The sequence below is a fragment of the Rutidosis leptorrhynchoides genome, chromosome 11 (assembly GCF_046630445.1).
Source record: "Rutidosis leptorrhynchoides isolate AG116_Rl617_1_P2 chromosome 11, CSIRO_AGI_Rlap_v1, whole genome shotgun sequence".
Taxonomy (NCBI): domain Eukaryota; kingdom Viridiplantae; phylum Streptophyta; class Magnoliopsida; order Asterales; family Asteraceae; genus Rutidosis; species Rutidosis leptorrhynchoides.
The window spans coordinates 322,894,195-322,966,283 of record NC_092343.1 but is presented as its reverse complement, the minus strand read 5'-3'; the positions used below and the strand labels follow the sequence as shown (position 1 = coordinate 322,966,283).

Below are 72,089 nucleotides of genomic sequence, written 5' to 3'. Positions count from 1 at the left end.
ATGATAACATTTATTGAATATTTAATAATTATACATATAATCAACATTTATATATAGAAATCATATACATATTTATATATATTACTATATATATACAATCATGTTTTAAATATTAAGTAGGTAACTATATTAATTATATATGTTGAAACAAATTAATTCAAGGTATTTTTTTAATACCTTGTTAACGTTGACTAATTTATATTCAAAATCATTTAAATTTAGTATACTCTTTATAATAAACTATCAAGTCTTAAATTATCTTAAATTATCTTTCGTAGTAACTAAATCGCATAATAGTTTACTTTATAATATATACTTAGTTACACATATAATTATTTATTTATATATATATATATATATATATATATATATATATATATATATATATATATATATATATATATATATATATATATATATATATATATATATATATATAATTTAAGATTCGTGAATCGTTAAAAATGATCGAAGTTAAATGATTGTATGAAAACAGTTCAAAATTTTTGAGACTCAGCATTACTGACTTTACTTATCGTGTCAAAATCAAATAAAGATTAAGTTTAAATTTGGTCGAAAATTCCCGGGTCGTCACAGTACCTACCCGTAAAAGAAATTTCATCTCGAAATTTGAATGTGGTCGTCATGGCTAACAATAAAAATGTTTTCTTGACGAATATGAGTTGATAAATAGAGTTTTATCACTGTTAAGTATTGAATAGATTGATTAAATTACCCAGAGCGTATGAGAGAAGCTATCACAAAAGGTTTGAATAGAGATTCACCTTAGCTTTTCACGTAGTCAGGGTTGAATTTCGGAATTTAAAGGATTAAAGAAAATCTTCGAAATCTATAAGATTTGATTCTTTGATGAGTAAGGAAATTAAGATCTCTATAATTAAATACGGTGATCTTCCTCGATTATTTTGTCTGATATTTCCATTATAAATTAAACTCTTCCGTTCCATTATTCTCACCATTCCTATACTTTCCTTCTTAGTTCATACATCCAAAAGATGGTGAAAATGCTTAATCCCGTTCTAATCCTTGATATTTTCCTAATTATCATTTCTGTCATCCTTCTTTTCAATCTTCTACCAGAAAAATCTGTTTACTTCTATTATTACCTTTATAACGACCCGTCCTAATCCATCTGGACAAATACATTACATTTGGTTACATCGCGAGGTACTTGACTTCTATATGATACATTTTACAAATATTGCATTCGTTTTTAAAAAGACAAACTTTCATTACACTATTCATGCAATCAATGCAATAAGATGTGTCTAGACTAAGAATGATAAGCAGGTAATTTCTGACAAAAATGATAAGCAAAACTTTTGACATGCAAACCAGGTTCAAGTCCAGACTTATAAAAGTATCCTAACAACTACTAGGCCGAAGTCCGGACTCATTAATGCATCCTAACAACTACTATTTAGACACACTAATGCAAGACCTGGTTCGCTACGACCACCGCTCTGATACCAACTATAACGACCCGTCCTAATCCATCTGGACAAATACATTACATTTTGTTACATCGCAAGGTACTTGACCTCTATATGATACATTTTACAAACATTGCATTCGTTTTTAAAAAGACAAACTTTCATTACACCGAAAGTTGATGACATGCATACCATTTCATAATATATCCAACTATAATTGACTTAATAATAATCTTGATAAACTCAACGACTCGAATGCAACATCTTTTGAAATATGCCATGAATGACTCCAAGTAATATCTTTAGTGTGGGCAAATGCACAGCGAAAGAATTCTTTCATACCTGAGAATAAACATACTTTCAAGTGTCAACCAAAAGGTTGGTGAGTTCATTAGTTTATTATAATCAATCATTTCTATCATTTTTATAGATCACAAGATTTTCATATTTCGAAAACAATCTGTGCAGGTCTGCTCACTGCTGTAAAAATCATTCATACGAATTGAACCCTGGTAACCGACATTAAAAAAATGCATTTATAATATCCCCAAACATATAAACATCGAAGTACTAAAGCAGTTCAAATTCTCTGACTAGGGCTTGTCAAGGCCCATAGATCTATCTTTAGGATTCGCGTCAATTGGTGACAATTATAATAAACACCAATTCTTAGGTTACCAAGCTCAAAGGGGTGATATCCAGTATAACAATTCAATCGTAGAATGTAGTTTCTAATTACTTGTGTCTATTCATCAAATATTTATAAAAGCGCAAGTATTCTCAGTCCCAAAATATATATTGCAAAAGTATTTAAAAGGGGAGCAAATGAAACTCACAATCCTGTATTTTGTAGTAAAAATACATATGACGATATTGAATAATGCAGGGTTGGCCTCGGATTCACGAACCTATATTGTTCATATATATATTAGAACACATACACGTAGTCGAACAATTTCATATATTATAACTTTTTATATTATATATTTAATTTGTATATATACATTTGAAAATGATTATTATTTGTATAGTTTTATATCTATATATTTTTAAAATACCTAATTGATTATATGTATGAATATTTATATAAAGATTGTTAATATAATTAATTCATATGTAATGTTACTTATGAATATATTTTTACATCAATAGTAAAAAAAGTTGTGTTTGATTATAATGATAATATCAATAATAATAATACTGATGATAATAATAATTATTGTAGTGATAAAAATAGTGATAAAAATAGTAATAATGTCTTTAAAAATAATACTAATACTAATAATAATAATAATAATCCTAATATTAATTGAAATGATAATTTTTATAAAAATGTTATTTGTAATAATAATATTAATGATCTTAATAAATATAAAACTTTTACTTAAAATGATACTTTTCATAATAATTTTAGCAATAATAATGTTTATAATAGTAATAAAAAAAAGTATTGGTTTTCATCATAATATTACTACTAATAATAACCTAAATAATGATACTAATAATAATAATAATAATTATAATAATAATTATAATGATAATAATAATAAAATTTACTACTAATTATAATCATATTAACAATATTAATAATAATATTAATAATATTAATGATACTTATTTATACTAATTTTAATAATAATTGTAATACTTATAACTATAATTATGATAATAATAATGCTAATGATAACCATAATAATAATAATCATAATAATAACAATACTAATAATAATAATAATAACAATAATATTAATAATAATAATAATAATAATAATAATAATAATAATAATAATAATAATGGAAATAAAATAATAAGTGGTTATACCCTTTGAAAAAGCTTTTATAAAAACATTGCCCAAGATCGGGCTCGAACCCGAGGCATCTCGCTCACCCGTTCACCCCCTTAACCATCTGAGCTATTGCTCATTTTCTATTTTAATTTCCAGCCTTATTTATTTAAACCATATTATTTCTGTCTTCTGTTTCCTCTCCTTCTTCGCCATTTAAATCAATCAGAGGTAAATACCGAAATCAATAAATCATTGAATTAGTTTTAGGACTTTTAACTGAAACATAAACGACTTATATTTTGGATACATTTGTTCAACAGAAAACAAAAAATATTTATATAAAAATTTGATGTGCAGCTCGCGAAGACACACACAACTCCTATATTGATTTTGAATTCCAGACGTTTTTAGACAATGACTCCTACATGAAATAAGTTTTAAATGACCCATATAAACTATATGGATCCTCAATTTAACTGGAAACAACCTACAAAAATCAAATTTTAGGATGAACACAATTGTTGACTTTTGAAAACATAACTTTGACTCGCGAATTCAGCCTCGATATTAAAAATTGTTATTTGAAAACTTACAGGCAGTTTAAATGAAGGATTCCTAACCTAAATGCAATAAAGGATTTTGAAATTTAACTCTATTTTAAGGTGTTTGATTTAAAAAAGCACGATCAGAGCATGACATGTTCTCCCATTAGTTTTCGTTCTAAAACTTGAATTTCAGTGATTTGTGGTTTATATATGAGTAAATTAATGAGTTGTAATACTCATAATCCATCCACGTTATTTTGTAGTGACTAACTGGTTCGACAAAGTGTCAATCACAGAGAAAATGTATTGTACGATTTAAAACGCTTTTTGTTTATTTATTTGACTAATTGGTGATAATTTGTACTGGTTTACAGCTATATAACAAATTAGAGAACACCTCGATTAAGATAGGAAACTGAATACATATATTATCTATATTTATATGTATATACGGTATTTGTCTATATATATATATATATATATATATATATATATATATATATAACTATATTTTTTATATATGTATATAGATTTACATATATACATATCTGTATTAATCAAATATATATGTAGTTATAATTTAAATACTTAAAGAAACCTAATAACATTAATTATACAAATATTAATATCTAATATTAATGAAACAACTAATAATAATTTATAATAATAATTATTAATGGTAATGGTAATAATAATATCTAATAATACTAATATTAATCAAACTGACTAATATTATAATTACTAATTATAATGATATTAACAATGATAATTATAATAATAACATAACAATATATATGTATCAAATTTCATATAATAATTTTTAAGTATATTATTAGTAAAAATATTAATATTAATAGTAATGAATGTAAATAAAATTATATCCACTAGAATTAAACTTGTGATTATATTTAATACATTAATATTATAATTATACAATAACATTTATATTTTATATATTATAAATAATTATTAATATAAATTATGTATATATTTATATTTATTGATTTTAATAGTAACTTAATTATTTCATTTATCATTTTACTTTTTTTATTTTAATTTATTAAAGTGTTCTTTATTAATTCAAAATGTTATATATATATACTCTTATATTTATTTTGATATATATGTATATATATTTACATATTTACTTACACACAATTGTTCGTGAATCGTCGAGCATAGTCAAAGATTATATGAATTCTTGAAAAAAATTTAGAATTTTTGAGACTCCGTTTAATAGACTTTGCTTATCGTGTCGAATTCATATAAATATTAAGTTTAAATTTGGTAAGAAATTTCCGGGTTGTCACAGTACCTACCCGTTAAAGAAATTCCATCCCGAAATTTGAGTTCTGTGGTCATGGCTAACAATAAAAATGTTTTCATGACGAATATGAGTTGATAAATAGAGTTTTATCATCATTGAGTAATATGGATAAAACAATTCGATTATTCGATGAGCACGAATGAAGTTATCACAAAAGAGTGAAATGAATAAATAACGTTTCGTCTTAACTTTTGACGTTGTCTTGCTTAAATTCCGGAATTCAAGGGATTTAAAGAAAATCTTCGAAATCTAAATAAGATCTGATTCTTCGGGATTTAAGGAAATTAGGATCTCTCTAATTAAATACGGAGATCTGCTTGGATTTTTTTATCAGATATTTCACTATAAATTAACTTCTTCCGTTCTATTACTTTTACCATTCCTATACTCAATTTCTAAATTTAAAAGATTGTAAAAATACTTAATCCAGTTCTGATCCTTGTCCTTTCCCTGACTATCGTAACAATCATTCTCCTTTTCCAACTTCCACCAGAGGAATTTGTTTACTTCTACTTTGCCTTTGGGGTTATAGTGTTTTTAATTCTCCCGTGTCTTTATGTTGCGATAAACATTGATATACACGGTTTGTAATTTATGTGTTGTTATCGGGCTTTATATTCTCCCTTATATTTCGGAGTTTTATACTTTTTTTTTCTCTTCCCGACCTTAAGCCAAGTGAATAATAGTCCAGAATTTATAGATATGAAATTTCGGAATGAACATAGTTAATGTTCTAAGAATGGAATCGTAATGGCACGATCTTGATTTGTCAAATTACCAGAATATTCGAAAAATACCGAATCATCACGAAAAATATTTTTTTGATATGTTCAGATGTTAATTAGAATATAAGAGTCGTGTAACATGGAACCTGATGATGTTATGGTCTGTGAATCATTAAGTTTCATTAGAAACTCAGCATGACTTACTGTAATATAATCACGTTGATCAAGTGTCATTATATTATACTAAATCATGCATCAATTTCCAACACTACTTCAAAAACATTCATACTTTAAATTCAAAGGTTTACAGAATTTAGAAACTTATATAGTTTCCTTCCTGATATAACACTGATATCGCGAAGAGATAAATGATTTCAGATAAGAATAGTTATGAAAATATCTTCAGAAATATCGAGGATATTTATAATGAAAGATAAGATGATATCTTAGAATTTCTAATATCGATGGATGATGAAGAAATTCATTTACAATGATTTAGAGAAATTAAGGAGTAAGGTATGCGCTGAAGATTTTAGCAGATACTAAATCATTTGGATTCTTTGAAGGCAGGTTTAGTCTTTGTGATTTGTCCACGGCCTCCTTCATGGTTTACTCAATCCGTTTTCCATTTCCAACTTTGCTGTGTTTTGCCAACATACTATTCTTTATCATTAAACTTTTGACTGTTAAGATCGTTTGCTGTTTCATTCAGCTTTTTCAACATTCCGAGTATTGATTCGTAGACTGGGTGCTTTTTAGAATTTCAGAACGAAAGATCATAATTCTAAGAGATAAAGGTTATATGTATACATATAACTGTTGATGTAGGCATGCTGCGAGATTTCAAAATACTGATTACTGATTCTCGGTAATTGGTATGGCTATTCTCGTTACAACATGCGAATGAGTATATGATAGGGTTTTAATGAACAAATATAATGAGTTTTCGGAAAGTCAAAGATCTATGAAGTTGCTGGTAAGTTTACTGCTAATGCGGTGGGATATAAAAGATTCCCCGGTAACGATGACTAAAAGCAACCTTATACATCAAAGTTATAATAGAGTTTCTCCGAATAAAAAGTCGAAATTGATTTGCTGAAGCTGTGACAAAATTGGCTACTTTGGAGAGGGATTGCAAAGTTATTTTTGGTAATAACAACGCCAAAGGAGCTTACAAAGATACGTGTCAAAGGTTTACTCAGGTTCCGAGTATTTTCAGGTGCATAACTATATGTATCAATCTTTTCTTCCGTAGATGAAGTGCAGTTGGTTCATCCTCTCGATTGAGATGTTTTTAAGAATCATGAAAGGTTTGAACGCAGATTATTATCATCAAGATACAAATGAGGTTTAAGATGAAATCAAGTGGCAAACTTGAAGAATTGTTTAGTTTCATATGTTATAATCAATATTTTAATTCATTTTAATTATCCAATGTTAGTAGTCCACAGTTGATAGTCCACAGTTAGTAGTTCAATAATTCATATATAGCTTAATATATTATATTCGAATTAATTAATACGTGTCGTGACCCGTTATATACATGTCTCAGACTCGATCATAACTCAAAGTATATGTATTATTTGAGAATCAACCTCAACTCTGTATAGCTAACTCAAGCATTACTGCATATAGAGTGTCTATGGTTTTTCCAAATAATATATACAGATGCGTCGATATGATATGTCAAAACCTTGTATATGTGTCCCGATATTTAAAGTGCGTAATTAAATAACAGTAATTAAATGATGATAAATAAAATTGCGAGAATTAAAATTGCGATAAATAAATTGCGATAAATAAATTGCGATAATTTAATTGCGATAAATAAATTGCAATACGGAATTAACAGTTAGCTAGGAACAGTTAGCTAGGATTTTGTTAGCGTGGAATCTTAACAGAATTTCTCATAGTTAATTTGTTTGTTTCTAACAAATTTTATTTTGTCCAATGTTTTCTTCATTATGCCACTTTTTGGATTCTGATGTGTCAAATCCAAATATGAAATTGAATGAAGATGGTTATTTTGTGGTGAACGGATTCGAATATCTGTGGATGTAAGTAGGATAGTAAATGACTATTGAATCAGATTCGAAGAATGTACATTATAACTTATTAATGTGAAATCTAAATATTCCTCGGGTATTAACTACCCGTTAAAATATTTTCATCATTAACAGTTTGTTCAAAAGAATTTTTAAATTACAATCTTTATGAAAATATATATACATATATATTTTCTTCAGATGTAATCATGGATTTGATGAGTTAATATGATATTAATCTCATTTGATTTATCGTTTGAACAAGAATACATAATCTCTAAAACATTAGAAATTCTATAATCGTCATGTAGAACGAAAATAAATGATATAGAAGGATTTGTAGCGCGATGATTATGCTCGAGGTACATAATGAGCTGTTGAGGCGTGTGTTGTTGAAACTTGGTTTGTTGGTGGTACTGGTATTGATGTTGGTGGTACTGTTGGTTCCAGTGATGTTGCTGAAGCTGGTACGTTTTGCACCATATTTTCCAAGGCTACCACTTGGACGTGAAGCTCGTTGACTTCTTCCATTATTCCGGGATGATTGTCGGTCGAAACGAGTGGATGAATAAGATTTAGAATTTGAGATAGTATATAATTGTGACGAGATACCCTAGAAATGAGAGAGAAAATGGTGTTTCGGATAGGTTTGCCTGTAAGTGCTTCAGGTTCTTCGCCAAGAGGGAAATGTGGTGGATGGAAGGGATCGCCTTCTTCTTGTCTCCAATGATCAAGTAGACTACGAACCCATCAGATGAATTGGGGATGGCTGATTGGTTGATTCATTCTGGTAACGCTACTTTCGGAGCTTAGGTGAACATCCATGTCGGAATAGCTGTCGGATTCCGAAGAACTTGAACTAGTGGCGATATCCATTTCATACGGTTGAATAAAGGATTTTTCGATATGAAATGATTTTTCGGCTGTCGGGTGGTATTCTAGTTACATATAATATCTATATATAGATAGAGCAAAAGATTTCGTAGATTACGGAGGAATTTATGGAATATGTCAGGCAAAGTTTACAGTAACAGATATGCTAAGATATGAATTAGCAGATATGCTAGGATATGAATTTTGTCTATACACTATTCATGCAATCAATGCAATAAGATATATCTAGACTAAGAATGATAAGCAGGTAATTTCTGACAAAAATGATAAGCAAAACTTTTGACATGCAGACCAGGTTCAAGTCCAGACTTATAAAAGTATCCTAACAACTACTAGGCCGAAGTCCAGACTCATTAATGTATCCTAACAACTACTAGTTAGACACACTAATGCAAGACCTGATTCGCTACGACCACCGTTCTGATACCAACTATAACGACCCGTTCTAATTCATCTGGACGAATACATTACATTTGGTTACATCGCGAGGTACTTGACCTCTATATGATACATTTTATAAACATTGCATTCGTTTTTAAAAAGACAAACTTTCATTACACCGAAAGTTGACGGCATGCATACCATTTCATAATATATCTAACTATAATTGACTTAATAATAATCTTGATGAACTCAACGACTCGAATGAAACGTCTTTTGAAATATGTCATGAATGACTCCAAGTAATATCTTTAATATGGGCAAATGCACAGCGGAAGATTTCTTTCATACCTGAGAATAAACATGCTTTGAAGTGTCAACCAAAAGGTTAGTGAGTTCATTATTTTATCATAATCAATCATTTCTATCATTTTTATAGACCACAAGATTTTCATATTTCAAAAATAATCTGTGCAGGACTACTCATTGCTGTAAAAATCATTCATACGAATTGAACCCTGGTAACCGAGATTAAAAAAATGCATCTATAATATCCCCAAACATATAAACATCAAAGTACTAAAGCAGTTCAAATTCTCTGACTGGGGATTGTCAAGGCCCATAGATCTATCTTTAGGATTCACATCAATTGGTGGCAATTATAATAAACACCAATTCTTAGGTTACCAAGCTCAAAGGGGTGATATCCGGTATAACAATTCAATCGTAGAATGTATTTTCTAATTACTTGTGTCTATTCGTCAAACATTTATAAAAGCGCATGTATTTTCAGTCCCAAAATATATATTGCAAAAGCATTTAAAAAGGAAGCAAATGAAACTCACAATCCTGTATTTTGTAGTAAAAATACATATGATGATATTGAACAATGCAGGGTTGGCCTCGGATTCACGAACCTATATTGTTCATATATATATATATATATATATATATATATATATATATATATATATATATATATATATATATATATATATATATATATATATATATATATATATATATATATATATATATTAATACACATACACGTAGTCGAACAATTTCATATATTATAACTTTTTATATTATATATTTAATTTATATATATACATTTGAAAATGATTATTATTTGTATAGTTTTATATCTATATATTTTTAAAATACCTAATTAATTATATGTAAGAATATTTATATAAAGATTGTTAATATAATTAATTCATATGTAATGTTACTTATGAATATATTTTTACATAAATAGTAATAAAAGTTGTGTTTGATTATAATGATAATATCAATAATAATAATAATACTGATGATAATAATAATTATAGTAGTAATAATAATAGTGATAAAAATAGCAATAATGTCTTTAAAAATAATACTAATAATAATAATAATCCTAATATTAATTGAAATGATAATTTTTATAAAAATGTTATTTGTAATAATAATATTAATGATCTTAATAAATATAGTACTAATGATAATCATATTAACAATATTAATAATAATTTTAATAATATTAATGATACTTATTTATACTAATGTTAATAATAATTGTAATACTTATAACTATAATTATGATAATAATAATAATGCTAATGATAACCATAATAATAATAATCATAATAATAACAATACTAATAATAATAATAATAACAATAATATTAATAATAATAATAATAATAATAATAATAATAATAATAATAATAATAATAATAATAATAATAATAATAATAATAATAATAATAATAATAATAATAATAATAATAATAATAATAATAATAATAATGGAAATAAAAAATAAGAGGTTATACCCTTTGAAAACGCTTTTATAAAAAGATTGCCCAAGACCGGGCTCGAACCCGAGACCTCTCGCTCACCCGCTCACCCCCTTAACCATCTGAGCTGTTGCTCATTTTCTGTTTTAAGTTCCAGCTTTATTTATTTAAACCATGTTATTTCTGTCTTCTGTTTCCTCTCCTTCTTCGCCATTTAAATCAATCAGAGGTAAATACCGAAATCAATAAATCATTGAATTGGTTTTAGAACTTTTAACTGAAACATAAACGACTTATATTTTGGATACATTTGTTCAACATACAACAAAAAATATTTATATAAAAACTTGATGTGCAGCTCGCGAAGAACACACACAACTCCTATATTGATTTTGAATTCCAGATGTTTTTAGACAATGATTCCTACATGAAATAAGTTTTAAATGACCCACAGAAACTATATGGATCCTCAATTTAACTGGAAACAACCTACGGAAATCAAATTTTAGGATGAACACAATTGTTGACTTTTGAAAACATAACTTTGACTCGCGAATTCAGCCTCGATATTAAAAATTGGAATTTGAAAACTTACAGGAAGTTTAAATGAAGGATTCCTAACCTAACTGCAATAAAGAATTTTGAAATTTAACTCTATTTTGAGGTGTTTGATTTAAGAAAGCACGAGTAGAGCAGGACATGTTCTCCCATTTATTTATTTAACTAATTGGTGATAATTTGTACTGGTTTACAGTTATATAACAAATTAGAGAACACCTCGATTAAGATAGGAAACTGAATACATATATTATCTATATTTATATGTATATACGGTATTTGTCTCTATATATATATATATATATATATATATATATATATATATATATATATATATATATATATATATATATAACTATATTTTTTATATATGTATATAGATTTACATATATACATATCTGTATTAATCAAATATATATGTAGTTGTAATTTAAATACTTAAAGAACCCTAATAACATTAATTATACAAATATTAATATCTAATATTAATGAAACAACTAATAATAATTTATAATAATAATTATTAATGGTAATGGTAATAATAATATCTAATAATACTAATATTAATCAAACTGACTAATATTCTAATTACTAATTATAATGATATTAACAATGATAATTATAATAATAACATAATAATTCATATGTATCAAATTTCATATAATAATTTTTAAGTATATTATTAGTACAAATATTAATATTAATAGTAATGAATGTAAATAAAATTATATACACTAGAATTAAACTTGTGATTACATTTAATACATTAATATTACAATTATATAATAAAATTTATATTTTATATATTATAAATAATTATTAATATAAATCATGTATATATTTATATTTATTGATTGTAATAGTAACTTAATTATTTCATTTATCATTTTACTTTTTTTATTTTAATTTATTAAAGTGTACTTTATTAATTCAAAATGTTATATATATACTCTTATATTTATTTTGATATATATGTATATATATTTACATATTTACTTACATACAATTGTTCATGAATCGTCGAGTATAGTCAAAGATTATATGAATTCTTGAAAACAAATTTAGAATTTTTGAGACTCCGTTTAATAGACTTTGCTTATCGTGTCGAATTCATATAAAGATTAAGTTTAAATTTGATCGAAAATTTCTGGGTTGTCACAACCTTGGGATGACACTATTCTTAATTCTACCGTGTCTTTATATTGCTATTTGTATTAATATCCATGGTTTATAACCTCCGTGTTGTTATTGGGCTTTATATTTTCTCTTATATTTTGGAGCTCTTTGCCTTTTTATTCTCCTCTCGACCTCTAGTAAAGCGAGTAATGGTTCAGAATTTATAGGTATGGAGTTTCGAATGAACTTAATGTTCTAAACAAGAAAGAATGTAATCGCACGATTTGATTTGTCAAATTACCCGAATATCCAGAAAATATAACTATCGAGAAGATATGTTCTTGATATGTTTAGAGATTAGGTAGAAAGTAAGAGTCGTGTAAATGGCACATGATGACGTTATGATCTGTGAATCATCACGTCCTATTAGAAACTCAGCATAACTTACTGTAATATAATTACGTTGATCAAGTGTCATTATATTATACTAACTCATGCTTCAGTTCCCAACACTACTTCAACATCATTCATATTTTAAATTCGAAGGTTTACAGAATATAAAAACTAAACAGTTTCTTTTATGATGTAACACTGATAGTGCGAAGAGATAAATGATTTCAGATTAGAATAGTTATGAAAATATCTTCATAAATATCGAGGATATTTATAATGAAAGATACGATGATATCTTAGAATTTCTAATATTAATGGATGATGATGAAGATTAGTCCGTGAAGGTTTAGAGCCAGAAGCAAGATATTCGTTAATAACTTCAGTAGATACTGAATCATTTGGATTCTTTGAAGGCAGGTTTAGTCTTTGTGATTTGTCCATAACCTCCTTCATGGTTTGCTCAATTCATTTTTCAGTATCAAAATCTTTGAGCTTTTTCAACACTCCATTCTTTATCATCAAACTTTTGACTGTTAAGGTAGTCTTCAGTTTTCACTGCTTCATCAGCTTTTTCAAAACTCGGAAAACTGTTTCATAGGCTTAAGTGCTTTTCAGAAATTCAGAATTGAAGTTCGTAATTCCAGGAGATAGAAGTATATATATATATATATATATATATATATATATATATATATATATATATATATATATATATATATATATATATATTGTTATCGTAGAATCGCTGAGAAATTCGAGATTATCGATTGATGCCTCCCGGCATTTGGTATGATAATTTTCGTTACAAGATGCCGATGAGTTCATGATAAGACTTCAATAGATAAATGTAGTGATTTGTCGAAGAGATTTAAGCCAAGGAGCAACGAGGTTGCTGGTACGTCTGCTGGTAATATGGTAGAATATAAAAGATTCTCCAGTAACGATGACGAAATGACAATGTATATATCGAGGTTATAATAAGGCTAGTCTGGCTGAAAAGTCGAAGTTGATTTGTTGGAGCTGTAACAAAATTGGCTAATCTGGAAAGGAATTGTAAAGTTAATTTCGGTAATAACAACGCCAAAGGAATTAGCACAGCTACGTGTTAAACGTTTACTCAAGTTCCGAGAGTTTTTCAGGTGCATAACTATATGCATCAATTTTTTTTTTTCCGTAGATGAAGTGCGGTTGGTTCATCCTCTGAATTGACGTGTTTTCAAAAATCATTCATTTCCATCATTTTAATAGTCCACAAGATTTCATATATTGACACGCGTAACTCGCAAATTAAAATTCATTCATATGGTGAACACCTGGTAACCGACCATAATAGGATGCATATAGAATATTCCCATCATTCCGGGACTCACATCGGACATGATAAATCGAAGTACTAAAGCATCCGTAATTCGGATGAGGCTTGTTGGGCCAAATAGATCTATCTTTAGGATTCGCGTCAATTGGTGGCAATTATCATAAACACCAATTCTTAGGCTACCAAGCTAAAAAGGGGCATATTCGGTTTGATAATCCAACCATAGAATGTAGTTTCGATTACTTGTGTCTATTTCGTAAAACATTTATAAAAGCAGCGCATGTATTCTCAGTCCCAAAAATATATATTGCAAAAGCATTTTAAAAGGGAGCAAATGAAACTCACTATACTGTATTTTGTAGTAAAAATACATATGACGACACTGAACAATGTAGGGTTGGCCTCGGATTCACGAACATATATCATTTGTGTATTTATTAATACATGTGATCGTAATCGAACAATTTCATATATTATAACTTTATATATTGTTTATTTAATTTGTATATATATTGGAAAATGATTATTATCTATATCTATATATATATATATATATATATATATATATATATATATATATATATATATATATATATATATATATATATATATATATATATATATATATATATATATATATATATATATATATATATATATATATATATATATATATATATATATATATATTAAAAATACCTAATTTGTTTTATATGAATATTTATATAAAAATTGCTAATATAATATATTCATACTTATATGTAATATTACTTATGAGTATATTTTTATAAACTTAATAATATAGTATTTAAAAGTTGTATTTGATTATAATAATAACATTAATAATAATATTACTTATAATAATAATTATAATAAGAATCATAGTAATAATAATAGTGACATTAATAATAATACTTGTAACAATATTGATTTTACTGTTAAAGATATTCATGATATTGATTTTAGTATTTACATAATAATAATATTTATGATAATAATATTACTTATGTCAATATTAACACTCCTATTATTTATAAAAAGATATTAATACTAATATTTTTAAAAATGATAATGATTTATATTACTTTCATAATAATAATAATAAACATGTTCATGATAATAATATTAAAGTTTTAAATATAATAATTATATCATAATTAATACTTATAATAATAATAATAATAATAATAATAATATTAATAATAATAATAATAATAATAATAATAATAATATATATTACTTGTAATTATAATAACAACAATTATGATACTTATAATAATAATAATTATAATACTAATTATAATACTAATTCTAACAATAATATTAATGATCATAATGATAATGATAATAATAATAATAATAATAATAATAATAATAATAATAATAATAATAATAATAATAATAATAATAATAATAATAATAATAATAATAATAATAATAATAATAATAATAATAATAACAATAATTTATAATAACAATAATAATAATAATAATCATAATAATACATATAATAAATAAAGACTACCTTAGGATGTTTTTCCAAAAAAAAAATGCCCACGACCGGGCTCGAACCCGTGATCTCTCGCAAACCCGAAACACTCCAGACCAGCTGAACTAGCCGATTTATCTGATTTTATTCAGATTTCAATTATATTATACAGTTTTCTGTTTTAACCTTCTTCTTCCTCATATTTAATCGATCAGAAACGTATACCAATCAACACCACTAAATAACAGTTTGATCTAGGCTTATATATGAAACAGAAACATCTTTTAATTTCGATTTTTAACTAATAGACACCAAAATAAAAAAAATTATAAAACCAAAGTTGCTGTAACAGGTTCATTTAGAACCTCAAGAACCCAATTCAAGTTTTTAAAATTCGGACACTTTTAGATGCTACATACAAAATGAAAAAGGTATCAAATTGTTTATAGAAACTTATGAAATCAGTAATTAGACTTGAATCAAAACAGGTATCACGAATTTAATTGAAGAACTTTCGGTTGACTTTTTAAACCAAAACCTTGACTCGAAAAATTAGAATTCAATTTAAAGAATTGGGGGTTCAAACTTTGCAGAAAGTTTTTAATAGAGTAACCCTAACATAACTGCATTTATACATTTTTAAAATTTGTTCCAATTCGTGCTATTGCATATCACAGTTAATAGCAAGATGAACTTACAATTCAAAATTAAATTTTTGAACATTTTAGGTGATAATTATAGCATGTAACTAGTTGTAAATGACTCCTATAAACTTTAGGAATACTCAATTGTATCTGAAACATCAACACCGATTTGAATTTCACGAAGAACATTTGTTTTGACTTTTTGAAATTAAGGTTTGACTCAAAAATTCGACCTCGATATTATGAATTGGATTTTGAAAATTTACAGGAAGTTTGAAAAATGGATTCCTAACAGAATTGCTTTAACACATTTTGAAATCGTTTTTGAATTGAAGATTTTGAATAAATAATACAAGAACAGAGCACTCGTGCTATTTTCTTCAAATTAGATTTTGATTTCTGTTGTTTTTCACTCGAATTGTATTTGCAGCTTATTATATAGATATCAGTAGACTTAATTACAGCTAATGTGACATAATTCGTTTGTTTTGTAGTTTGATTTGCTCGATACACAATTATTCTGTCAGAATTAATATAATAAAATAATCTAATCGACTCTAACTGATTTGTTTGTTATTGAAACATATGGAATCGATTCGTACTGGATTGGAATCATAAAGCAAAATTTACTACAGCTTGATAACAATTGAAAACAGAATACAGCTTGTGCTGTTATTTTATATGGATTTATTTATTTATTTATCTGTTATACGTAACCTATATATATATATATATATATATATATATATATATATATATATATATATATATATATATATATATATATATATATATATATATATATATATATATATATATATATATATATATATATATATCTGTATAATCGTGAATCTGGTTTTCTGTATATCTATAATCATAATCATGATATTATATTAATACTATTTAATAATTACAATAATAATAATTCATAATATTAATAATAATATTAATACTTCTTTTAATAATATATTTATAACAAGTATATAATAATATTAGTAATAATATTATTGATAATATTATTAATAATAATAGTAATAAAGATAATGATAATATAACAATAAATATAATAATGATGATAAATAAGATGATAATAATAATATTATTAATGATGATCATAATATTAGTGATAATAATATAACAATTTATATATTATATTTCATATCTATATATTATAATGATACTAATTTTGATATTTAGTATTAAAAATAATAATATTATTATAACAACTTATAATTTAAATTTAATATATTAATTTTATATATTAAAAATTTTATAATACTTATTAACTATATATTTTATATGATAACATTTATTGAATATTTAATAATTATACATATAATCAACATTTATATATAGAAATCATATACATATTTATATATATTACTATATATATACAACCATGTTTTAAATATTAAGTAGGTAACTATATTAATTATATATGTTGAAACAAATTAATTCAAGGTATTTATTTAATACTTTGTTAACGTTGACTAATTTATATTCAAAATCATTTACATTCAGTATACTCTTTATAATAAACTATCAAGTCTTAAATTATCTTTCGTAGTAACTAAATCGCATAATAGTTTACTTTATAATATCTACTTAGTTACATATATAATTTTATATATATATATATATATATATATATATATATATATATAATTTAAGATTCGTGAATCGTCAAAAATGATCGAAGTTAAATGATTGTATGAAAACAGTTCAAAATTTTGAGACTCAACATTACCGACTTTGCTTATCGTGTCAAAATCAAATAAAGATTAAGTTTAAATTTGGTCGGAAATTCTCGGGTCGTCACAACCACCGTTCAACTCGAAATAATTTTACGAACACAATGTGACTAACTATACGCGAAACGGACATCGTTAAAAAATACTAAATATTTCGGGCTATATTACATACATATACATACATGTCCAACAAACAACCCAACTTACTAGATATATTAGGTACCAAACAACGTATATCCAAATTCGACCGCACGTCGAATACAACCGCGGCTACGCGCGGTCGAATTTTTTTCTAGTTTATATTAATTTTGGAAACTTAAACTTCATCAATGATGATTATTCCTTAGAACACTCGTTAGCTTTTCCCATTTAGATAAAATGAAATCATAACAACATAATACTTAGTGGCACACTCGCAACTCATCGCTTCTAATTTATTTTTCTTCATTTATCCTTCTAGAATAAAATGTATACCCACCTTAATAAAATCATATTTCATATTTCTACTAGTACCAACAACAAAGTACGGATAAAAAAATACAATCACTTTGATACAGTAAAATATTGGCACCTAACGTCAATAATGGATAACTCTCACAGAAAAAGTCTTGGTCTACTCTTTTCCTTCATCTTTTGAAATCAACCGGATCCCTAATTTACAATCAATAAACCAAACAAACAAACAATCTTATCTTGTTTCAATCAATTTCTAAAATTAAATGGCTGAAATCGTTATTTCTGCTGCTGTTACAGTCCTAATTGAAAAACTACTCTCTAGTGACTTGATGAAGTTGGCTCGATCTGAAGGAATCAAATCTACTCTGAAAAAATGGAAGAAAACTTTGCCTATAACACAGCAAGCTGTTAAATTTTAGCTACAAGAGCTTCATCATTTAGCTTATGACATACACGATGTACTCGATGATATGGCCACTGAAATTATGCGAAGAAACTTCAAAGATGAGCCACATGGCAGCACTAGCAGTACTGGTAATATAATAATGAAAAAGATGATTCCAACTTGGTTTACTAATCTCACTCCTCATAAGTTAATGTATGGTCATAAGATGCTGTTATGACAACTTGTCCAATGCACCCACACCAGCAGAAGCGAGGATATAATTGTTTGAGACAAACTTGCGAAAAATAATAATTAGCAAAATAAAGTAACTGATAACACGGCGATTTAACGTGGTTCGGCAAAAACCCTGCCTACGTCCACCCCCAAGAGTTTCTTTTATTCTTATAATATAAAAGATCTCGGTACAAGAAAAAATACACTATAAGTTAACCCTAACACAAGCCCCTCAGATTTTAGGATAGAATCTAAGTTTCCCGTACACTCTTTTACACTCCTTATAAGAATAAACTCTTGACCTCACAAAAAACACACTCCGTTGATATTATCACTCAACTATGTTGTTGGAATAATTGGTTATATCATTCATTAAAAAAATTAGTTCATGGTTATTGTTTAGGTTAATTAATTATTTATTTTAGTATGTTACGTTTAAGTTTGATATTTAATTAAATGTTGGAGTCTTAATTTGTAATTGGAATTGGCACTGCCGGTTGACCGAGTATTACGGTATCAAAAAAAGACGTTGAAGAGTAGTGGGTATTATGAGATACTGGTCAATTAGGTGAGGTAGTGTAGTCCTACTTTTATGTTGCACGTGATTTGCTATATGGCTATTTATAGCCTCTTTCTTTTCAATAGAATACAGTAGCTTTCATTTCCATTCAATATATTTCTTTCTGTATTCATAACACAATATATATATATATATATATATATATATATATATATATATATATATATATATATATATATATATATATATATATATATATATATAAAACACAGTAGCTTATTCCATTTGTAAATACATATATTTATTAGTTAAAGGGACTTGATCCTACATTTGGTATCAAGAGCATGGTAGCAGCTTCAACTTAGATCATGTTGTTGCTCGTGATAAGAAACTAAACCGGGGATGAGAAAGCTTTAGAACCTGTGGCCAGGGTTGTTTTCTTGGGTGGTAGAAGAGTTTTTTCGAGCAATTTGATCACAAAGTTGAAGCTGTGAAAGGTGTTCCGAGGTTCCATTGAAAGTATCAAAGATTGTACTTTTGTAGCTGTCAATGGTGTTGTTGGGAGCTGTTAGGAAGGGGTTGATTGAGGTGTTAAGTTGCTGTCTTTTAAGCTCTCAAAAGGCTGAAAAAATATGGCGTTAGTTCCGGCCAGAGATGGAAGTTCTTTGACATATCAGGTACCAATTTTAACAGCTACAAACTACCCTGTGTGGGCTGTCAAGGTGAAGGCAATCATGGATGCTTATGGAATATTGGAAACGGTGGAACCAAGGATGTTAGGTGCGGAAATTGATCCGGAAAAATCAAAGCGAGCACTTGCCTTCTTATTTCAAGCGATTCCCGAGGAAATGGTGTTGCAAATGGCGAGTTATACTGATCCAAAACAAGTATGGGACGGTTTGAAAACGCGTTACTTGGGGGTGGATCGAGTGAGATAGGCTCAACTTGCAACCTTGAAAAGGGAGCTTGAAGGTTTGAAGATGAAAGAGGGAGAATCGGTTGATGAGTTTGCTACAAAATTAACCGGTTTGGCTTCAAAAGCAAGGAGCTTAGGTTATGAGCTTGAAGAGGTAGACTTGGTGAAAAGGTTACTTGATTCTATGCCTATGTCATTTCTCCAAATTGTGGCTTCAATTGAGCAATGTTTCGTGTTGGATGAGATGTTATTTGATGAAGCGGTTGGAAGGTTGAAGGCGTATGAAGAACGAATCAAAGGAACCGATAGAATGGAGGGCATTGAAGGTGGTTTATTGCTAGCTAGTCATGAGAAGACACACGGGTGTAATCATTGTAGCGGCGGGAGTTCTAACCAAGATGACTATGTACGTGACCGGGGAAAAGGTCGGGGTCCGGGAAGAGTCGAGAAGGTGGTGAATTGATCCGGGATAAAAGCCGCGTGAAATGTTACGGGTGTGGATAACTTGGTCACTATCGTCATGAATGTCCTCCACGTAAAAAGAATGTTAATTTGGTTGAGGAAGAACATGCATTACTATGATTAGCCAATTAAGGTGGTGATTGTTGGAATAATTGGTTATATCATTCCTTAAATAAATTAGTGCATGGTTATTGTTTAGGTTAATTAATTATTTATTTTAGTATGTTACGTTTAAGTTTGATATTTAATTAAACGTTGGAGTCTTAATTTGTAATTGAAATTAGCACTGCCGGTTGACCGAGTATTACGGTATCAAAAAAAGACGTTGAAGAGTAGTGGGTATTAGGAGATACTGGTCAATTAGGTGAGGTAGTGTAGTCCTACTTTTATGTTACACGTGATTTGCTATATGGCTATTTATAGCCTCTTTCTTTTCAATAGAATACAGTAGCTTTCATTTCCATTCAATATATTTCTTTCTGTATTCATAACACAATATATATATCACAAACACTAGCTTATTCCATTTGTAAATACATATATTTATTAGTTAAAGGGACTTGATCCTACATATGTTTTTCCTTTTTGTGATGCTCTAAAATGAAATCCATGCACTTCCTTTTATAGTTGAACTTGTATGTTAGGAAGAAGACTTCAAATTGCCTACTCTTTCCATTTATCATTTGTTTAAAACAAGTTGTAAGTTCTAATGCATTCTTATGTGACCATGCACAAGACAAATTCAATTTGATGTCTTCACCATGCAAAAGACATTTTGTATTTGTCTACTAAATGTTTGTCATGATTTGGACTATTGTCCAACAGATGCGTCCTATGCTAAATGAAATTACCAAAAAATTAAATGATCTTGTTGAGCAGAAAGATAATTTAGGTATAGCTATTTGTAGACGATTGTTCTAAGGATCTTAGGTCGCTTGAACTCTAAACTAGAGGCGGAATACACTAGAAAAGGGTTAAACCGAGATATGGGTTGTTTTGGGATTGAATTGGTCAAACCTAGAGCAAAACCTAGATTAGATCGACTCCTAGACGATATATTTCGGTGGTATATGATGTTAGGGTTCTCTGGAGACGAAAACCTATGACTTAGGGTGAATGGGACGAGTAACCTCATCAAAGAAGTCTAAACCCGTATATATAGTGAACACAGACACACTCGGTCGAGTGTCTGTGTCCACACGGTCGACTGACTGACACAGTCGGTCGAGTGTCTATACACACTCGGTCGACTGTGTACAGTTTAAACATATTGATCACTTGATAAATTAAGTATGCACAAACACAAATATAATCAATAGTCTCAAGTAAACATTATTACATAACCGAAACGTGTTAAACATAAAAACGGATAACGGCTGGGGATTCATGCACCAACAAACTCCCCCTAAGACCTAGCCGTTATAATAAAGCATTCAGTTATCAATCCGTATAAGGATCTGTCACGCAGTTCTTCAGATAGCAAAGTTTAACAACTCTGCAATACTGTTCAGCTTGCACACGATTCTCTGGGCGATATAGCATCCTATTGTAGTAAAGGGTAAACATATCTTCTTCACAGCAGTTTCTTAACCAAACTGGATCTAGAACCCTTATACTATCATTTTCATCTCCTCCATCCTTGTCTAACACAGTCACCACTTCCTTCGAGCGTTCATCATAATACCACCAACGAAGACTGAAGTGCTGTGGCATCTTCCTCAGAGGAACCTTCCGCATATACCTCACAGGTTGATATTTTACTATCTTCCTTCTGACCCCTGTTTTCTTGTTCGTTCGATAAGAGATCTTCGGAAACTGAGGACGAAAACCTATGAAATTAGGTGACTGATATGATCTCCTTATCTTACGAACCAAAATATCAGGAACTCCACAATAATCCTGATACAACATCTTAACCCTGGCCACCTGCATAAACTCAAAATAAGGTAACGTTTTGAACTCATATGGAGATTTGATATAATCCACTCCATGTTCTTTCTTCATCGCATATATATCAAATTCTTTAATATAAGCCCAGGAAATTATCTTTCCCTTAGCACGTAAACTCTCACAGTGCTCGATAAACTTCAAAAATTGTGGCTCCACCTTAGGCTTCATCACATACTGCCTAATCCGCATCATAATCTTCCATTCTTCTTCCAACACTTCAACTTTTTCTTTGTTGATCTTCACTGGCAAGAAACCTTCTGGTAACATACTTTCTTGTTCTTTCTGTTCCTTTTCTTTACACTGTCTGTTCAAAAGCTCATCATTCATCTAAAAATAATCAGCAAAAGTTGGATACTCATCACCAACACTTTCATAACGAGGATAAGGCTCGGTTGGCTCATCCTCAATAACCACTTCATCAAAACTGTTATCACTTTCATCAAAAACATCAGTATCACTCATATCATCATCAAAATTACGAGCCCCTGAAGTTGAAACTTCAGTTGAAGCTTTTGTTGCAGCGTCAGCATATTTCTTAGCTTCTCGCTCTAGACGCTCCATCAATTCCTGCTCAGTTTCGGTGAGATCCGGAGGGATCTCCCCTTCTTCTAAATCAGTGTAAACAGTAGTGTGATTAAGACGATCCTGCATAGCTAAAAATTCAGAACTGTTATAACTTGAAGAGGAGTTACATACAGCGGGTTATCCTCCGTGTAGCCTTTTGAAACTTCAACAGCCCTGTCTTCCTCAGCTTCACCAAAAGTACCAAAAGGATCAGGTTCTCCATCTTCCTCTTCAACCACAACCTTTTTCTCCCATTCATTTAACCTCTCAGTCAATTCTTGATTTTGAGTCTGAAGAGTTAAAATTTCACCAGCTTGACTTCCCACATTTTTCTCTAGTTCATCAATCTTCAACTGTTGTCGATCAACTAACTTCCTCAACTCAGACATTTCAGTTTCTGTCTTCCTTTTGTCTTCGTTAGCAGCCTTTTGAAATTTAGCAAAATCAGCAGACAACTGAATCAATCTCCTGTTAACTATTCCAGACAAATCACCTGATGTAACCTCGGGACGTTGAGAAGCTTGAACTTGCTGAGAAGATGTAGTTTGTTGTAGTTGAGTGGGTGGAGTTTGAGTAGAAGCACCAGTAACCTGAACAGTCGGAGAAACCTTTGGCTGAGATTTAGTTGTGGAAGATGAACTTCCATCTTTAACCAAAATCTTCAAACGCTTTTGTCTCCCTCTTGTCGACACCTTGGGAGTTTCAGCTAGCTTCCTTTTAACCAAATCCACCTGACTCTCATCAAGCGCTGTAACATTCTCCTCATCAACTAATCGAGGACCAGTATGTCTTGGCGGTAGCTGATTCACCTCTTCTCATCCTTCAATAGTAATATCTGTCTCATCCCCAGAAGTACTGTTTTCATGACGACAACTCAAACCTTCCAGACACAAGTAATTTTCATTAATCAGATGACCGGTTAATCCTTTCTCCGGAACCTCAACCCAGCTCTGCAAAAACCTGTTAAATGATTGATCATTCAAATGGTTCTGTTTTAGCTCATCCTCAGGAATTTTCACTAACCCCTGAACTTGCTTCTCCAGCATAATTTGAAGAAACCTTGAGAACACCAGATGAATCTTCCTCTTAACATTCAGAACCATTCCATCAAAAAGCACTTGAGAAAAGTTAAAATCAGCGTTCAAAACCAACTCAACAAACATAGAGCTGTACTTAGCTGTCATCTCATCAAAACCGCCCTGCATCGGGCTCAAACATCTAAGAAGAACGTACGTAAAGTATCGATATTGCCTTGGAAGCTTCGTACGTTTAACAGCTTTGGTTATATCACCAGTATAACCACATCTCTTTAAGCACCTTCTAACTTTCAAAATAGGCAAATCAGTTGGCATGTCATCATTATCCGAGAACCCCAGATCTTCCCTGATAGTCTGTGCCGAAATAAGAACAATTGTGTTATTGACAGAACTCAATATCACCTTTCTGTTATCTTCTGTAACAACTTGAGCAACCTCCCAGAATGTTCTCTGATGATAATAATATGGAGTACACTCAGCAGTAATAGCTTTAAAGATCCTGGAACGCTTCAAAAATGCAATAATAGGACCAAATCCTCCTCTTTGGGCCTCAGGACCCTTTTCGTCAACACATGCAAGTACGTTTGTATCTTCTCGACCAATCAGACCCGGTAACTCAGAAGACAAAGGAATTCGTGGTTCACGTTCTTCATCAGACATCTGCTGTTGCTCTTGAGACATTGTGAATATCTGAAAACACTCAAAACAATATAATTAATAAGCATTTACCTCCATGTATCATGGGGTATCTAGTTAATCGTACGAATCAACATATAAACAAACATAACAAGTACATTAACTAATACCCACACATTTATATCGTTCAGAGGTTATGTTTATCACACACCATAGTTCAAAGGCTAACATGCTAGCCCTATCAAATTACATAATAACCATAGTTAAACATAATCCCACTAAATCACAAATATAATGATTATGCTTCAATAACATCCTCAGGTACTGGCTTCAATTTGTAATTCGTGTCCTCAAACAGATCAAGCTCATCAAACAAATGATTTAAAAGGACGGCATAGGGAAATGGTTTTTCCTCATTATCCATAGCATCCTTCATGATATTAATGACAATCTGACTAAAATTCACCTTGATACGTTCCATAAGACAGTACAACAGAACAGCCTCAGTACCAGATAACAAATCGTCAGATGAATCTCTAAACACCACATTTCTTTTGATAATCCTCAAGTTAGACACCAAATCATCTCTAACATCACTATCTCTGATCTCAATTCTATTGGAACCAATTACATATCTTGGCTTGGTAATGTGAGCAGCCACCCCACCCGCATCAAATTTGCTAGAGATCTTACTAATATCTTTACTAGGGCAATATATCTTGGCTCCCCAGTAATTCAATAGTAAGTGATTTGCGAAGTCATCTATTATCCACTTACAGGCATTACCAAAAAAATTAGCATGAACATGTTTCTTTTCTATGGCCACACTAGAATAGAATTCTCGGATAAGCTTAGGACAGAAATGATTCCCTATCTGAAGAAATGTTATACAATCTAAACCTTTCCACATATCTTGAGTGAACTGGGTTGCAGCAACTTTGGTCTCTACACGGATAGGCCTGTGTTTGGCCAAAGCTCTCTTACGTTCAAGATCGTATTCCCAAGTTCCACTTATCCTACTACTTGGTCCTGACATTCTTAAAGCAAAACTACACAAAACATTCAGTATAACATGATACGAACTTAACAAAACAATCAAAAACAGCAAAATTCAAAAATTAGGGTTTCTATACACTCAGTCGAGTGTATATACACACACGGTCGTGTGTATCTTCGAATGGTCGAGTGTGTGAACTCACTCGGTCGAGTGTGTCACACACTCGATCGAGCGTGTTCATCAGATCTGAGAACCCTAACTTTGCAAATCAATCAAATCTGTTGTTTTTGCTTCAAGATCTGACCATAATAATCTCTAAACATGCCGATTAACATAATCAAACAACTAATTTTAACAGATTAAATCTAAAAAGCATTCAATTCGAGTTTTGCATTTCAAACACAAAATCAAAGATTATGAGCAAACGAAAACGAGTTATGATACCTTGTTAGTGGCGCTGTGATCACAAGAGAAAGATGTATCTAAAGCTAGCGATCAAAAACTCATTCTTTAAACTTGATAAACTTGGTAAAATTCGATCTCTAAATCACACAAGTATTCTGAGCCGTTTGAGACTCAGACCCTTTTTATACCCCAGACACACTCGGTCGAGTGTGTCGTCCACACGGCCGTGACTGTATGTGCACTCGGTCGAGTGTGTTTTAAACACATCACATAATTTTCACCTAGTCAGTCGGTCGTGCGAGTAGCTTACACGGTCGAGTGTTTTTACTCACTCAGTCGACTGTCTTTAGGGTTGAAAACATAGAAAATTTCGATTTCAATATCACAACACCTTCCTTGTCCACTACCCCTGGGACTGATCTCCACAGTATAAAAACAAAACCTACATTGTTCCTTTAAGCTCTAAATAATTTATTCTCTAATTTAACGAAAAGCATAGGGTCCTTTCACAGTAAACCTTTCCGAGAACTCAGTTTTTTGGCTTAATACATAAACAGAAATGCACATGCACCTAATCTTATGAATGCAAACAATCTCAGATATGCATGCACATGTAAATACACAAAGCAAAATACTGTACAAGATCCAGTGTGTCATGATTATCAGCAACAGTTAATCTTTTAGATAACATCAGTTTCATTAAACAATAGCATAAGAAGAATATATGATGTAATCAGCATAGGAACAGATAAAACTGCATATCAAGAATCACACCACAAGGAGAATAACACATCTTTTGTGAGTTGACATATTAAATTGATTATGTCTTTTGACTCGGGGATCAGAACTGAACTATATTGACATGTTTCTCCACAATTCATTCATTAACTTATTTGATAAAGCATATACAGAACAACTTTCAGATATATCAGCAGACATTTATCAACTTTCATCCCAGACTTCGATGATCACGTTATATTAATTACTTTAACACATTTCAATGTTAGACTTTGATCATGAAGTCAGTCCTCATTTGAGATCGCACGATGTTTCAGGTAGAACAATTGAGCACAACATGTTGACGTTGTCCTCTTATCACATCAATGTACTTTCAATTTGATTGAACGGAACCATCTCACTATGTTTCTAGCAACCCTGTCAGCCATGAGCTTCTACCTTAAACTTACACCTTTCGTTTCAGATAACCTTGTGAATCTCAAATTTATTGCATACTTTGTTAAAGACGCATACCGGCCGCTATAAACCCCATACTTAAATGGAAATCGTATGATGTATGATGTTGGATGGATGGAAGTGATATATATATATATATATATATATATATATATATATATATATATATATATATATATATATATATATATATATATATATATATATATATATATATATATATATATTTGAGTGATGGAACGCTAAGATATCCTCCAGAAGATATTCCCTCTATCCAGGTCAATAGGTACAATCCCATACCACAGACAAAAGATGTAAAGTCCACCAAAAATGATGTGAACTGAATGATTTAAGTTCTCTATATCTGATGATCTGATAAATTTCTCCTCCTCGGATGTAGATAACTAAATCTTCTAAATAAATCTCCAATGGTATTATCTCTGAAGCTGTGTTCAATTCTTGATCCATGATTCTCTTGCAGTAATATGATGCATCATTTTATTTACAACGTGGAATAAAGAAACATCAACATAACAAACATTTTTTTTTCTGATGTTGCCTTTTCTCCATAAAACGAACAAAATAAATAAGTAAATATAACTATACATGATGATGATGCACTACTGTCTTTGACTTTAGTAGAAACTGCACAGAAAACCAATCTTCTGATGTTGAAATCTATAAACCGATGATGTTGCAAAATATAAATCATTCTGTGTCTGTGACACAAGACTGCACTTATCAACCCTTTTAGAGAAAGCACCTCCCTTCGGGTACCCGATATGTATGTTGTTGAATTTCGGTCCAAGTAATAAAGGTAAATAGAAACAAGTATGCATCCTAAACAAAGTATGCTCACCTTGGAGACTCACAAAATTATCCTTTTGCTACCGAGTATAAATCGTAGTAGGGGAGACCTCAACCGTTTGTTGAGTTTCTGAACAACCATTTCTCAGTACATATTCTGTGATAAGTAGGTGAGTACCCTCAACCACTGTAAATCTTTCCATGATTTTCTCATCATGATATTTACGCTTGGTTAATGTGATCATCTCTATCTAGAGTTAGGCCAATAAAGTCCACTAACACATTATCAATCATCCTGTATTACTTGTTTTTCACAACTTACATGTCAGTTCAGTATCGCAATCACTTCCCCATAACATTGAATAAGCAACTCATTTTCAGGTTTTTCAATTTTTATGGATTTTCTATTTTTCAATTTTTATTTGCTTTTCTGGTTTTTCTGATTTTTATGGCTTTTTGGTTTTCTCTGTACAAAAGCATAAAACTATCTAAAAACATTATCAAACATGCAGAAAAATCATCAAAAACTAATCTATCATGCAAATGGAAAGTAAACATGCAGATGATCTACAAACTACCATGCAAACCTACACAAATGATACAAGCAGTTGCAAGACCTTCACAACTCAGTCTCTTGGTTAGGTTCCTCTGTGTCAGGAACCTCAGTTTTAGGAACCACGTTAGTAAGCAATTTAATACCTATTTCCTTTAACAGAAAATCAAAGCGTGGTTTATCAAAAGCTTTTGTGAAGAGATCATCCCTTTGGGCTGTAGTGTCTATCTGCACTACATCTATCAGCTTTTTCTCATAGCAATCTCTAATAAAATGGTACTTAATCCCTATATGTTTCATTTTAGAATGATTTACGGGATTTTTAGTGACAGCTATGGCAGCGCAGTATTATCAACATAAATAGGAGTGTTAGAAATTTGCAAACCGTAGTCACGTAGTTGCTGTTGAATCCAGATGACCTGAGATGTACAGCTGGCCGTGGCAATGTATTCTGCTTCACAAGTGGACTGAGCCACAGCTGTCTGCTTCTTACACTGCCAGGTAACAAGTTTGCTTCCCAGAAACTGACAACCCCCTGATGTTGACTTAAAATCTTTCTTACAACCTCCATAGTCCGAATCACTATACGCAGTGAGATCAAAACCATCCTCACACGGATACCATAACCCTAGGCTCGGTGTATCTTTCAAATACCTCAGAATCTTCTTAACCATTAACATATGATGAATATTAGGATTTGCCTGATAACGAGCTCACAGAGAAACCGCAAATATGATATCTGGTTAAGAATCTGTAAGATACATTAGAGAACCTATGATTGCCCTGGATAACGTTTGGTCCACTGAAGTACCCTCACAATCAGGAGATATCCCATGATTTACAGACAATGGAGTCTTAGCGGGTCTTTCTGCTTCCATTTGAAACCTCTTCAGAATATCAGCTACATACTTGGTTTGATGCAAGAAGATGCCTTTATCCGTCTGAGCTAACTGTAGACCTAAGAAAAACTTTATCGTTCCCATTGAACTCATCTTGAACTTCTGCTGCATGACTTTCTCAAACTCGTCAACCATTCCCTGATCTGTTGACCCGAAGATAATATCATCCACACAAACCTGCACTAACATAAGATGTTTTCCCTTCTTCTTGATGAAAAGCGTTTGATCAATGACACCTCTCCGAAAATCGTTTTCAATCATGTAGTTGGACAACGTTGCATACCATGCTCTAGGAGCTTGGTGAAGACCATAAAGTGCCTTTTCAAGTCGATAAAACTTTTCAGGGAAATGCGGGTCTTCGACACCAGGTGGTTGTTCAACAAACACTCTTTCATTGATCTCGCCGTACAAAAATGCACTTCTAACGTCCATCTGAAAAACTTTAAAACCCATGAAGGATACAAAAACCAAGAAAATCCTAATTGCTTCAAGTCGTGCAACCGGAGCAAAAACCTCATCATATTCAATTCCATGGATTTGTTGATATCCCTTCACCACCAGTCTAGCTTTGCTTCTGATAACAATACCCTGTTCATCCTTCTTATTCTTCAAAGCCCATCGAAGACCATAGGGAACACAACCATGCGGTGGATTGACTAGCTTCCAAACTTTTAAATGTTTGAATTGTAACAGCTCCTCTTGCATTGCACTAACCCACTCGTCAAACTTCAATGCCTCATAAGCATCTTTATGTTCAATTTTACAGACATAACATGAGTGAGCATGCACAAATATTCTTCCTGTCTTATTCAACGTTGAATAAAAAGCTGTTACCACATTCGCACTCTCTGTCTGAACATCTTCTGCTACTGTTGAACTTACACTAGTCACGGGAACCTCTGATGTAGTCGGAACTTCAGATGTAGAGGCTTCATTAGACTTCCCTTGAGGAATACTAATGTGAGGAATGCCTCTTGAATCCACATAATAATCATCAAGTCATTTAGGTGGCAGAATCACACGATTGGATCTACGTACACCTCCTGCTTCAGTTGGCGGTTCAGTCACTGTTACAGTTGGTGGTTGATTATACAGAGGATTAAGATGTTCCTCAGTCAGTTGCGTTCGACTAACTTCCTTGTCATCTTCAAGCTCACTATCTTCATCTGTATATACTACCCCGTCCTCATTTGAATCAAAATTACCTCTAAAACTATGTGGACTTGGTTGCACGCTAGAAACTGGATTCTGAACCTACACTGGAGCAGTGATTACATTCTCACAAGAGTTTTGAGAATCAAACAATATCTAAGTCAGAACTTCTTCATCTGTAGCATCTGGCGGAAGATTGAAGGAATCAAATAACTTATCATATTCAAACTGCCATGCGAACCCTTTACTAATACGAGGTGGAGCATTGCGTTGAATATCAACCTCATAGCATTCTTCCACACACTTGGACTCAGTATTATACACCCATTTGTTCGGATTCCCATATCCCAAGAAAATACCAGAGATCACCTTTGAATTAAATTTTTCTCCAGCGTCTCGTACCAGAATAGTACAAGGTGCACTAAAGGGTTCAAAATTTTTAATGTTCGGCTTTCTCTTGTGTAATAGTTCATAACATGTTTTACCATGTCTCTTCACCACCAGAACTTTGTTCATCACGTAGCATGCAGTACTCAAGGCTTCACCCCAGAAAACAGTTGGAAGACATGAATCAGCAAGCATTGTTCTTGCAGTTTCAATTAGAGTCCTATTCTTTCTTTCAGCAACACCGTTTGATTGAGGTGTATAAGCAGGACTGAACTGTTGTTGTATCCCCTTCTCATTACAGAACATCAGCATCTGATTGTTCTTAAATTCTGTACCATTATCAGTACGAATCTTTCTAACCTTCAACTTATACAAACTTTCGAGCTTCAGAATCAAAACTTTAATATGATCGAAAGTATCTGACTTGTGTTTCAACATCACAACCCACAAGAAATGGGAATATTCATCTGTAACCACCAAGCAGTAAGACTCTCCGATGAGAGTTTTACAGTTAACAGGACCAAAGAGGTCCATGTGCAGCAATTCTAAAGGAATATTAACTGAATGATGCTTCTTGGCAGTATGTGACTTCTTAGTCTGTTTCTCTTGCTTACACGGAAGACAACCTTCAGGAATATGAAAACTCTTAACATTCACACCTTCAACTAATTCATTGTGAACAAGATTATTCATCTTCCTTATACTCAGATGACCCATACGCTTATGGTAAATAATCGACTCCTGTTTAGTAGCCTTAGAAATGAATGCCTGATGGCCTGTAGCTGCTTTAACATGAGCCTTACGCATATTAAGGATATAGAGATCCTTGCATCTTGGAGCCGTCATCAAAATCGTGTCTTCCGGAATAAAAAACTCTTTTCTCAAAATATAACAAAACTTATCATCAAATGCAATGGTATTGATGTCAAAGCAGGGGGGTATAAAATACTATTAAATTTTAGCAGAAAATACTATTAAATACGATACAATTTTACACAAGATATTTATTTATTTATAGAATGGATATACTTAAACCTTGCTACAACACTTATAGGCAGTGTACCTAATCGTACAGTAGTGTAGTTTTTAGTAAGTCCGGTTCGTTCCACAGGGAAATCTTTAAGCAAAGCTCAACGCTATATTAGTTTACTTTTATAAAAATTCAAATATATATATAGGTAATATTATTATTATAAAGGGGGGGTTTTTACCGTTTAATGACTGGTTTGTCGATTTTAAAACTTTAGTCGTAGTTAAAACCTAATGTAAAATATAAAATAAATACAAGACTTTAAATTAAAGCGTAAAGTAAATAACGATAATGAAATTGCGAATAATAAAAATGCGATAAAAATTAAATTGCGATAATTAAAAGTACGATAATTAAAAGTGCGATTAAATAACAATAAAAGTGCGATAATTAGAAGTGCAATTAAATATAAAATAAAGGAAATAAAATATGAAATAAAAGAATTATGCTTATTTAAACTTCCGTAATCATGATGTTTGACGTGTTGATTTTAGTTTTATGCCCATGGGTTAATTGTCCTTTGTCCTGGATTATTCAATATGTCCGTCTGGTTTTTGTCCATAACAGTCCATCAGTCATAAATATAAATTGCAAGTGTCCTTGTCAAATTATTATTATACCCGAAGATAAATATTCCAACTAATTGGGGATTCGAATTGTAACAAGGTTTTAATACTTTGTTTAATTAATACACCAGGTTATCGACTGCGTGTAAACCAAGGTTTTACTACTTTGTTAACAATTACACCAATTACCCTTGAATGTAATTTCACCCCTGTTTTAATTATTCTAGTGGCTATTAATCCATTCCCGTATCCGGTTAAATGAACGATTATTCGTACATATAAATACCCCGCCCATCGTGTCCGATCGAGTGTATATGGTAATTTATAGGGACGCCCAATTGTAAATCTTTATATTAACATTAACAAACTTTCATTTAGTTAAACAAATATAAAGCCCATTAATAGCCCATAGTCTAGTTTCCACAAGTGTCGTTCTTTTATCCAAACCCCAATTATGGTACAAAGCCCAATTACCCAATTTTAGTAATTAGCCCAACATCATGATTACTTCGTTTTAAATAAGCATAATAATAACTTAGCTACGAGACATTAATATAAAAAGGTTGAACATAACTTACAATGATTAAAAATAGCGTAGCGTTACACGGACAGAATTTCGACTTACACCCTTACAACATTCGCTAACATACCTTTATTATTAGAATTAAAATTAAAATATAAATTATAAATATAAATATATATTACTTCGTATGAATGAGAAGAAAAAAATGATGATGATTTTGATCAGAATTCGGGTTGATTTATAGCCAGGAATGATTTTTGGGGCTCCGCGACTCGCGGCAAAATGGCCTTTAAACTCCGCGAGTCGCGGAGAGGTATTTTCAATTTACTCCCTTGGAGTTTCTGGCTGCCGACGGTTTTAATAATATATATATATAATATATATATAATTAATATAATTAATTATATATTATATTATATTTATATATATAGTTAACTTGTAATTTTTAGTCCGTTGCGTCGAGCGTTAAGAGTTGACTCTAGTCCCGGTTCCGGATTTTCGAACGTCCTCGCGTACAATTTAATATCTTGTACTTTGCGTTTTGAATCTTGTACTCTTGTGATTTTGAGACGTTTCTTATCAATAATTGGAACCTTTTTGATTGTCTTTTGTTCTTTTGAGCTTTCTGGTCGTTTGCGTCTTCAAATCGTCGAATCTGTCTTTTGTCTTCACCTTTTATTATTTAAACGAATATCACTTGTAAATAGAACAATTGCAACTAAAAGCTTGTCTTTCTTGAGGAATAATGCTATGAAATATATGTTCGTTTTTAGCATTATCAGGTATACTTTTTGTCAGCAACTTGCGAAACTGAAAGCAGATTGTTCGACATCTGCTCTACATAATTAACTTTATCAAAGCTGACGTTCTCATTAGCAATAACACCCTGAGCAGTAATAAATCCTCCTTCACTACCTGCAAAAGAAAGTGGTCCTAGCAAAGACAAGTTCCCTGTCATGTGCCTGGATGCCCCACTATCAACAATCCAAGTACTGCAGTGTGGATTGTAGGCGACCTGCACATTAAAGTAAAAGGATTAGTTAGAAAGGGCCACCCATGCCCTAATGGCAGTGGGTTTCCCATCAACACCAACAACTGGCAACTCCACCCATTGTCCTTTAGATCCAGAAGGACCTTCATGATTTTGAACACCCTTTACTTTCTATTTAGGTTTCCAAACTGTGTTATTCGGTAATGGTTTTCTATAGTAATCATTAGTTTGAAAAACCTTTTTATCATTTGATTTCACAGAAGAAGAATTAAACACTGTTGAAGGTGATCTCCAATTAAAGAAACGATTTGTACTAAGATCAACCTTCCTTCTGGGTGTCTGTCGAATGGGTCTACAATTCATAGCCCTGTGTCCAAACCTTCCACAATTGAAACAGTTAACATTATCAACATCATGAGAGTTAAACAATTTGCGTCTAATTGGTGAAAACTGTCTCCTAGGTGGTTCAGTACATTGTATAGTGGTAGGGGGTGACGAGACTTGTTGCTTAACAGTCTGTCAACGAACAGGCGGAACATACTTGGACACACTACCATATTTGGAACTTGCACCTGTTGGTGTTTGTTCTACCTTAGGACCTGTAACGTCTATCCTTCCTTTACTAACAAACTTAGGTGACACTCCTTGAGTGTCCTTCTTCTTATTCTGTTTGGGAGTCACATTGCTTTTAGACTTAGCCTTTTGACTTTCAGTCATCTTACTAGCATTAGCAGGATTTTTCAGAATGGTAACAGGTTTAGTGACAAGCTTAAAAGGTTTGCTGTCTTTCTCAGTGTCGATATCAGTATCTGACTCAGTTTCATAGACAACATCTATAGGTTTCATTGACTCAACAACCTTAACAGAACTCTCAACAGGTGTTTCTTTAGGCTTACCATATTCTTGTTCTACAACTGGACCCTTACTTTTCTCAACCGGTTTGTTAATATACTCACCTAAAAGTGGTGGGGCAACCTGGTTATAACCTAAACCCTGCTGTTTAGGAGGATTCAAAGTCTATTTCACATAAGACATCCTCTGCCAATTGTCAATTCTAGCTTTCTCAGACTCGTATTTCAACTTAAATGAATCTCTCTCTGCCTTAAGAGTCTCTATATGTCCCAAATACGTAGTAATCACTTTTCCATCATCTATAACAGTTGATTTTAAGTGACCTACCTGATTTTCTAAAGACTTAATCACATCAACATAGTCTTTCTGTTTATTAAGGTAGAAAAGCGCATCATCATAGTTCTTTTTATTAGTCTGATTCTCCAAACTTAGATTCTTAAGGTCAATTCTAAGCTTAGGACAAGTCTCACATGTAACAGATATCTCATTAAGCTTAGTGATAACACATTAAAGCCTCTCAATTTCCTGTTCATAACCAATGCATTTAGAACAATTAGAAACTGAGTCAATACATACCTTATCATTACCGGACGTGTTGGCCATGAATGCATAGTCATTTCTTCCAACCTGAGAATCTGCATCTGATTCTGATTCTGACTCTGAGCTAGTAGTATCCGAGTAATCAGCCTCATAACCTCCTTTACCCTCACCTTGATCTGCACAAACTGAACTCTGAACAGTAACAATCTTCTCATCACCACTCTTAAGATCATAGTTGAGCAAATGTTCTAGCTCTTTTCTGAACCAAGTACCAACATGACAACTCATCCCTTCTTCTTCATCAGACGAGTCAGTAGTAAACTCAAGATCTGATAAGTCCTGAGCTTTGCGAAACTTATCATACAACCTATCTTTAATCCTCTTCCTGAAGCAAAATTTCATCAGCTCTTCTGCTCTCTTCAACCTAGCATCACATTTGCACACATAGCATGTGCAATTTGGATTATCCTTACCCGTACAACCTGCATTTTTCTGAACAATTCTTTCCTCTTCAATTTCTGCTTCGTTTTTACCTACAAACACAACGTTAGCTTTTTGCGTATCTACCGAGATGGACCAGTCACATACTTCATCCGCATACGTTGTAGTCAAAGTCTTGGATTGAACAGAACCCGAAGATTCTTTTTCGATAATTACATGTTGTGGTGTAACTGAGATGGTTGTCTGGTGAAAAGGATCATGAAAACCAGGCTTGGGTGGTCTCGTGCAAGTCTTCTTAAAATGACCATATTCATCACAATTGTAGCACCTGACCTTTGACATATCAAAACCGAATTTCGAATCTCGATTCAAACTCAACGATCTTTGTCCTGTTCTCTTCAAGTACTTTCTAGCACGTCTCACAATGCTACCCATACAGTAGAGTATATCCATTCTCTCAAGCTCGTCCTCATCAATCTGATCATAGTCTTCATTTTCAAGATGACTATTAAGCACTTGTCCACCAATCATATCGTTGTATGAGTTAACAACAATAGCTGCCAATGCCATATCTTCCTGAATAGATTCGCGAGATCTCTTCTTGATATTCTCAGTTTGAAACACAGGAGTCTGAGTCTGAGTCTGGGTCTGTTGAATCGGTGAATCTTCAATCATCTTAATTGTAGAATTTTGAGCTTGTAATTTAGCATTAAAGTAGCCGGACTGAGACGATGGTGCAGACATTTGTGAAGCATTGGCTGATATGTATGCTGTCTATAGTGGAGCATGAGTACCAGAAGATGAAGCTAAAGATGATGCAGCATCAGCTACAGAACCAAGTCACTTTCTCTTTGCTTCATCTTGAATGTCCTTCTCCATCAACTTCGAAGTAAAAGCTGTTAGTGTTAACGGACGACCTGACGAACTGTACCTGTTTTGAATCTTCTCTATCTCATGATCCCACTTTTCTGGAAGACCATCTTTCAACACCCTTACTGCCTTTTCATCAGGCACCTCAATCCCATAATCTGCCATCTCTGCAACCAATAATCGATATCTTTCCAAAGTCTGTCCTAGAGATTCTGATGGAAGAGCTGCAAACACCCTCCATTCATCCTTCAAAACCTTACCTTTAGTTGCATGATAAGTAGCAGTACCTTCTGTTGCAGATTGAAGAGCTAACCAGATAGTATACGAGGTTTTGTTTCGGTTCTTAAATTGCTGAAAGATTTCCTTTGACAAAGCTTGGGTTAGCTGAGCATAACATCTACACTCAAGATTGTACTCTTCACGCTCTGTAGGACTGAACTGTGAAGTTTTTTTGGGTTCACCATCTGCTCCACATGGCCATACATACGGATTCTCAATACATTCTCAAAGTCTAGAATCGACACCATTTAAGTAAATAACAAAACTAACTTTCCAGTCCAAGAAGTTCTTAAGATTGTCAAGTCTAGGCACTTTATTCGAAGCACCAGAATCACTTTCATTCAGTAATAGTTTTTGTTCCAGGTGCGATAACTAATGCACTGTATTCATTCATCACTTGTTCGTTTGTGTCAGACATTTCAATTGATTAAGTGTTAAATTTAAAGTTAATTACGAGTTGTTTTAAAGTCACACGGTCGATTTTCCTTGACACACGGTCGATTGATTGAGACACACAGTCAATTGATTGAGACACACGGTCGAGTGTATGACTTACACTGCCGATTGTCTGACCAAATTTTGGCAGCACTTCGTTACAAAATGAGCCTTGGGTATTACAAACTCACACGGCCGATTGTCTATCTGCCACGGTCTGTTCACTATCTCACACGGTCGAGTGACAAAATAACACGGCCGACTGACCTTTTGAAACTAACACGGCTCAGGTAAAACTCACACGGTCGATATAACAACTCACTCGGTCGGTTGTCAGTACACACACGGCTGAGTGTGTTCTTGACAGTAGCAGGTCGACAATTAGGGTTTTCTAGGCAAAAATCAATTTTGCAATCAATTATGGATGAAAAACACAAAACCAACACATAGAAAACAATAGTGATGACTCCAGAAACACCTTTTGACAATAAAACTACCAACAATAACGTTGAAAAACCAATTAATTGACTAAAAACCCAAAAACACCAAAAACACCAAATTTTGACCCACAAATGATTTGATCAAGCAAAACCAGAAACCTGGCTCTGATACCACTTTGTATATGATTGTTCTAAGGATCTTAGGTCACTTGAACTCTAAACTAGAGGCGGAATACACTAGAAAAGGGTTAAACTGAGATATGGGTCGTTTTGGGATCGAATTGGTCAAACCTAGAGCAAAACCTAGATTAGATCGACTCCTAGATGATATATTTCGGTGGTATATGATGTTAGTGTTCTCTAGAGACGAAAACCTACGACTTAGGGTAAATGGGACGAGTAACCTCATCAAAGAAGTCTAAACCCGTATATATAGTGAACACAGACACACTCGGTCGAGTGTCTGTGTCCACACGGTCTACTGACTGACACAGTCGGTCGAGTGTCTATACACACTCGGTCGACTGTGTACATTTTAAACATATTGATCACTTGATAAATTAAGTATGCACAAACACAAATATAATCAATAGTCTCAAGTAAACATTATTACATAACCGAAACGTGTTAAACATAAAAATGGATAACGGCTGGGGATTCATGCACCAACACTATTAATACGATAGCGGAACTTAGATCGAACCGAAATAATAAAAGATTGGAGCAAACTTCACTGTTATATGTGTCTACAGTTTTGGGTAGACAAGTCGATCAAGAGGTATTGCTGAGTCAGTTATTAGGTGATGAAGCATGTAACCAAAATGTGAGCATTATCTCGATAGTCAGTCTAGGTGGGATTGGAAAACAACTCTTGCACAACTTTTGTACAACAATGAAAAAGTTAAAGCTCATTTTGAACTCAGGGTGTGGGTTTGTGTTTCGGAAGAGTTTGATGTACTCACTATTAACAATAAGATCTATCAAGCTGTCACCGGAGAGAACATGAATTATTTAAATTTGGATCAGCTTCATGTGGCACTTAAAGAAAAAATTTCGAACAAAAAGTTCTTACTTTTGTTAGATGATGTGTAGAATGAAGACCACGAGAATTGGAAAGCTCTTGAAAAACCACTTAAAGGGATGCCAGGAAGCAGTGGCGATTCCAGGATTATAACTCAATGGGGTCCCGAAATTTTTTTCAGTACTAATTATATTAAAATGTTATTTTAGTGATAGTTTACTTTCAAAAAAATTATAAATTCGAAAAATATATGGGTTTCATATAGTGTAATTTAGTGGTGTCCTATACAATTTAAAAGAAAAACTATTGATTTGAAAAATATATGGGGTCATACATTAAAATTTAGTGGTGTCCTATACAATTTACGGAGTATTTTCTACTAATTTTTTTTAAACTAGCGGTGTCCCGTGACCCCACAGGTATCCACTTAGATTCGCCAGTGCCAGGAAGTAAAATCATGGTTACCACACGGAAGACCACTGTTGCAAGGGTGATGAATTGCACTCAACCTTATGATTTGGGACTTTTATCTGATGAAGATGCTCTGTCCTTGTTGGCTATATCTTCCATAGATGAGCATAATTTTGACAAGCATCCATCACTTATATCAGCTGCTCAATCTTTTATTGAAAAATGTGATCGTTTGCCTTTGGCTTTGATAGCAATTGGGAGGGTCTTGAAGTCAAGAAAAACAGATGTTGATGAATGGGCGAAATTGTTGGATAGTGTGATTTGGAGTTCACCTTATGAAAAGGATATTCTACTGGCTCTGAAGTTGAGCTACTATGATCTTCCTTTACATCTGAAACAGTTGTTTGCACATTGTTGTTTATTCCCAAAGGACTATGTATTCAACAAGAATGGACTAGTGTTATTGTGGATGGCAGAGGGGTTTTTAAACCAAACCACAACCAACATGTCAATGGAGAGGTTGGGTGGCGAGTACTTTCAAGAGCTTTATTCAAGGTCATTTTTTCAACATTCAACGGGTAACGAATTCGAATACACCATGCATGACTTGATGAATGATTTGGCGATAAGTGTTGTGGGAGACTTCTTCTTTACATTGAATGATAAGATGGATGTAAATGGTAGGAACGAAGCTTTTGAGAAGTTCCGTCACTTTTCAGTTTTGGGTCAACGAGGTGCACGTTATATAAATAGAAATCTGGAGGAACTATACAGATGCGGATACTTGCGTACGTTCTTAGCAGCGGTAACGAATAAGTCAGTTGTTATAGTATGGGATAAAGTTCTTGAGAAGTTACTTCCCCAATTACAGTTCTTGAGGGTTTTAAGCTTAACACGGCGTTCAATCATGTATGTACCAATATCTATTGGTCGTTTCAAACATTTGCGGTACCTCAATTTTTCAAAAACGGATATCGAACATGTACCGGAAGTGGTAAGTGACCTTTATAATCTACAAAGCTTATTGGTTAGTGAATGTTACAAGTTGGTTAGATTGCCTCTCAGTTTTGCAAAGTTAATAAACCTTAGACATCTTGACATGAGTAACACTCCAAAATTAATGAAGACACCCCTAGGGATAGGTAGATTAACGAGTCTACAAACTCTGTCCAAGGTTTTTATTGAAGAAGATGATAATGGGTTTAATGTGTCTGACTTGAAAAGCTTGTTGAATCTTGAAAGTCAACTTTCCATTTCAGGGTTAGACAAAGTGACAGATCCACAACAAGCATTTGATGCCAACTTACAAGGAAAGAAGGGTCTTACTAATTTGGATATGAATTGGAGTAGTGTATTTGATGATTCTCGGGATCCAAAGATAGAAGATGGTGTATTTGAAAGGCTAAGGGTTCCCAATAAGTTAAACAAGCTGAACATTTTAAACTATGGGGGAACGAAATTTCCTAGTTGGTTTGCAGATCCTTTGTTTGATAGGCTAAAAAAGCTTTGTTTGAAAGGTTGCATGAATTGTACAGATTTTCAGACTAATTCATTTCCAATATTAGAATACTTGGAAACTACTGATATGCTAGTATTGGAGAAATGGTCAAATCATGATGGTGACAAAACTACTGTATCATTTCCTCGTCTTCGTGAAATTCGTATAAAAGATTGTCCAAAACTGGGTGAGGTGTCAACTGGATTGATAAAGTCACTAGAGGTTTTGGTTTTAAAGATTGGAATTGTGTGGTATTAAAAATCTTACAAAATTTGACGGGGAAGTTTTAAAACATCTCGGGGCTGTTAAATTATTGGAGGTTAAAAATTGCAATGACTTGAAATATCTTTGGGATTCAGAATCGGAGCTTGTAAGTTTAGAAAAGTTGATAGTAGAAAAGTGTAAAAAGTTGGTATCAATGGGAGAGAAAGAGGTTAATGTTGGAAGTAGCAAAAACATGAAATTAGTCGTTAAAGAAGTTACTTTTGACTATTGTGATTCATTGGAGAGTTACAATTGTCTAATAGTGTTGAAAAATTAATGATATCCCATTGTCGTTCAATGAAATCATTGACATTTTCAACAACATACCAAGAGCATGATCCATCCTCTCTCAAATGTCTTTATATCTAAAAATGTTAAAACCTAAAATCTTTTTCTCACGAGCATTTGCAAAGTCTCACATCTTTGGAAGAGATTAGGATAATTATGTCATAACCCGACCTTAACCATAAGGACGATTACAATAACATATGATTTCATCGCGAGGTATTGACCTCTATATGCGACATTTTTCAAAAACTGCATTCGTTTTTACAATACAAACCATAGCTTTTATTACAAATACAAGGTTTAAACAACTTAATAATGATTATCGTTTAGCGATAATCTTAGACTTACAAACTTTACATGTGATAATAACAATACGACTTCCAACATATTTTACATTACAAATCCTCCGATATGCAATTTTATTTTTGACACAAATATGCATACTCAAGATCTTGCTTAAATTCAACATGTTGCAGCGGAAGCTTTTAGTTATCACCTGAGAATAAACATGCTTAAAATGTCAACATAAAGTTGGTGAGATATAGGTTTAATGCCGGCAGGGTTATAAATATAGACCACAAGATTTCATATATAAACGTTTTAATAAAAATATTCTAAGTTGTTGAGCACTTGATAACCATACTTAACATTTAATCAACGTCGCATATTCCCTTTATTATGAAATCTTACTACACCGTACCAAGTGTAGTTACCGAAACGAAGTACTGTGCAACCGTTGAATACTGGTCGTCCAGTTCGGTTGGGGTTGTCAGGCCCGATAGATCTATCAACAGGATTCGCGTTTACAATACCTCATGTAAATAATAGTTACCAAGTTACAGGGAAGTATACCAGTGGTACAACTCAATGTAGAATATATATTTTTAATCACTTGTGTCCATAACGTAAATCATAAAATGCATGTATTCTCATCCCGAAATATTTAGAGTTTAAAAGTGGGACTATATACTCACTTTTGCCTTGAAGGTATTTATCACAACTTGGTCTCCGATAGATATCACGAACCTAACCATATATATAATATATCAACATATTTTCTTTTAAGTAATCGTTACATATATATATATATATATATATATATATATATATATATATATATATATATATATATATACACTTTTAATACTTTTAATATTTTCTTAGTCCGTAGTTAGCAGTCCGATGTTAGTGGTCCACAATTAGTTGCTTAAATAAAATAAATAAAGACCACATCGTATTCGTATTGATCAGAATTAATCTCGACCCATGGTACCATGTTGTCAAGTGACGTGTTGCGTACATAAAGTACCGTGTTGTCAAATGACGTGTTGCGTACAATCATGAGGTCTTATGATTAATCTTCTCATGTTGTTTACGGGTGGTCCTGAAATATATAAAATCAAATCATAAGTAAATATATATGAAATATCATATTAATTAGAAATATATGATTAATTTAATTTTTCTCCAAATATTTCGTAGCTAAACTAGCTTCGGATACCCGATCATGTTTTAGTCGTAGTTTCTTCATTACAACTCCGTTTTTGTTGGTTCAACTTGCCACTTCCTTGGATCGAGTCAAATTTTAAGAATATGAACTGAAAATACCTTAGGTTGTATTCAAAATCACAGGTTATAGGTCAAACTTTGGTGAAACTTATGAAAGTGATCATTTTCCATCATAAAAATAACATTTAATGATCATTTTTCTAAAAATACTTACACTTTGAGTTAAACCATGAAATTTTTATGTGTTAACATATTCATAAGAAATATCATTTTTTTCAAAACATGAACTTCCAATTCAAAGCTTAAGATGGTTTTTAATTATCCAACCCAAAACAGCCCCCGGTTGCACTCCGACGACGTAGATTCAGTTTTTAAGATGTTCTTTGTAAAACCAAGTTATATCTTGTTAAGTTAGCATATCATTATGATATATTACAGGTCTTGAAGTGTTTTAAAAGTTAAGTTAGAAGGATCTATTTAGTTTGCAAACAAGTTTGAAATCATTCAAACTATGTTCTTGTTGTTAAAATTTTACAACACAAAATAAGATAGCTATATAAATATGAATCGAATAAGGTTATGAACAAGGTTACTACCTCAAGTTACTTGGACAAAGTTACTTTAAAAGATGAGAAAAATCCTAGAACCAAAAGAGTGGTGGAGTTGGATCAAAAGGTTGGAAGTAAACTTGTATTTTTGGAAGGATTATTGAAGTTTTCTTGTAAGGAATTTATTATGATGATTAAGGCTTGTTTTTGAAGCTAGATCTTCATGGTTATTAGCTGATATTGTGAAAAACACTTAAGGTTCCTAAGAGTGTGTTTTTTGTTAGAGAAAATGTGTAGTAAAAATGAAATTGGAATGGAGTATAAATGGTGGTGAAAAGATGTATAAATTTGTAATATTGTGCAAAAGTCTTGTAATATGCCAAATTGATTAATCATGCATGCTAAGATCCAAAATTGGCTGACTCATGGCTGCTAATAAAGTGATTGTGATGTGTATATACTAATAGTAAATATGTATAGGAGCTGGGTATGATACGAGTACATATACTCTAGGTATACGTGTAGAAATTTTGAGGAAACGGAACGAGAATTCAAATATAGCTATCTTTTGTAAATATACTTATATTGTTTTATGTATATAAGCCCTTTAAAAGTGATTAAATACATATTTATACGATACTTGTATAAGTATTATAGGTTAAAGGTATATATGTCAAATAACGTTACGTATAGTTATCATTTTGAAAACTTAAGTTAGTAGTCTCAAAGTATACTTATAACTTATTGTTATTAGTACACAATGAGATGTTAAACCATTCTTAGATCATGTTAAATATACATAAATACATATATATACACAAACGTATAATTATAGTTTGTTATATAGTTCGTGATATCATCGGTCAAATTGGACGGTCAAACGTTGTGTAAAACTCTTTTTAAAAACATAAATCTCAATAATTTAGATTACTTATCATGTTGGTAAGGTTTAATTTATATAAATATTAATCTCATAGGTATAAAATGATCGGAAAAATCCGGGTCGTTACAGTACCTACCCGTTAAATAAATTTCGTCCCGAAATTTTAAATTTGTACCTATTTTGCGTTCTCGGGAAACAAATGTGGGTACTTTCGTTTCATCTGATCCTCTCGTTCCCTAGTAAACTCGGGACCCCTTCGAGCATTCCAACGAACCTTAACGATCGGTATGTTGCTCTGCTTGAGTTGTTTAACTTCACGGTCCATGATTTCGACTAGTTCTTCTATGAATTGTAGTTTCTCGTCAACTTGGATTTCTTCAAGAGGAATGGTGAGATCTTCCTTTGCAAGACATTTCTTAAGGTTTGATACGTGAAATGTATTATGTACTCCGGCAAGTTGTTGCTGTAACTCGAGTTGATAAGCTACCGGTCCAATGCGTTCGATGATCTTGAACGGGCCTACATACCTTGGGTTCAGTTTACCCCTTTTACCGAAACGTATTACACCTTTCCAAGGTGACACCTTTAACATAACCATGTCACCGATCTAAAACTATAATGGTTTCCTTCGGACATCGGCGTAGCTCTTTTGGCGACTACGGGCTGTTTTCAATCTCTCCTTGATTTGTACTATCTTCTCAGTCATTTTGTGTATGATCTCGGGACCAGTTAATTGTCGATCTCCTACTTCATTCCAACAGATAGAGGATCTACACTTCCTTCCATACAATGCTTCGAATGGTGCAGCTTTAATGCTCGCATGATAACTGTTATTATACGAGAATTCTGCTAATGGTAGATATTTATCCCATCCGTTTCCAAAATCGATCACACATGCCCTGAGCATGTCTTCAAGAGTCTGAATTGTTCTTTCACTCTGCCCGTCAGTTTGTGGATGATATGCGGTGCTCATATCCAAACGAGTTCCCAGGGCCTCCTGTAGTGATTGCCAAAACTTTGATGTAAATCTACTATCACGATCGGATATAATGGAAATAGGTATTCCATGCCTTGAAACAATTTCCTTTATGTATAATCGTAATAGTTTCTCCATTCTATCCGTTTCCTTTATAGGCAAGAAATGTGCAGATTTGGTGAGATGATCAACTATTACCCAAATGGTGTCATAACCCCAGGCAGTCTTAGGTAACTTTGTGATGAAATCCATGGTAATACTGTCCCATTTCCATTCTGGGATTTCTGGTTGTTGAAGTAACCCTGACGGCTTCTGGTGTTCTGCTTTGACTTTGGAACAAGTTAAACATTCCCCAACATATGTTGCAACATCTGTCTTTAAATTAGGGCATCAATAATGCGTCTTAAGATCTTGATACATCTTTCCAACTCCAGGATGTATCGAGTATCTTGTCTTATGTGCCTCATTCAATATCAACTTCCTTAATCCACCCAACTTCGGTACCCAAATACGGTTTGCAAAATATCAAATTCCGTCTTCCCGTATAACGAGTTGCTTCTCATACTTCTTCATTATTTCATTTCCTATGTTTTCTTTAGTAAGAGCTTCTCGTTGAGCCTCTTTGATTTGTGAGTTGAGATTCATGTGAATTTTTATGTTCATTGCTCATACTCGAATTGGTTCCCGTTCCTTTCTGCTTAGAGCGTCGGCCACTACATTCGCTTTCCCGGGATGATAGCGAATCTCACAATCATAGTCGTTTATCAGCTCGACCCACCTACGTTGCCTCATGTTCAGCTGTTTTTGATCGAAGATATGTTGAAGGCTTTTATGATCGGTAAACACAGTGCATTTAACCCCATATAAGTAGTGTCTCCATATCTTCAATGCAAACACTACTGCTCCCAATTCTAAATCATGCGTCGTATAATTCCGCTCATGAATCTTCAATTGTCGGGATGCGTATGCTATAACTTTCTTCCGTTGCATAAGGACGCAACCAAAACCTTGTCGCGAAGCGTCACAATATATCTCAAAATCATCGTTCCCTTCAGGTAACGATAAAATAGGTGTTGTAGTCAACTTCTTCTTCAGTAATTGAAATGCACTCTCCTGCTCAGAAGTCCATTCATACTTCTTCCCTTTTTGTGTTAACGCTGTTAATGGTTTAGCTATTCGGGAAAAATCTTGAAAAAACCTTCTATAATAACCAGCTAAACCCAAAAATTGGCGTATCTGCGTTGGTGTCTTAGGAGTCTCCCATTTTTCAATGGCCTCAATTTTAGCTGGATCAACCTGAATTCCTTTGCTACTAACAACGTGGCCAAGAAATTGCACTTCTTTCAACCAAAATGCACACTTAGAAAATTTGGCGTATAACTGTTCTTTTCTTAACAATTCTAATACCATCCTTAAATGCTGCTCATGCTCTTGCTCACTCTTGGAATAGATAAGAATATCGTCAATGAAAACGATAACAAACTTATCTAAATACGGACTACAAACTCGATTCATGAGGTCCATGAATACAGCTGGCGCATTCGTTAATCCAAACGGCATGACCAAAAATTCATAATGACCGTAGCGTGTCCGAAAAGCAGTTTTCGGAATATCTTCTTCTTTGACGCGTAGTTGATGATAGCCCGGCCTTAGGTCGATTTTCGAGTAAACACATGATCCTTGCAATTGATCAAATAAGTCATCAATTCTCGGTAGTGGATACCGATTCTTGATAGTTAACTTATTTAATTCACGATTATCTATACACATTCGGAAAGATCCGTCTCTCTTCTTGACGAATAAAATCGGAGCTCCCCACGGTGAAGTGCTCGGTCGAATGAAACCACGGTCCAGTAATTCTTGTAAATGGCTTTGTAACTCTTTCATCTCAGATGGTGCAAGTCTATATGGAGCACGAGCCACTGGTGCAGCTCCCAGTACTAGATCTATTTGAAATTCTAAAGATCTAAATGGAGGTAATCCCGGTAACTCTTCCGGAAATACTTCAGGAAAATCTCTTGCCACAGGCACGTCGTTGATGCTCTTCACTTTTTTCTTCGTTTCGACTTTATTAACATATGCTAAGATGGCATAGCACCCTTTCTTCAAGCACTTTTGAGCTTTCAAACAACTAATGAGTTTTAGCTTTGAGTTACCCTTCTCTCCATAAATCATTACTGGCGTTTTATCCTTACGAGGAATGCGAATTGCCTTCTTGGCGCACACAACTTCAGCTCCTATTTTGGACATCCAGTCCATGCCGACTATTACATCAAAACTTCCTAATTCTACGGGTATCAAATCAATATTAAATGTTTCTCCGGCTAAATTTATTTTACAATCACGGCAAATTTTATCGGCTTTAATTAGTTTACCATTAGCTAACTCAATCATGTACTTAGCATCTAGAGGTAATGATGAACAATTCAATTTAGCGTGAAAGTCTCTACACACGTAACTTCTATCGGCACCAGTATCAAATATAATAGATGCGGATAAGTTATTAATGGTAAACGTACCCGTAACAAGCTCCGGGTCTTCGTACGCCTCTCTAGCATTAATAACAAATGCTCTTCCACGTGCAGATCCATTATTCTTCTCTGGATTTGGGCACTGACTCTTATAATGACCCTGTTTCCCACACCCATAACAAGTAACAGTGGCCAAGGCAGTTCTATTTGCATTGGTGGCAGGAGTCTTGGTACCGTTTGTATTTGTAGCGGGAACCCTACAATCTTCAGCAAGATGACCTTTTCGATTACAATTGTTGCACACCACATTACAATAACCAGAGTGATGTTTGTGGCATCTGTTACATAAAGTATTTCGTCCCTTGTAACCTGAGTTCGAACCGCTACCCGCACCTTGCGTGGTTTCTTGTTTCTTATTGGATTGTTGATGATTACCTTCCCACTTTCTTTTATTTCCCGATGTCTTGACATCGGTGTTCTTATCCAGAATAATCTGGTCCATCAACTCGTTCGCCATGGTGATAGCTTCATGAATAGTCTTGGGTTTGGATGCTGTAACATTTGCCTTGACCTTTTTAGGCAAACCGTCTTTGTACAGTTCAATCTTCCGTTCTTCGGTTGGAACCAATTCGGGACATAGCAAAGTTAATTCCATGAATCGCTGATTGTAGTTGGTGAGTTCAGTACCAACAACTTTCAAGCTTCGTAATTCAGCTTCCAACTTCCTAACCTCGTTCCTTGGACAATATTCGTTGATTAGCATTGTTTTGAATTCTTTCCAGGGAGTATCATAAGCTACATCTCCTCCTACGGCCTTCACATAGTTTTTCCACCACGTGAGTGCACTATCTTGTAAGGTGCACGATGCATACTTGGTCATGTCCTTCTCAATACAACCACTGATTTTAAACACAGACTCAATCTTTTCGATCCACCGGGTTAAACCGACCGGTCTTTCTGTTCCACTGAATGATGAGGGCTTGCAACCTTGAAAAGTTTTGTAAGTGCATCCCACACGAAGATTTGGGTTAACTGCAGCACCTCTTGCAGCCTCGACCCATAACATTCTGTCGTTCACTCGCTGATTGATGAGTTCCTGGATTTCTTGTTCCGTCATTCGGTTCAATCGCGCCATAATCTTCAATAAAAATGGAAAAAAAAAATAAAATAATTATTCACATGGAATATTATAGATGTAGCATGTATTTACAGTACATCGTAGCTTATTAATAATATGAACCAGTTATTATTATAAAAGCCTTTTCTTCTTATTAGCGTTTTATAATTATACCTAGGGTAGTACCTACCCGTTAAAGTTCATACTTAATAGCTTAGTACGAAAATCAATTACTATCACCCAAATAATACTCAACCATGGAAAATTATTGCATTTCACACTTCACTATTTTACATATGCTTATCTTACATCAAACATTAAGCAAACCACACTAGTAATATTATACAAAACATTATATGATCCCATGGTTTAAAACAACAGCGCATCATTTAACCCAAAGCGTTTGTGTTCAAAGAAATCGCTTAAAGGTTATCCTGGTTGTCTCCCTGCGTTTTGGCTGAGGAACCGAAGAACTGGATGTCGGGATAGAACTAATAGGAATAGCGGGAATAGGTGTGGAAGTATCTGGTGGAGTTGGTGCCACAACATCCTCTCTAGACTCGGGATTTGGATTTTCCATTTCAGTAGCCTTTCGTTTCTTTTCTCGTTCGAACTTGTCTTTCATAATTTCCTGTATTTCTTCCTCCTCAGGATCACTTTCCGGTTCCTCTTCAATTGATTCATCCGGAACTTGTGAGTCTTCCCCAAAGGTGTCATTTTCATCATCGGATAGGTTAATGACTGGAACACCATCTGAAGATTCTGGTTCGGAGTCGCTGAATGTGATAACAAGTTCTAAGCTAAACATCTATCACATAACAACTAGCATGTTAGTATCACATAATATTTACATATTAATTTTTTTAACCAACAGGGATAAGCAATAGTTTTCTAAATCAAACACGGTCAAAGTCCAGACTCACTAATGCATCCTAACAAACTCGATAAGACACACTAATGCAAATTTTCTGGTTCTCTAAGACCAACGCTCTGATACCACATGTCATAACCCGACCTTAACCATAAGGACGATTACAATAACATATGATTTCATCGCGAGGTATTGACCTCTATATGCGACATTTTTCAAAAACTGCATTCGTTTTTACAATACAAACCATAGCTTTTATTACAAATACAAGGTTTAAACAACTTAATAATGATTATCGTTTAGCGATAATCTTAGACTTACAAACTTTACATGTGATAATAACAATACGACTTCCAACATATTTTACATTACAAATCCTCCGATATGCAGTTTTATTTTTGACACAAATATGCATACTCAAGATCTTGCTTAAATTCAACATGTTCAGCGGAAGCTTTTAGTTATCACCTGAGAATAAACATGCTTAAAACGTCAACATAAAGTTGGTGAGATATAGGTTTAATGCCGGCAGCGTTATAAATATAGACCACAAGATTTCATATATAAACGTTTTAATAAAAATATTCTAAGTTGTTGAGCACTTGATAACCATACTTAACATTTAATCAACGTAGCATATTCCCTTTATTATGAAATCTTACTACACCGTACCAAGTGTAGTTACCGAAACGAAGTACTGTGCAACCGTTGAATACTGGTCGTCCAGTCCGGTTGGGGTTGTCAGGCCCGATAGATCTATCAACAGGATTTGCGTTTACAATACCTCATGTAAATAATAGTTACCAAGTTATAGGGAAGTATGCCAGTGGTACAACTCAACGTAGAATATATATTTTTAATCACTTGTGTCCATAACGTAAATCATAAAATGCATGTATTCTCATCCCGAAATATTTAGAGTTTAAAAGTGGGACTATATACTCACTTTTGCCTTGAAGGTATTTATCACAACTTGGTCTCCGATAGATATCACGAACCTAACCATATATATAATATATCAACATATTTTCTTTTTAAGTAATCGTTATATATATATATATATATATATATATATATATATATATATATATATATATATACTTTTAATACTTTTAATATTTTCTTAGTCCGTAGTTAGCAGTCCGATGTTAGTGGTCCACAATTAGTTGCTTAAATAAAATAAATAAAGACCCCATCGTATTCGTATTGATCAGAATTAATCTCGACCCATGGTACCATGTTGTCAAGTGACGTGTTGCGTACATAAAGTACCGTGTTGTCAAATGACGTGTTGCGTACAATCATGAGGTCTTATGATTAATCTTCTCGTGTTGTTTACGGGTGGTCCTGAAATATATAAAATCAAATCATAAGTAAATATATATGAAATATCATATTAATTAGAAATATATGATTAATTTAATTTTTCTCCAAATATTTCGTAGCTAAACTAGCTTCGGATACCCGATCTTGTTTTAGTCGTAGTTTCTTCATTACAACTCCGTTTTTGTTGGTTCAACTTGCCACTTCCTTGGATCGAGTCAAATTTTAAGAATATGAACTGAAAATACCTTAGGTTGTATTCGAAATCACAGGTTATAGGTCAAACTTTGGTGAAACTTATGAAAGTGATCATTTTCCATCATAAAAACAACATTTAATGATCATTTTTCTAAAAATACTTACACTTTGAGTTAAACCATGAAATTTTTATGTGTTAACATATTCATAAGAAATATCATTTTTCCAAAACATGAACTTCCAATTCAAAGCTTAAGATGGTTTTTAAGTATCCAACCCAAAACAGCCCCCGGTTGCACTCCGACGACGTAGATTCAGTTTTTAAGATGTTCTTTGTAAAACCAAGTTATATCTTGTTAAGTTAGCTTATCATTATGATATATTACAGGTCTTGAAGTGTTTTAAAAGTTAAGTTAGAAGGATCTATTTAGTTTGCAAACAAGTTTGAAATCATTCAAACTATGTTCTTGTTGTTAAAATTTTACAACACAAAATAAGATAGCTATATAAATATGAATCGAATAAGGTTATGAACAAGGTTACTACCTCAAGTTACTTGGACAAATTTACTGTAAAAGATGAGAAAAATCCTAGAACTAAAAGAGTGGTAGAGTTGGATCAAAAGGTTGGAAATAAACTTGTATTTTTGGAAGGATTATTGAAGTTTTCTTGTAAGGAATTTATTATGATGATTAAGGCTTGTTTTTGAAGCTAGATCTTCATGGTTATTTGCTGAGATTGTGAAGAACACTTAAGGTTCCTAAGAGTGTGTTTTTGGTTAGAGAAAATGTGTAGTAAAAATGAAATTGGAATGGAGTATAAATGATGGTGAAAAGATGTATAAATTTGTAATATTGTGCAAAAGTCTTGTAATATGCCAAATTGATTAATCGTGCATGCTAAGATCCAAAATTGGCTGACTCATGGCTGCTAATAAAGTGATTGTGATGTGTATATACTAATAGTAAATACGTAAAGGAGCTGGGTATGATACGAGTACATATACTCTAGGTATACGTGTAGAAATTTTGAGGAAACGGAACGAGAATTCAAATATAGCTATCTTTTGTAAATATACTTATATTGTTTTATGTATATAAGCCCTTTAAAAGTGATTAAATACATATTTATACGATACTTGTATAAGTATTATAGGTTAAAGGTATATATGTCAAATAACGTTACGTATAGTTATCATTTTGAAAACTTAAGTTAGTAATCTCAAAGTATACTTATAACTTATTGTTATTAGTACACAATGAGATGTTAAACCATTCTTAGATCATGTTAAATATACATAAATACATATATATACATAAACGTATAATTATCGTTTGTTATATAGTTCGTGATATCATCGGTCAAATTGGACGGTCAAACGTTGTGTAAAACTCTTTTTAAAAACATAAATCTCAACAATTTAGATTACTTATCATGTTGGTAAGGTTTAATTTATATAAATATTAATCTCATAAGTATAAAATGATCGGAAAAATCCGGGTCGTTACAAATTAGGTGTGAAAACATGGATGATTCATTTCCATATGGGTTGTGGCCTCTTAATTTAAGGAATCTAGGAATTGGAGAGTTAAAAAAGCCAATGTGAGAGTGGGGCCTACAGAATTACCCGACCTCACTTGTTGAATTGGAGTTATGTGGTTATGATTCAAGAGTGACATCATTTGCAATTGAAGGAGACGAGATGAGTAGTGCTTCAACATCATTTTTTCTTCCACCATCTTTAACTTCTCTAGAAATCTGTGAATTTAAGGAAGTAGAATCAATTTCAAAGGTGGTGTTAGAACACCTCACTCACCTTAATAATCTTAAGATTTATTCATGCCTGAATATTAAAGATATGCCACAGTCAACTTCATCTTTGACCGTATTTTCTACAACCGATGATGTGTTTGATAGAACCTCAGAATACTCTCCAGATAGAACCTCAATCTTTGATGATGCATGTGGCATACAATAGCCAAACAACTTGATATTTATTCATGTCCGAATCCTGCCATAATCAACTCCATCTATGAAAGAATATGCAGTAGGTACGTCATGTCTATTTCTTAAAATAACTTGCGCTTGTATTAGTTTTGTTGATATAATATTATTTACTTATGTTTGTTAGGTTTCATTGCAAATAACTCAATAACGTATGATCTACATTGCAACTCTATATTGGTTCATGCCCTCCACCTGTTTGATAAAATTCCTCAAAGATATGCATTTTTCTAGGAAATTGTTGCTTCTCATTGTGTTGTAGGGTGAATTATCAACATATTTAAGTGCTCATTTGTGTGCTTACTTTAATTTTATTCCTTTGCTGCAAAATATTAAGGTGAAAATTCAGGAGTAACTTCATTTGTAATGGATGTAATATTAACTTCAAAAATATACTCACATGCACAAGTTTATCTCCTGTTTAGATGACTGTGGGGAAACTTATGGACACATATGAAACTTGCATTTCTTCACTAAGACCATCGCAGTCTCAACAACGTATTTGACAGTCATCATAGTTGTAAATAATTTGATTATAGATTTCGTTTTACAAGTTTGATCTAACTGATTGTTTTTTTTTTTTTTTTATGTGATATTGACAAATAATCAATTGTTGGTAATATAACTTATGTCAGATGTTATTTTGAATTTGTATTCGGAATGAAATTTATTGAAAGCAGCATTAGCTTTCTGAAATACATGAATTTTTCTTTATTGTCTCGTTTTCCTTTTTATCTCTATTATTATAAAGAACCTTTCATAAAGCCGGATTTTCATTCTCATAGTGAACTACGTCAAACTTATAGGTTGCAAAATGGGTGGGTCATACAGGTTCGTTAACACGGGTAAAAAATGGTCATCAATGGTACAAATCAAAATGGGTTGGTCGGGTCAGGTTTTATTAAGTTCAACTGCAATCATTTTTGCTACTTTCTAAAACCTTTTTGAGAAGGTATGCATTAGTATGCTTGTAAATATGTGCTTTTACAATATCCAAAATTTACTAACAAAGCAATTTGATAGGTTCTTGTGCTTAGAAATACACTTTCAAAGGTGACAAAGCATTTTGATAGGTTCTTGTGCTTAGAAATACACTTTCAAAGGTGACAAAGCATTTTGATAGGTTTTTACAATATCCAAAATCTTCAAAGTTTGGTGACTTTCGACCTATTTAACCTTTGTTTTTATAGTTAAAAACTTCGAAGTTTACCAATTTGACCTGTGGATAACATGATCCTAAATTCCTAATAAACCCATATTAATGGGTTGAAATTATCATTAGTGACTCAATTTTGTACTAAGCCTTCAGTTCGAACCTGTTTTGATGGATTAATTGCAGGAGAAGTGGAAGGTAACACTCGCTAACATCGAGACTTCATGGAGGGCGATTTATTTTTTCATGTTCACGTTATTTATTTCTTTCATTTATTTTTATAAAAGTGCAAAAAGAAGAATATATAGATTTAAAATATACTCATCTTGATGAAATGGAAGTTATAGAACAGTGACTGAAAAATTAAGATGTCGCTTTTGTCTTACTCGTATCGGTATCGTAAGCCCTTCTAATACAACGCACCAATACATGCATAATAACTTTATAGAAAAATTTAGTTGACCATGTATTCATGTATAAGTACTAATGTTCTTGAAGAGATACTGTAATATGAAGTTTAATATAGCAATGGTATTTCTGTATTGGTTGAAAATTTCAAATGACACAAACGCATTTAATCTTTATGTCAACGCATTTAATCTTTTTATTAACTGGCCCTAAAAATATAATTTTTATTTTTATTAAAAATAATTTGAAGTGGATTTTTTTGGTTCCATTAGTATTTGTTTGTCTGACTATACCTGGCAATAGAAAAATTGTTTCTGAGTTGAGGAACCACAATCAATGGAGTACACCTTGCAGAATTGTTTTACAGATAGCTTATGAGGCAGTTGATGACAAATGTTTGTAGAATAAAATCTGTCAGATTTCAGAAAATGCAAAGCAGGTATGATGAACCTAACTCAATCCATGGTGCCATTAACAGTTGTACAAACTCTGTAAAAATTTCTATAATTAGATTCAAAGGAAGTATCATTGAATAACTATAATGAATCATAGCAATAACAACTACAAATAGTGACATTAAAAAAACTTATTTACACACTAACTAACTGAGACTGATATTTAGTACTTCAATAGATACACTTGGCATACCTTTTCTACTCATATACATATACTTCCAAAGCTGAAGTTGATTGTGGCACATCTTTAAGTTTAAAGCATAGATGGATATAAAGATGTTGAAGGTGAGTGAGGTGTTGTAAGACCACATCTGTAATTGATTCCACTTCCTTAAAACCATTGATCCTTAGAGATGTTAGAGACGGTGGAAGAAGAAAAGAATTTGAAGCAGTATTCATCGCATCCCCTTCTATTGCAAATGCAGTCACTCCTGAATTATCACCATATAACTGTAGTTCAACAAGTGAGGTCGGGTAATTTTGCATCCCCCACTCTAACATTGGCTTCTTTAAGCATCCTATTGACAAGATCCTTAAATTAGGAGGCCACAAACCACATGGAAAAGAATCATCCATGCTTGGACAATTATTTATCTTCATTTCATTCAAAGACTTGAGACTTTTCAAATGCGCATGAGGAAACGACATCAAATTTTTGCAAGAAGAGACTTCAAGAAACTTAAGTGATGATGGGAGCTCCTGCAATGTTGTTGAAAATGTCAATGATGTCATTGAATCACATCCCCCTATCTTCAATTTCCCAACACTATTTGGGCAATTGTAACTCCGCAACGAATCACAACCCCAAATTGTCACTTCTCTAATGACATATTTCATATTGCTACTTCCAACAGCGACATCTTTCTCTTCTATTGACACCAACTTCTTACATCTACTTACATCCAACTCTTTTAAACTCACAAGAAATATGGACGCCTCCGATTCGGAATCCCAAAGGTATCTCAAACCTTTACAATATTCAATACTTAGAATTTCAAGATCCCGAAGATGTTTTATAACTTCTCCATCAAGTTTCTTAAGGTTTTTTATACCACATATATCCAATCTTTGAATTGCCGAAGACACACCAATAATGTCTCTAAACACAGCTTCAGAACATCTTTCTATATCCAAAACCTCAAGTGATGGTATTAATCCAATTGACACCTCAACCAGTTTAGGGCAATTTTCTATATGAATTTCACGAAGATGAGGAAATGATCTAGTAGTTTTGACATTGTCTCTATCACAGGTCGACCATATTTCTAAGTTTTCCATATCAATAATTTCCAGGTATTCTAACGATGGAAATGAAATACTTCGAAAATGTGTACAATTTCTGCACCCTTCTAACTTAAGCTCTATTAACTTTTCAAATGCGGGAGCTACAAACCAACTAGGAAATTCCATTCCCCCGTAGCGCAATATCTTAAGTTTATTTAACTTTGTGTGAGGTCTTAACATTTGAATTACTTCATATTCTATCATTGAATCTCTGGAATCATCAAATACATCACTCCATTCCATATCCAAATTAACAAGACCCTTCTTTTCATGTAACATGGCATCATATGCTTGCTGCGGGTCTTTCACCTTTTCCAATCCTTTAATGGAAAGTTTACCTTGAAGATTTAATAGGTGTTTTAGGTTGGATACCTTAAAACCATTAGCTTCTTCAATAATAACCTTGGATAAAGTTTGTAGACTTGTTAATCCACCAATCCCTAAGGGTGTCTTCCTCAACAATGGAGTATTACTCATGTTAAGATGTCGCAAATTAATTAACTTAGAAACACTAGCAGGCAACCTATATAACTCATGGCAATTACAAACCACCAAGCTTTGAAGATTATAAAGCTCACTGACCTCTTCCGGAACTTGTTTGATACTTGTTCGCGAAAAACTAAGGTACCGCAAATGCTTGAGACCACCAACGGATTGAGGCACATGTGTGACTGATTGATGAGTCAAGCTTAGAACCCTTAGGAACTGTAATTTTGGAAGCAATTCCACAATAACATTGTCTAAGGTAATAAAATCTTTCCAACCGATTGATGCTGGTAGAAACGTTCGCAAGCGTTTAGACCTATGTAACTCCTTGAATTTTATGTATTCTGCATGTCGTTGACCTATGAATGAAAAGTGACGAAACCTCTCAAAAGCTTCGTTCCTACCATTTAAATCCATCTTATCATCCAACATAAAGAAGAACTCTCCCGCAACACTTACAGCCAAGTCATTCATCAAATCGTGCATCGTGTATTCTGATTTGTCATATCTTGACCTTTGAAAAAATGACCTTGAGCACAGTTCCTCAAAATACTGGTGACCCAAACGCTCCATTGAGTTACTACCCTTTGATTGGGACAAAAAACCTTCTGCCATCCACAATAATACTAATTCATCCTTATTGAACTTGTAGTCTTTTGGAAATAAAGAGCAATATGCAAATAGTTGTTTCAGAGGTATAGGTAGGTCATAATAACTCAACTTTAGAGCCGGAAGAATGCCGCTTCCATCCATAAGATCCCATATCTCGCTATTCAACAATTCCTCCCATACATCATCACTTGTTCCTTTTATCTTCAAGACCCTCCCAAGCGCTACCAAAGCCAGAGGCAAACCATGACATTTTTTAATTAGACCTTGAGCAAGTATTTTAAGTGATGGATATTTATCAAAGTTTTCTTCATTCAATGTGTTATAAGCAAATAACGACATAGCTATCTCATCTGACAAAACCTCTAACATGTAAGGTTGATCAGATTCCATCACTAAAGCAACTTTGTTCTTGCGGGTGGTGACAACAATTTTACTTCCAGGGGACCCGGAAACTAAAGAGCTTTTAAGGAGTTCCCATTGATTGTGGTCTTCGTTCCAAACATCGTCTAATACAACTAGGAACCTCTTCTTTGACAATTTTTCTTTTATGGCCACATGAAGCAAATCTAGATTAGCAAATGCTTTGTCCTCCCCTGTCACAGCTTGATAAATCGCCTTGCTAATATTGAATACATCAAATTGTTCTGAAACACAAACCCATGCCCTGAGTTCAAAGTGATTCTTAACTTTTTCATCATTGTACAAAAGCTTGGCAAGAGTTGTTTTTCCGATACCACCCAGACCAACTATGGACATAACACTTACTTTCTGATTAAAGGCTTCATCCCCCAACAATTTTTCGAGCAATTCCTCTGTATCCTCTTCCCGGCCCAAAACTGTGGACTCGTCAACTAGTGACGTTTGTTGGAATCGTTCATATGTTCTGTTTGGTCTAATATCAGCTTTCACATTGACATCTAGACCTAAATTATTTTTCTGCTCCAAAAGATCATTTAACATACTACTAATTTCATCTAGCTTAGAAGTCATGTTACGACCGTACATCATGTTATGATGACTGAAATTTGCAAAACAAGATGGGATGATCTTCAATACCTTACTTGTGCCGATTCTTCTATGCGATTCACCATTGAACTTTCTTCGCATAGTTTCTGTAGCCATATCATCGAGTACATCATCTATGTCGTAAGCCAAGTGTTTGAGCTCATTTAACCATAATTCAACAGCTCTTTGTGTGATATGCTTCTGTTCGGCGTCAGCTAGCACAGCTTGGATCATGGGCAAAGTATTCTTCCATTTTTTCAGATGAGAATCGATTCCTTCAGATCGAGCCAACTTCATCAAGTCAACAGAGATTAACTTCTCAATTAGCACGGTTATGACAGCACTAGCAACGATTTCAGCCATTGGAATTTGTAAGATGAATTGTAAGAGTATTGTTTGTTTCCTTGCTTATGGTGTTTGATTTTAAAAGATGAGAATTTATTATTAATAGTAATAGTATCCCTTTCATAAAGCATCCAAAATATTAAAAGTCTTCGTGTCTATTGTCAACTCTCAGATAAGCATCCATATTTTATTAATGTCTCCACTTGCAACAATAATTCAAATATAGCATCATCCTGTATTAATATAATAATCAGAATTGAAAGAAACAACACGTTACATATATATTTTACTAGGGGATCAATTTCTTTTCTGAGTTCTTTGATAATAATTATAGTTTTAGGTGTTAGTCTCTGTATATTGATACTACTGATGATGAAATCTGCACATCTTGGATCATTGTCAAATTTATCAAGTCACCTCACATTAGCTTCACCGTCAAGTCATTCATGGAAATTTGATTCTACCATTTTTATGGCGTCTCACACTTTTTTTTAAGCTAGTTACTGGTGGGAGGTCCATTTGGAAGCAATCTATATCCATAGAACATTGAGATTGAGGACTTTCTGTACTATTTGGGATTATATTCCGCGCCGAGATTTGTGCTTGTGGAATGAGATACTTAACCAACGCGCAGGGGCGGATCTTAGTGGAACCCAAAAGGGGTATCCGCCCCACCTGGATTTAACGGATAAAAAAAATTACTAAAAAATAAGGTTTTTTATTAGTGTTTACCTCCGCTGAAAATGAAAAATTTATTAAATTTTCTCATCCGCCCCATTTGTCTTTGAGTTCAAGTTCCGCCACTGCCAACGCGTCTTTGGGTGTTTCACTCTAGGTGGAGAAATAACTTCTCTTTATTATAGGATAGAGGAATAATTGTCTACATCTTACCTCCCTCATACTCCACTTTTATAAGGTTGAGTTTTGTTGTTATTGTTGTTGTTGATATCAGATAATCTAAAACTTTGTAGATTTAATATATAAATTTTCTGTTTGTTTTTAGTTTATTATTTGTTTCATTAAGTATCCATATATCATAGTCGACGTGTCCATTTGTATGAGTCATTATCCCACCATCACATGGTTGAATTTTTGAAGTCATGTTTGGCGGTAGAAAAAAACCACTCGATGTTTTGCTGGACAATTATCCACTACCAAGAGAATTTTTCGACCGTGCATTTGATCATCTAGCCAACGAACATATTCTTCGAAAAGCAAACCAATCATCCATGCTCTTTTGTTGGCATGGTATTCACAATCTAGGCTATCCATGTTGACATTCCTAAAACAACGTGGCTTTGCATACTTACCAATTATCCATAGAGGAATTTATTCTGAGCCATCTTCATTGCAACAGATAACAATTGTAAGTCTTTCCTTGTCTTGTTTCCTACCTTCAAGTTGTTTTGTTGCAAGTGAATGGTCAGCTTGTAACCAATAAAACAAACCAGTTTCATCCATATTAAAAACATCTTTAATCGGAAATTGATTAATTTTTTCCCTTATAGACTCCTCCATGTCATGTGTGTCCACTGAGCCACTTTCTCCGAATCGGCGATACGATTTGATACCATGCCTTAACTTGAATTTCTCAAGCCAGCCCTGTGAAAGTTTATGTTTAAAAGAATCCAGTGGATACAAAAGCTTCAACGCCTCAGCCGCCTTCTCTATGCTTAACTCTCCTGTTATATTCACACGCTTTTGATGTTGGAGAAACCATTCATAAGCAACTTTCTCCATGTTCAGATACTTGGCTGCTTTGTGACGTTTGGAAGATCCATGTTTGTTAAAGTTAGCCGATAGGAACTCCGACGATCTCTTAAGAGTGTTTGATATTGTTCCTTGACTAACTTTCAAATCGAAAGTTTTTTCAACCCAGTGCACCAAATCGTGTTGAGTGCATCCTTGGTTATCTCTCTTATACTCGCATAATAAGTTCCGTTGTGGATCTGTCATCGATAATTCTTAACACCTTTTAGATTAGAAGCCATATTTGATGTGATTTTAATATTTATCATTAGACATATTATAGTGATCAATCTAGATCTATGTACATTGAACTTGACAAGTTCATTAATGTGTGAATTTACATACACATGGGAATTTTGAAGGTCTTTGTTTATATTATTTAAATTATTCAAATAGGTAAAGCGAACAGACATGGTAATTTTGAAGGTCCTCGATGCATTAGTTTGAGAGTTGTTCACAAATATAAGCCAATTTTTTAAATTAATAATCTATTAATTTATCGATATAATAATATTTCGTTAAATTAATAAAATATTCCGGTCCTAACATTATTAATTTATAGAGATTCTACTGTACATTTATCAAAATGTAGTTTTCCAGATTTATTTTTAATTAATTATTTATTATTTATTAGACATATTTATATTGATTAAGAGAATTGCTAAATATGTAAATATAAAACCGTCGGTTTAAGCAAGAGTGGCTAGAGACATGATGTCACACCGCAATACGCAAGTCATTAAGCAACAACGTATATTGGCTTGGCACCGCATCGGGAGTGGTGATTTCCGGATCGAAACTCAATGTGGTCCTAATTTTTTTCAGTACTAGTAATATTTGAATGTTATTTTAATGGTTGTTTACCTTCAATAAACTTACAAATTCGAAATATATATGGGGTCTGGCTAGTTAAATTTAGTGGTACCTAGTATCCAGGGCCGGCCCGATGATTTTAGTGGCCCTGTGCCAAATTAAACTATGGGCCCCAAACACAAGATTTTGTTTTTTAAACGCAACATATCAAATACAACATTTTTGCCATTAGATATCCGATATTCCGATATCAATAGAGTCCGGGATAGATAAATATTAACACTTTTTAAAGAAATTGGGCCCATACTCCTTTATAAGGATCCATTCGGCAACCTTTGCCTTAAATCACAAATAAGTGTATATTGATTTCATATAAGAAACTTGGATATTTTAGGCCCCCAAAAAAGTTGGGCCCTGTGCTGTTGCACAGGTTGCACACCCAATGGGCCGGCCATGCTAGTATCCTATACAGTTTGAAAGAAACACTATAAATTCGAAAAATATATGGGACATGTAGTTAAATTCTAAACCATCCACACGATCATCTTCCGCAATTGCATAACCCACTCTCAACTACTGTCCTTGAGGAAACCCGGACTAATCTTAGGGCATGGCACGTAAAACCCCATCCCCGCTGCCCCCGCAACACGATAAATGAAAGGCGACCTTGGGTGGATTTCAAGATCAAGGGAATATCCTTGTGTGCAATGTTGCCACCACATGGAATCAAACTCTCAACCTTTAATAAAGAGGTATGGGTCATTTAACAGTGGACCAACAACACAAGAATTTTTCTTTGGTAATTCAGTTAGGTTATCTATCTATTCTATGTGTAGAAAAGTAAATAGGCGGAGTTTACTCTAAAATCTAGAAATAGGGAAGGTGTTTACCATGATGGTGGTAAATACTAGGATTAGGTAGTAGTTATGTCTTAAAGGCACTAGTTTTGACAAGTCTATCATACCAGGATGAGTCGATCATTGACCCAAAATAAGCATGCAACATCATTGACCCAATGCTCCTATGCCCATTTTGAGTGTTGATTGGACCAATACTCCTAAACCCATTTTTATCGTTGATTGGGCCGAATTCTTCATCAAGTTCTTAACAGCAAACAGGAATCTGAACAGAATATAACCGGGCTTTAATGCTTGGATGGATGGATGGGCTGAATTTTTTATTTAATAAGGGAAATTGATCAAAATACACTTTTTTAAAGGCTTCAAACAAAATACATTTTTTTAAAAAAAATTGTCTTTTTACACCATTCAGTAAACGGAAATTCTGTCTACCACCTTTATCTGTCGTCGACTACCATTTTTACAAAGTAGTTGACGGTTTTTTCGTCGACTACTCAATACAGGTGATCTAATATATAGTCGACGGGGTTATAAGGCAGTAGACGTAACCCTGGTAGACTACCTAAAAAACATTTAAATGTTAACTTTTGTTGCTTAGGTCAATAACACACATTTATTTAATATAAATTACAAAAAAGAAACACATGTTTTCTTAAACCATAACAAGATTGTGACACATAATATCTCTAAGACACATATATTAGAGTTACATAAACAACTAATCTGGATAATAACCGTCTGCATCTGTCTTTTTACGATAAATTCCCATTTTGTCAATACTTTCTTAATCGATGTATTGTAACATCCCGCATTTTTCCGTTAAATTATTTTAACGCCCGTCTTTTTTTTAGATAATATCTTCCGTTATCTAAATTCGTACCTTTCATTGACTAACGTTCTAAATATTTCCGTTATTTGGTTATAACATCTCCCGGTTACTCTAGCGTTTTTAAAATAATTCGTTTAGGAAATTCACGCACCCGCTTCGAACTTGGGGGACTAAACTTGCCAAAAGACCAAACTTTTGACTAGGTCAACTAGTCAACACTTCACCTCCTCCACTCATTATCCATTTTCATTTTTCCATTTTTCTTAATACTTTCATCTTTTTTTCTCAAACTCCAATTCAAAGATTCATCATCTAAATCCAATCTAGCAAGTGTTTTGCAAAACAAATTACATATTTGGGATCCTTGCAACTTCCTCTTCGATTCCATACCGATTACATCAAGTTTGTGTAACTTTCTAAAATCACTAGATTCTTTGTTCTTGATGTTTTAAACTTATAAAAGTGTTAATTAGTGTCTATGGCTCAAGTCTAACATGAATATATGATTTGTATGTTCGATTTTGTCATTTTGAGTAACTAGCATGAACACTTGAAATGAGTGTGCTTAATCTTTGATTTTGGATGATTAAATGTTGTTTAAATGTTAAAGTTCGTGTATTAAATGTGTTACTAGCATCATTAGCTTCAATTTGATGTGTAGGTTGACTTGGAAAACTACACTAACATGATTATTGATTTTGTGATTCTTGGTTAGGGTTTGATAGCTTTTAAAATGAACTTTTGATACATTGAATGCTTGTTAATGTTGTTAGTAAGTGTTTAGTTGCAATGTATGTTTAATTACCTTCGAAACGGCATATCGGATGTGTAGATTGGATTCCCGAGTCAAGAAATGCATTTCATGAACTTTAAACTTTGATTTTGAACGTTTAATGATCATTCGATGGGAATTCGGTTATTGAAAATGATGTTTTTGTTTGATGAAATATGTTTAGTTGTATTCCTTGTCAAAATACCTTTCCAACAATATAAGATACGCGTTTTAAGTGTTTACGGTTCACAAATTACGCTTGTTTGAAGTTTGGCTCGACACTTAGAAAAATTCAACATTTCAGCACCTGGAGGACCAAAGTTACGGCCGTAACCCAGGACATTGCGGCCGTAACCCATGCCATTGCGGCTGTAACCCATGACATTGCGGGCGTAACATTATGGGCTGTCCAAAATTGTCATTTTTCGTTTAATTCTAGTTATGCTATGCACCCCAGATTAACATGAAACTTGGCCAACATGCTCATATATGACTTCTAAGCTTAGAAAAATAGTTCGGGACCCGAACCGAACGTGTTGACTTTTTCGTTGACTTTGACCAAGTTTGACTTTTAGTCAAACTTAACTAAACGTTTATGCAATCGTTCTAACATGCTTTTATACTTGATTCTTGCATGAAACTTGACAACGTGATTCACATGCTATATTAATCGAGTCGTAACGAGCCATAGGACTAATTGAACACATTTCGCCTGACCTTGTGTCGTAACCAGTTAATTGATACAACTTACTTGTTTAGGTCAAGGCTAAGCAACTTTCATGCAACGTTTACTTTGTGAAGTACATTTATACTCGTGCACTCGAGGTGAGATCATAGTCCCACCTTTTCAACAACTTTTATACTTTTAAATCGTGGGCTGAGAAACATATACCTTGTTACATCTTGTACTACTTACTTTTATGTTAGAACACGTAACGGGACCTAACTTAACGACGCCGTCAATGAAGATTTTGGCCGGGTCGCTACAGATGGTATCAGAGCGTTGGTTGTAGGGAACTAGGATACGCATTAGTGTGCCTGACAGAGTCGTTAGGACGCATTAGTGAATCTAGACTACAATCGGATAGTTAGCCATTGCATTCTGACATACATTTGCTATAGATAGCACTTACTTGACTACTTGTGCATTATACTTGAATCATTCTTAGGCAAACTTCTTAATGGTACCAAGTTTTTCATCATACGAATCCGTATTCTACCACTTTCTGGTAACACACATAAATTCAAGATTCATACGCGTAAGGATGACGACGACTTCATTAGTCATGCTTGTTCGGGAACTCTGCCTCCCAGATTGTTATTCGCCACCATTTCAACTTACTATCGGTGTTACACCGGTGTTCCTTACTGTCTACCACTTCTTGTTACTACCATCACTACTCTAGGTGAGTATCGTCATCACTATTTATCACTACGGTTGCATACTATTCGTTATCATGATTCGTTACACTTCTCGTACCGGAATACATTATTGTTTGACTTGAACCACATTGACGTGAACAATCATTTATACACTTCCCTCGGGGAACACTTCTTTAGAGTTGCACTAATTCTTTCGATTCAATACGAGTCACGTTAGAGACGTCGTTACACTTTGTTCATTTTAAAACTTCACAATTACATGAACTTGATTCTATGGAGTGATGTGGGAATGGAGGTATGAGTTAGCGTAGTATAACGACACTAGATCAAAGTGGTTATATTACGGTAAGTCATACCAAAGTTCTAATGACTCGTGATGGTGATTGGACTCGATCAACCTAATCACCACCATGTGTCATGTACATGACTTCATTTTTCTTGTTTGAACATCCGAAAACTCTGAGAGTATTGATAACGACCATACCAGGGACACACCTTCAATTATTGCCAAATCATATTTACGCTTCCAAATGAATGACCAATTATTTCAATTTCAAACATATGTTACACGTGCATACTATCTCGTTTTCGCGCAGCTTTATCGACGAACTACAAAATGCTTGGTATGCTCACATCGAGGCGGAAACTTCTCTCGCATCACACTCGTACTTCTGTAAAAGGAAATATTTATTCTAAATTCTCAATGGAGGGAGAGACTCTTCACATTATACTAGTATTCACCACGAGGGTGAATAGTCCTAACGAACGTTTTCGGAAATCGATAAATCTTCCGCGACGCGAATTTCTTGAGAAACTTGTTCTAACTAACGTTTTCAAGTCCTCACGAACTTGTTCAAATCTACCTTAAAGAAATGTACCTCATTTCGGATCGAGATCCTCGTTTCACTTCTAAATTTCGGGGTGCCTTACAAAAAGCCTCGGGACCACGTTTAGACATGAGTACCGCGTATCACCCACAAACTGACAGATCAAGCAAACATACTGTGACACCGCTAATTTTTTTTTATACGTGGCGGAAGCATTATATTATTTAAATACGATATTAACATTTGTATAAACCGATGTCACGTGTCATTAAAACAAATTACATATTATCTGGAAAAGATGTAAATACATTCTGTTTTCAAAAGTACACGGTTCATCCCCTAAAAGACCACATCAGAGTTAACCCTATCAAACATAACATCGTCACGCCCATCTTCTCCCAAAAGCACTATCTACAAAAGCTATCAACCTGCAGGGAGGAGATGGAGGGGAATTAGCACGAAGCTAAGTGAGTACGACTAACTACAGGCCATAGCATACATAAGTGTTATACTAATCATGTCACATAGTCTAACACACAACCATCACCCAAGTGTCGTCTATAAAGACTCTGGCGACTCGGCCAAACCATTAACCACCAGCTGATCGGACTGGGGCTTACCAGAAGTTCCTCCACCACTGTATGTATATACATAATCCACACGCGACGGACGCGTCATTCACATATATATACACCACGATTGTCTAGGCTACCACAGAGGAACCCAACCCGCAGGTTGATCTCTCCTACCAAGGCTACCACACAATAGGGACGCACTGGGCTCCAGCAGACAAGCATCAACTAGCATGCAGTCATCACAAAGTACTAACTAAGCACATAATAAGTATATCTAACAAGCATGGCAATCATAATATAACATGCTTCTATATACTATATTCTCCAGTTAGACCCACTCACCGAATACCAGCAATTGAGAAGGTGTTCAGCTATTTAATCACTGAACCTTCTCTTTCCCCTTTTCTCCTGAGAAAAACATATACACAAGTTAGTTTCTGTCCGTAAACCCCAAAACAGCACAATACAGAAATTTTGTATCAAAAAGCGTCCGCTAAAAATTTTTGCTTAACACTTGTGCACATTCAAAATTTACATCCTGAACATCAAAATACAAACGGGCAGCATAACGACTAAAAAATCAACACTTTGGTAAAATTTACATTCTGCCCTGGACACTCAATCGGTCGACTGACTCTGACAGTCGGTCGACTGTAGACACAACCGGTCGACTGATCTTCCCAGTCGGTCGATTCATTTGGTATTACATCAATCGGCCGAAGGTAAATCTCAGTCGGTCGGTTCACTCAACAGTCGGTCGGTTATCTTCGTCAATTGGCTGGTTCAACCCTCAGTCGGTTGACTGTCGACCGATAGTCGGCCGACTGTGTTCATCTTCATCAGAAACTGAACAAAGGCTACGGACTTCACGATGAAATCCTCAAATCTTAATCTAGAGCTCGTTTTAAACACTAAAATCGACCACAACTTGTTCACTACTTGTTATAGACTCAAAACCCACAACAATTTTGAAATGTCCCGTTCATAATGATTATAAACGATTCATATTAATTGATTTCTTTGCGGGGTTTTGACCTCTATATGAGACGTTTTTCAAAGACTGAATTCGATTTTAAAACAAACCACAACCTTTAAAATATTACGACGATTATCAAATAATGATAATCTAAAATATAGCATTTTTCACACGACCATTACATAATGGTTTACAATAATATTACACATCAACATAAGTTTTCGAATGCAGTTCTTAAATAATATTATACAAGCATGGACTCCAAATCTTGTCCTTAATTTAGTATACAACAGCGGAAGCTCTTAACAATCACCTGAGAATAAACATGCTTAAAACGTCAACAAAAATATTGGTGAGTTATAGGTTTAGCCTATATATTTATCAATTTATATTAATAGACCACAAGATTTCATATTTCCATTTCTTGTAAACAGCATGCATGCATAAAAATCATTCATATGGTGAACACCTATTAACCGACATTAACAAGATGCATATAAGAATATCCCCATCATTCCAGGACATCTATCGGACATGATAAAACAACATCGAAGTACTAAAGCATCCGTAACCATGGATGGGGTTTGTTAGGCCCAATAGATCTATCTTTAGGATTCGCGTCAATTAGTAGATCGGTTTACTAATTCTTAGGTTACCAAGCAAAAAGGGGCATATTCAGTTTCGATCATTCACCCATATAATGTAGTTTCGATTATTTGTGCCTATTTCGTAAAACATTTATAAAACTGCATGTATTCTCATCCCAAAAATATTAGATTTTAAAAGTGGGACTATAACTCACTTTCACAGATTTTTCCTTCGTCGGGAAATAAGACTTGGCCACGGGTCGATTCACGAACCTATAACAAATATGTACATATATATCAAAGTATGATCGAAATATATTCACAACATTTTTTATTACGTTTTAATGATTTAAGTTTATTAAGTTAGATGTCTAACGTTAGTAGCCTACAACTAGTTGTCCACAGTTATTAGTACAGAAATAAATCAATATAAATTATCTTGGATCAATCCACGACCCAGTGTATACAAGCCTCAGGCTAGATCACAACTCAAAGTATATATATTTTTGGAATCAACCTCAACCCTGTATAGCGAACTCGATCATTACAGCATATAGAGTGTCTATGGTTGTTTCAAATAATATATATAGATGGGTCGATATGATATGTCAAAACATTGTATACGTGTCTATGGTATCTCAAGATTACATAATATATGTTAGAATACATTTATAATACAATATAAGTTAGCTAGGATATGATTAGTATAGATTTGTTACAATTTTCACGTAGCTAAAACTAGTAAAAATATCCAAATTTTTTTTACCCATAACTTCTTCGTTTTAAATCCGTTTTGAGTGATTCAAATTGTTATGGTTTCATAATGAACTGAAATTTATGAAATTAAATAGAAAAAGTATAAGTTTATAGTCAGAATTACAAGTTACAAGTCATTTACTAAAGAGGCAGTCATTTCCGTCGAAAGAACGACATCTTGATGACCATTTTGAAAAACATACTTTCACTTTGAGTTTAACCATGATTTTTGGATATAGTTTCATGTTCATAAGAAAAATAATTTTCCCAGAAGTACAACTTTTAAATCAAAGTTTATCATAGTTTTTAATTATCAAACCCAAAACAGCCCACGGTGTTACTACGACGGTGTATGTCCGGCTTTACGATGTTTTTCGTGTTTCCAGGTTTTAAATCATTAAGTTAGCATATCATATAGATATAGAACATGTATTTAGTTGATTTTAAAATTCAAGTTAGAAGGATTAACTTTGTTTGCGAACAAGTTTAGAATTAACTAAACTAAGTTCTAGTGATTACAAGTTTAAATCTTCGAATAATATAGTTACATATATATGAATCGAATGATGTTATGAACATCATTACTACCTTAAGTTTAGTAGGTAAACCTACTGGAAATGATGAAAAAATAACTTGAGCTTCAAGTAAGATTATTACTCGAATTAAGATAGTTATGGTTATAGAAATTGAATCAAAGCTTGAATATGAATATTACCTTGATTTAGAAAGATAACCTACTGTAAATAACAAAGGTTTCTTGATCTTAGATGATTGCTTGGAATGGATTAGGAAACTTGGAAGTAAACTTGTAAACTTGGAAGTGTTCTTGATGTGTTCTTGAGTAATTGTTTTTATGATGATTATAGATAATAACCAAAGCTTGTATTTGATGATTTTTGCTGGAAAAATAGTAACTTAGACGTTCATGGAAGAGTGTGTGTGTTTTGAGAGAGAATTGGGAAGAAAATTGGAAGTGAAATGGAGTGGGTGGTGAGTGGTGAAGGTGAGTGGGGTTAAAAGGAGTTCTTGTTTTTGTTTCCTTGCTCATAAGTCATGCTAGTTGTCTAATTGTTAGTTCCACATGTTTGTTGACTATCTAGGGCTGCTAAGAGCTGAATTATTTTGTGTATATACCAATAGTATATACGTCTAGGAGCTGGGTATTGTACGAGTACGTATACGGTTGCATACAAGTAGAATTGTTGATGAAAATGAATGAGAATGCAATTGTAACCATTTTTGTTAAGTAGAAGTACTTTGATATGTGTCTTTAAGTCTTTCAAAAGTGTACTAATGCATCTAAATACACTACATGTATATACATTTTAACTGAGTCATTAAGTCATCGTTAGTCGTTACATGTAAGTGTTGTTTTGAAACCTTTAAGTTAACGATCTCATTTAATGTTGTTAACCCATTGTTTATTATATCTAATGAGATGTTAAATTATTAAATTATCATGATATTATGATGTATGAATATATCTTAATATGATATATATACATTAAAATGTCGTTACAACGATAATCGTTACATATATGCCTCGTTTCAAAATTCTTAAGTTAGTAGTCTTGTTTTACATATGTAGTTCATTATTAACATACTTAATGATATGTTTAATTATCATTTTATCATGTTAAACATAGTGTATCAATATCTTAATATGATTCATATGTATTTAGTAAGACGTTATAACGATAATCATTATATATATCATTTCGAGTTTCTTAACTCAATAAACTCATTTTTATGTATATCACTCATTGTTAATATACTTAGTGAGATACTTACTTATCAAAATCTCATGTTAACTATATATATATATATATATATATATATATATATATATATATATACATACATATATATATCATCATGTAGTTTTTACAAATTTTTAACGTTCGTGAATCGCCGGTCAACTTGGGTGGTCAATTTTCTACATGAAACTCATTTCAATTAATCAAGTCTTAACAAGTTTGATTGCTTAACATGTTAGAAACATTTAAGCATGCAAATATAGTTTTTAATTAATATATAAACATGGAAAAGTTTGGGTCACTACAAATTTGACCATAACAACACTTAAATTACTTGTTTTGA

At 32.9% G+C, this 72,089-nt stretch overlaps 3 protein-coding genes across 3 annotated transcripts; 1 reads left to right on the top strand and 2 right to left on the bottom strand.

Annotated features, from left to right (window-relative positions):
• Positions 1-40,210: 40,210 nt before the first annotated feature.
• Positions 40,211-41,920, top strand: LOC139875716 (putative disease resistance RPP13-like protein 1). The gene has a single exon (XM_071863025.1). The coding sequence runs from the start codon at positions 40,211-40,213 to the stop codon at positions 41,918-41,920; it is 1,710 nt and encodes a 569-aa protein (XP_071719126.1).
• Positions 41,921-56,070: 14,150 nt separating this feature from the next.
• On the bottom strand, positions 56,071-59,919 carry LOC139874258 (putative disease resistance RPP13-like protein 1). The gene is made up of 2 exons (XM_071861713.1): positions 56,324-59,919; positions 56,071-56,164 (listed from the first exon to the last, which is right to left on the bottom strand). Exon 1 carries the CDS (start codon positions 59,878-59,880, stop codon positions 56,329-56,331), a length of 3,552 nt encoding a protein of 1,183 aa, XP_071717814.1. The 5' UTR covers positions 59,881-59,919; the 3' UTR covers positions 56,071-56,164; positions 56,324-56,328.
• Positions 59,920-60,835: 916 nt separating this feature from the next.
• Positions 60,836-61,853, bottom strand: LOC139875715 (CENP-B homolog protein 2-like). Its single transcript, XM_071863024.1, is given in 3 exon segments — positions 60,836-60,984; positions 60,987-61,829; positions 61,832-61,853. Coding segments are annotated over 3 exon segments (1,014 nt in total).
• Between the last annotated feature and the right edge of the window lie 10,236 nt (positions 61,854-72,089).

What these genes read in the sequence shown, in the direction of transcription:
- LOC139875716 (XM_071863025.1), top strand. Translation starts at nt 40,211, where the DNA reads ATGGTTACCACACGGAAGACCACTGTTGCAAGGGTGATGAATTGCACT.
- LOC139874258 (XM_071861713.1), bottom strand. Translation starts at nt 59,880, where the DNA reads ATGGCTGAAATCGTTGCTAGTGCTGTCATAACCGTGCTAATTGAGAAG.